The sequence below is a fragment of the Elephantulus edwardii genome, unplaced genomic scaffold (genome assembly GCF_000299155.1).
Source record: "Elephantulus edwardii isolate Elephantulus edwardi_28Jun2011 unplaced genomic scaffold, EleEdw1.0 scaffold00273, whole genome shotgun sequence".
Taxonomy (NCBI): domain Eukaryota; kingdom Metazoa; phylum Chordata; class Mammalia; order Macroscelidea; family Macroscelididae; genus Elephantulus; species Elephantulus edwardii.
This window is the reverse complement of record NW_006400023.1, coordinates 2,691,027-2,762,037: the sequence shown is the minus strand read 5'-3', so window position 1 is coordinate 2,762,037 and position 71,011 is coordinate 2,691,027. Positions and strand designations below refer to the sequence as shown.

General features: G+C 41.1%; 5 protein-coding genes and 2 pseudogenes across 5 annotated transcripts in view; 6 read left to right on the top strand and 1 right to left on the bottom strand.

Moving 5' to 3' along the window:
- BNIPL (BCL2/adenovirus E1B 19kD interacting protein like) overlaps window positions 1-943 on the top strand; it is a 12,552-nt gene extending 11,609 nt beyond the window's left edge. The window contains exon 10 of the mRNA XM_006900119.1: window positions 886-943. Within this exon, the coding sequence (XP_006900181.1) occupies window positions 886-922 (37 nt within the window). The 3' untranslated portion in view covers window positions 923-943. The remainder of the gene's footprint in view (window positions 1-885) is intronic.
- A 937-nt stretch (window positions 944-1,880) lies between these two features.
- On the top strand, window positions 1,881-3,971 carry LOC102850412 (chromosome unknown open reading frame, human C1orf56). The gene is made up of 2 exons (XM_006900148.1): window positions 1,881-2,858; window positions 3,951-3,971. Exons 1-2 carry the CDS (start codon window positions 1,881-1,883, stop codon window positions 3,969-3,971), a joined length of 999 nt encoding a protein of 332 aa, XP_006900210.1.
- A 3,704-nt stretch (window positions 3,972-7,675) lies between these two features.
- Window positions 7,676-9,116, bottom strand: CDC42SE1 (CDC42 small effector 1). Its single transcript, XM_006900118.1, has 3 exons — window positions 9,063-9,116; window positions 8,410-8,520; window positions 7,676-7,750 (listed from the first exon to the last, which is right to left on the bottom strand). Exons 1-3 carry the CDS (start codon window positions 9,114-9,116, stop codon window positions 7,676-7,678), a joined length of 240 nt encoding a protein of 79 aa, XP_006900180.1.
- Window positions 9,117-16,786: 7,670 nt separating this feature from the next.
- On the top strand, window positions 16,787-17,059 carry MLLT11 (myeloid/lymphoid or mixed-lineage leukemia (trithorax homolog, Drosophila); translocated to, 11). Its single transcript, XM_006900117.1, has one exon. The coding sequence runs from the start codon at window positions 16,787-16,789 to the stop codon at window positions 17,057-17,059; it is 273 nt and encodes a 90-aa protein (XP_006900179.1).
- Window positions 17,060-27,520: 10,461 nt separating this feature from the next.
- LOC102849994 lies at window positions 27,521-28,594 on the top strand (annotated as a pseudogene).
- A 121-nt stretch (window positions 28,595-28,715) lies between these two features.
- On the top strand, window positions 28,716-30,589 carry LOC102849583 (annotated as a pseudogene).
- A 5,138-nt stretch (window positions 30,590-35,727) lies between these two features.
- On the top strand, window positions 35,728-62,684 carry GABPB2 (GA binding protein transcription factor, beta subunit 2). The gene is made up of 8 exons (XM_006900116.1): window positions 35,728-35,835; window positions 37,991-38,158; window positions 38,723-38,917; window positions 41,771-41,921; window positions 51,229-51,342; window positions 56,438-56,623; window positions 62,105-62,238; window positions 62,385-62,684. The coding sequence occupies exons 1-8, from the start codon at window positions 35,728-35,730 to the stop codon at window positions 62,682-62,684; spliced, it is 1,356 nt and encodes a 451-aa protein (XP_006900178.1).
- Window positions 62,685-71,011: the final 8,327 nt, after the last annotated feature.

The following is a 71,011-nucleotide window of genomic DNA, read 5'->3' as shown; positions in this document are numbered from 1 at the left end:
GGGGTGATATGTGTAAAACTAATTCTTGTTGATGCCTTGGGGAGATACAAAAGAAATAAAAGGGGGAGGAGGCCTTATTTCCAAATGCTTCAGTGTATCTAGGAATATTGTACAAGGATGAGAAAAGAAATGACCTTTTCTGGTAGAAATTACACTACTGCACCTAATAAGATGGACAGCGCAAGAGAGGGAGACCCCGGATGAGATGGAATGATGCAGTGACTAGGGCAGTGGAGGTTAGTGTGTCGGAATTAGTGAGACTGGCTCAGGACAGGGAAGGGTTCAGAGCTGCTGTACATAGGGTCGCTATATATCACAGGTGACTCAATGGTACATAACAACAATAAGATACTATGACAGGTTTGGAAGCAGGAGTGGCATCCACTTCCTAAATAAAATGCCTCCAAAAACTCTATGAACTTTGATAAATGTCAGTAGTTGTAGAGGGGCTTGAGGCCTTTTTTAATAGGGTCTCTGTGATCGTGCTTGACTCGAAGGCAATCAACAACAACAAGAGCACCTAACAAGAACAAATTGGAAAAAGATATACATGTGCTGGGGCATCAAAGAAAAAAATGAGTAATCACCACACAAGAGTTTGAGGAGATTCAGAGCAGTCCTAAAAATTAGGAAGGGCTGTGTTTGCAGTGACTATGAGAATATATTGACAGAGGAAGAGTATTAAGGAGCAAAGAATCCTAAATGATGACTCTAGCATCCAGTCTTCTAACTCTTCCGATTTTCCTACCTCTGATACCAAGTAAGGTCATGGTTATGCTGCTCCTATGCCACTTCATTTTTCTTTTTTTCCCCATACAAGCATCCATGCATATTATGTTTTATAGTATTAATTACAATTGATCAAAGCTTGCCTTTTTGTCCTAGGCTGGACCAGGATCTCCATGGCTCAAGAGGGACCTAGCACAAGACTGCATAAGTGGCCTTAGAACCAAGCAAAGATGGTGATTTACCTACTGCTGAAACATCTGAGTGATTTTGTAAACAGTCTCATCCTCAACCTCAGTGCCACTGGATCTTCATTGTCTCTATGGGGTGTCATCCTTCTGTGACCCTCCCCACTGCAGAACTTTGAGCTCTGGAACCTCATCTGTGGGATGAACTTCTCTTCAGCTGGGTGTTGTATAGGCATGTAGTTTGTATGTAAGTGCAGCGATGAAAGCATTTTGGGGAAGTACACAGCTCCTGAGTTTTGGTCTTACTTTAACTGAAAAAATTTAGGTAGATAATTTTGTCTCTTTGAGTCTCATTTTCCTCCTAAAGTGGATCCTGTCCACTTTGGAAACTAGTAGTTGGTGAGAGACCTACAGCTTGCCTGCTTGCAGTATGTGGCAGGTAACAGGATTGAGCCCTTTGCAATGCATACTAATTTGAACGGTTACCTTTCTAGAGGAGTCTGCTGCTACCTGTGAGCCTGGGAAAAGGTGCTTTCAAATGTGTACTTATAAAAAAAAAAAATGTGTACTTATAGTCTTTTAATAAATTCAAACGTGTGCATTTTAATAAAGTGATTGGAGATTTGATTTTTTGTGCCAAAAGGTAAATAACTTTCTCAACCTATTAACACAATCTGGTAAATAAGTCTTTCCCAATCTCTCATCCCACAACCTTTTTTTGGTTCATGTTCCTGAATCTTGCTGCCGATATTTCCCGATATTTTCAGCTCAGCCCATGGACCTGCAGGAGCCAGGTGGTGAAGGAATGTGGGGGAGGGGCACAGCACGAGCCCCGCCACCACCCCCCACGCCCGCGGACCTCCGTTCAAACGACCTGGTGGGCCCAGAACGGAAGGAAGGGAGAAATAATATAGGAGCTGGGCCTCCCCCGCTCTCTTCCTTCTCAACTCTAAATCTCTCAGCCCCATGGTCCCCGCTGGCAGTGTGCTGCCCTGGGCCCTGCTGCTGATTCTGGGGGCCCAGGTGGCGGGAGCCCAAGGCCAAACCCAAACTCCCTGGAGACTGCAGCGCCGGCGCGTCAGTTTCCACTCAGAGAGCGCTATGCCTAGCAGCTCCCAGACCACTAGCCAGACCTTCAGATCCCAGAAGATGCTAACTTTGGAGGATGAGAATGACGCTGCAGCTACCGCTGATCAGTTGGCTAGCCCAGCTGCCTCTGAGCTCCTGGCTTCCTCGGTGGCCACAGGTATCAGCCACCCCTCTTCTGGGGAAGAGGAAGGAGTTTTGGAAGATGATGTTTTGATTAATGCCAGGAAGAATAGCAGCCTGGAGACTCCCAGCACACTATTTCCAGCTAATTCCCAAGATCGAGAAATCAGGCTGACTACAAGGCTGATGCCCTCCAGTAGGTCAAGCAACGACCAAGTAGGCTCCGAGCTCATTCAGAGCCAGTTGACACCTGGGTCCACCCCGAGCAGGTGGCCGCCACCCTCTCCCAAAGCCATGCCGCCTATGGATGACATACACTTGGTGATGATGCCCTGGGGCCCATGGCGCTGTCACTGCAGGGGTGGCACTATGAGTCGGTACCGGGGCGCAAAGTTAGTGGACTTTTCCGGGCGCCTCCGACCGGGAGCGCTTAGCCAAGTCCGCACAGAACATCGACCTTGCACCTATAAGCAATGTCCCTGTAACAGGAATCTGGAAGAGTGCCCCCTGGACACAAGTCTTTGTGAAGACTGCTCCCCTCAGTCCAGGACTACTAGTCACCTCCACAGCCCCAGTTCGGAGTCTGGCTCCAGCTTCAGGCCCAGCCCCATCCCCATCTCCAGCTTCAGGCCCAGCCCCAGCCCCAGCCCTGCTCTTGCTTTTTGGAAACAAGTCAGGATTAGACTGGAGGATATTTGGAACAACCTCTCTTCAATTTTCACAGAGATGCAACCAGTAAGTGTTGGTAGACCAGAGAAGTCCTGATACCCAAAAACCTTGTTGCTGGCTGGTATGGTGCCATAAATTTCTTGACATACATAATTTGGTTAAATTACTGATTTGTGAAATGCATTAGCTACTCACATTATTGCTATTACTTCAGGCTTTATTTTAGCAACTACTAAATGGTTGATTATGCAACATTTATTATTGGTCTTTAAATGATTGACCAAATAGTCAAAATAATGTTGTTGTTGTTATGTGCCATCGAGTCGTTCGTGACTCATAGCCACCCTATGTACAATAGCCCTAAATCCTGCTCTATCCTGTGCAAATCACATTGCCTGAGTCAAAATTAGATACATAAAAACTTCACACATATTGGATGTTATGCGCCCTTGAGTTGACTAATTCATAGTTAAAACTATGAACAATGGCTCTGAATTTTGCCCTATCTTGATGGATATGAAGGATTATTAAATGCAGTTTACAGTAAAAACTGCCAATATTGAGGTCTTACTAGGCATACTTACACCTGGATCAGTCCTCACAACCACTGAGTAGTATTTTTTATCTGGATTTATGCATGAAAACTGGGGTTAACATGGTTACTTAAAAAGCTACTAAGTAACAGAACCAAAACCAAGATCAATTCAGCTTTGCTGGACACCACAGCCCATGCTTATCAACCATGCCTTCTTAAGTTAACTGTCATTCTGGGAGTTTTCCCAGCAACCTATAAATTTTTGAGAAAATAAGTTTGTAAGGGATGAGTAGGATGGCACACGACAAGCCAGGGTTCAGATCTATTGTTCGGAGTTGCTCTAAATTATACTCAAAGTCACTTAATCTCAACAGTCCCATTTTACTAAAAGAATTTCTGAAAACTGATTGACCTGGGAATATATTCAACATTACTAGAGATGACATGAACATTGGGGAGGGAGAATATTAAGAACATGGTATGGCTGGTCATTTTACTGTGTTTTATCTGAGGAATAGGGTTGAGTGAATGGGAGTATATGGAGAAGGGAATTATGCAAGATAAGGGAAAAGACTGTAGATGTGATTGTAATTTCTTTTCCTCTATTTTTCTTCTTCGCCCAGATAGAGAAAAATCAAAGGTAAAGAACACTTCATCCACAGGAAGTGGAAGTGTCAGCATCTCAACCTTCCCTCCCCTTTCAATCCCAGCACCCAATGGATATTTTTAGTACGAAGAAACTGGGGACAAATTATTCGAGTATTGTGCCTTTTTTTAGAAGTATTTGTGTAAAGCAAGACTCTTCAATTCCAAAACAGAACTGAGCAGCTAGCAATATCTGTTACCTCCTCCTTCCCCTAGGATAAAATAATACTGGTCATTTCCCATTATTTTCAAAGTTGTTTTTAAACAGTACTTCTTTAAAGGTTTGAAAAATCTCAGGAAAATAACAAGGAGACTAGAACAAGGGGTTACATCCTTCAAAGGCTATGAATTCCCCTCGCCTTTACAATGCTTGACCCTCTTCAGGAAGGACAATGTTGGTAAAAAATTCCAGGTCCTGAAAATTGCAAGGAATTGCATTCATTAGCCATATCTATTATTTAAGTCCACACAGCTGTAATGATTACTCTGCAACTCTTTCTTGCTTAAAAATTTTATTTGAAAATGTATTTAAAAGTCCAACAATTTTTAATATAAATTATGACTCTCAAACCCATTCTCATCACCCTAAAATTAAAGTGATGGTAGCATACACATTAGAGAAGGTAGCTAAAGGCAAGAGAGCACCAAAGAGAAAACTGTGTGTCCAAAGAACCGGTATTTGATTGAGGCTGAAGATAGAGAACCACAGAATCCAGAAGGCCCATTGATCCTGTTAACGTTCCAGATCTAATACAAGCCATGAGCTACTGAGCTACGCAGGTTAACAAGATGGGCCACTGTCAGTGCCAGCATCTCTACTGGAACTGAGAATAAAGAATAAACTAGGAATGCCATCTTGATGTCCAATTCTAAATCCTGAAAAATTGCAGGGAACATACGAAATTTGGAAAAATTAAATCTTCAGTTATTGTAGGTGGGGGAATGGAATAGGTGGATAATGGAATCAGCAAAGCAGGTCCTATGTCTCATATTCCTAACCCACTACAAAATAGGATGTTTCTTGTAACAAAGCTTCATGTCTAAGGAAACAGCTCATTTGTCTTGTTCTGCCTCCCTAATAATCCTACAAGGAAAGGGCCAGAACAAAGAACACCTGAAAAAAAAACCCCAAACCAAATCAAACCAACCACCCTGAAAACAGCAGCCTGCACTGCTTCTACACTGTTTTACCACCCAAAGTGGATGCTTCAGCCAGGTGCGGAGTGGGACCTGGTCTTTAACAGTTAGCAATGCAACTTCCTGTGGACTACGCCACCAGAGCGAACACAGGATCTGGTCTTTAGACAAAACTCCCTGAGTCTCATCATCTCTGATTCTACGAATAGGGCATACAAATAGCACTTAAATTTGGGGTACAAACTGTGGTATCTACAACACTAATGCTTCCTTTCCTCTATGTTCACCATAACCTGTCGTGTTTCTACACTATAGGAACCCACTCCTCCAGGTTGCAAAAATGGAGAAGTATGGTATGTGTTCACAACAGAGACATGAACTCATTCAAGCAAAACACCAAATTTTAAAAAATCATGTGGAGATATGTACAGCACTATTGGCCTTGCTCATTCATGGCAAGTTTTAGATAAGGAGATGGGGAGGTGGGGCAGGATATGAAAATTAAAGAGAAAAATATCTTGACTCTAGAGCTGTGGTTCTCATTGGGTTGTATCTGCCACTAATGGACACTGGAAATGTCTGGAGACATTTTTGGTTGTCACCATGAGGATGGACCAGAAATGTAACCATGGACAAGACAGAGGACAAGCCCCCCACCACAAAAACACCTAAATTGCACAGATGCTTGTTTTACCATCTCTCATCCTCAATGAGGAAATCCTCCCTGAGATAGAAATTCTAGTTTTGATGTATTCTGGGTTACTGTACAGACTCCTCCTCCTCCCCCACCTGGGCCAGCAGGGAGGTTGGCAGAGGGCTGGCCAGGTCCCCAGAATTTAAATGGATGTAAGGAATGCCACCAAGCTAAGACCCACCTCTTATCTTAACTCTTTTTGGGTGGGGAAACTAAGGCTCCTAAGAGTTAAGATTTAAGGACAGAGGTAGTAGTAGCATGGGATAATTAAGAAAACTCAAATTAATTTCTTAATTAAAATACAGGATAGTTGCTGAAGATCTAATAATGCTCCAGAAATGTAGGATTAGAAGCCTAAGTAGAGAAAGACCTTGGTATTGGCAAAAAGATATTGAGGGGCTATGAGCTTTGTAAAGTCCGAAACATAAAGAGAATGGACTAAACAGTAGTCGCAGCCCCTGCTGATATATGCTTCAGTTCGTTCCAGGTGGGAAGAGGGAAAGTGCAGGGAGGTAGGGAGCTTCTCAACAAAGCTGTCTTCGGCTTGGTAATCTCATTCACCTACCCCTCATTTAAGGAGTTCCAGGTTAAAAGTTTTAAAAACAACTGGCACCCAGACCATCATCCAGGAGAATGGAACTCATCTCAGGTTCCCAGTAAACTCCTATCTCAGATCTGACGGTGTCCAGAGCTTCAGCTGAGTTCCTCTGGCCAACTAGTAGTCATGTGGTCAGTCCTGCTGCCTTGACCCCATCTCCTGGAGGGGCTGTCACCAGAGGGAGTTGAGGGATTCCAGCCCCCAAGTCTTCTGAGGCACTGTTAGATGGATAAGGAAAAGAGGGGCTCTAGGGTCACTGGTTCTAAGGGATCTGGAGGGGCAGCATATCTGCTGGGCTGGACACAAAGTAGGGGCTTCAAGGTGGTAGAACCTGGATTGAAAAAAGGGAGTAAAATCAGATTAGGCTTTATGAAGAAAGCATCACCTAACGCAGGCTTAGTTAAGTTCCTCTCTGCCTTTACAGTAGTATAGACATAATCAGCAGCAGACATCTTGTCCCTGGGTGGGCTCGAAGGACCAACCTTTCAGTGTAACGTGCTAACCAACTGCGCCACAGAGACAACTAGTCTCTGGTACCAGCAGTCAGGAGACATATTGCACTGGGAAAATCTGTTGTTAGGAACTTCTCCAAATGACTGAGGAGCAATGATATCAGTTTGAAGACCTAGGTGCGCCTGATCCAGGCCATGGTCTTTTCAGTCACTTGTTAAGCTGCTGAGAGCCGGACAATAAATAATAATGACAGACAATAACTGATGCCTCTGAACTGTGGTGATGGAGAAGAGTACTGGATATCACATGTACTGTCAGAAGAACAAAGATGTAGGTCTTGGAGAAAATGCAGCCAGAATGCTCCTTAGAGGCAAAGATGATAAAGTTTCAACTCACACTCTGGGCATTTTGCTAGCAGAGGCTATCCCTTGGAAAAATGACATTACGCTCGGAAAAGTGGAGGGTGGGTGAAGACCCTTAAAAGATGGATTGACACTGTGACTGTAGCAATGGGCTCAAGAATGTCAGAAATGGTAAGGCTAGCACAGGACAGGATAAGGTTCTGTTCTTCATAGGGTTGCTACTGAGTTGTACTTATCTCAAGGTCACCTAACAACAACAACACAAGCTTCTTTTCATAGCCTACTCCTCTCTTTCTACCTATCTGTACAACTCCCTCTTTCTGCCTTTCAAGATCCTACATTTTCAAATTCTCTACTCCAATTATCTCTTTTTCATCTTTACTTTCCATTCCTGTATGAAAGGATTAGGAGCTGAAGTACTGAATTGGCTTGTCTCATCACTCACCATTTCTTTTGGAGCTACAAGCCCCTAGAATTGCTCCATGGCCTGTCTCGGTTTCCTTTAGATCTCATTTGCTCCTGAACTGCACCTGTCTGTGAAAAAGTACATGTGAGATTTTATATTCCATGCCCCACAGCAAGGGGTCTCCCTATGCTCTCCAGGAAAAGGTTGATCCCATCTCCTTTATAATAAAATCAGTATGAAAAGACTACTACCATTCCTCCCAGGGAAATCTCAATGCCTTCCTTCACAAAGTCCATGAGAATGAGGCAAAAAGAGTCTTCTATTATTAAGATCCCTTTACAAAGAACTCACACATACTTATTTGAACTTCATAAATAGTGAAAAGATCCCTTCTTCACTTTCTGATTTTCCTTATTTTGAAAGCAGAAATTCATCTTGGACATTAATTAAGACAGAAGTACTTAGTCTTTTTCTTGCCCTAATATTTCTAAATATAGTGTGACTTGATATGGTATTTCTCAATTAGAAAAAGGGAGGTTTATATGTAACTTTGGGAGAAAGTCCTCCAATACCACAATGAAGAATAATCTGCTAATAATAAAAACAAGGGAACCAAGGATCAGAGAGCTGAACAGCTAGATGCTAAGTTATTCAGCTGGTGACCAGGACTAAAATCGGAGAGTGTTCACTCATCAAGCATTTAGTCCTAGTCCTACATTTGAGCTTTCAAAAGGGCAACAGTTCTAGATCAAGCCTCCACAGCAACCTCTTCCTATTCTCTTATTACCATGGCAAGTCCATCTCCAGCCTCCATCTCCCCAGAGCCAATATGAGTCAGATGGACAAAATTCATTGGTTCCCCAATCATGTTTCGATCAATCAGTCTCCTCTTCTTTTTCTGTTTAAAAGAAAATAATAGCAGTCATGTCTTAAACCCCTCCAGTCACCATGAAGGAAAGGAAAGGAGTATTGAGGTCCACTTAGGAAAAAACTAAGGATCTGATTGTAGTGGAGGTATGTGGTCATAATAGAGAATTCAGAACAGTGTGAAAGGCAAAGCTAGAACATAAACATAGAGGTCACAGAACAGCATGGTGAGGGTAGTGGGCTGCAGAGCTGGTAATGAACAAATAAAGGCCAAGTCAAAGTTACCTCTGGGTGATAGAAAAATGGGGAAAGGTAACAGGCATTAATCTTCATTTACAATTCCCCTCCCAACCCAAATCAAAACAGATGGGAACAGAAGGTGAGTAACAGCTAGAACTATTCACTTTCATCACTCCAAGCCCTTTATTCTAGGAATATATTGGCCTGGCCACAGCAGCTGCCTGAGAAGGAAGCAAGGGGTGTACTGCCGCAATGCCTGATTCTAGATGGTTTGTCTACTTCACATTACACACGGTAACGGATTTCTGTGGGCGTAGGGGTGGGGAGACTCACCGGCTGGGGTTTCTCTACCACACAGCATCCCAATTTGTGCCAAAATTCACTCATGTTCCCTGATGGTTCCAGTTTCACTCCTCTGCCTGAGGCCCCAGAGGGCTCTTGCTCTGGTGCCTTTGCTGCCCACTCCTCACTGTAGCCAAGGTATGACAACACCCTGGGTGCACTCAGCTGGATGATGGAGAAAAAGTGGACTCCTTGCTCCTCTCAGCTGATCAGTGAAGGGTGGTATCTCAGACACTGAGAGACTAACAGGGCCAGAGAGCAAGACGAACCAGTAAGGTACAAGGCTGTCTTCCTCAGACTTTGAACCCTGGATTAAGAGAAAAGAAAAAGAGGTTAGTGAGAGATCTAGTAGTGAGAAACGTAATTAAGCCTACATCTTCCCAACTCTCCCTTAGAAGTCCTGGTCCTGTACCCAAACACTAGTCTACAAACATAAGGATCACAGAGAAAGGAACCATCTAGGGGTTAAAGAACAGTGGCTGGCTATAACAAAGGAGCAAAAGGGAGTTGGAAGTGCTTAGTATTTAGGATAAGTGAGGTAAGGATAGTGGCAGAAATAAGCAGAGATTGGACATGCTATATACTCTAGTTCCCCTCTCTCTCAATTTAGGGTAGAAGGGGAAAGACACTTAAGTGACTCAAGAGGAAATGGTGGTTTTTTAATTTTCACAAACAAGAGCCTCCACCCCTGCCCCTTCCTTTAACTTTGTCTTCCCCTGAAACACCTAGATTTTCTTTAAGAACATGACAAGTCTGATCACCTGTATCCTACGAGACTAAATGAACACGCATGACCTCAAGACGGTCTTTCTACAGTGAGGAATTTGAGTTTACTGCCTTTGTTCCTCCCTCACTTTCCTTTAGTGAGATCCAATCATCCCAGAAGTTAGGAGTTCATAACTTGACCTTGAGATTCTTGGAGAAGGCTGTACATACACTTCTGTTTATGTTTCTTGCTAAATTCACTCTCCTCCTCTATGTGCACTTGTGTTTGCACATACGTGGCATAAACATATTGACATAAGTGTCTCATAGAGATCATGTGAGTATAGATTGTGGGTAACAGGTATCTTTTGTCCCACGAGAAATCTTTTTCTAAAGGTCCCTCCACCCTCTTCACATGTCCTATCATGTCCTCCTCTACTCTGCCACTGGTGTCAGCCTCCTTTTCTCTTTTCATGCTGTGACCTGTTCTGTCCTTCCTCCTCAGCATTTCCACCAACTTCGGCAGCCAATCAGGACTTTCCAAGAGCTAAGAAGTTCCTCCCCTTCTCACTACTGCCAGTCCTCTGGATTTCCTCTATCTTCATTATATTTTCCAGTTCTACAATAGGCAACTTCAAAGATTTCAAACACAGGGGTTTCTTGAAATTTTCACTGCTTATCATGAATAGGATTCTCCATTTCTAACACTTGGGCAACCCTTGGGTGATTTTAGAACTAAGAGATGTTTTAACAGCCTTGTGATGAGATCACATAAACACTGAGAAACAATTTCTAAGAACGGGAAGGACCACTGGAAAGAAGGAGTAACCAGACTGGGTGGAAGTCAGAACACAGCTGTCCAAAGTGGAGAGCCGTAGTAAGTGAAGTCAGTTGGTCACAGGGTTTGGCATGATGGTGATTGAGGCATCAAGTATTAAGGTTTGGGCCAGGGACAATGGAGAAAACAATTAAGAATTAGAGGACACCCCTCCCCCCACCCCTAGACAGAATATACAAAACCAAGACTATCCTGCAATACCCCTGCCCCTCCCCTAGAATTTTCAAAGTTGAATTGTCCAATGATGCTGGGAGGGGAGAAGAGAGAAAGGGGGAGAAGGAGAGAGTGAGAAAGAGGCAGTGAAGGGAACAAGGATGTTTCTGTTCCTTCTCCAGGGATCAGGCCAGGGCTGGGTGGAGAAAGTGTGTATGTGTGGGACTCAGCATGAAATGACCAATGGTGTTGAGACATGACCAGGAAATTCCATTCCCCAGGACATTAGGGTCTCTGAAACTTGGGGGTGGGGAAGGAGTATGGAAAAGACAAAGCAGGGTGAATGTAGGGACTGAGAGGTGGGAGAGAAGGAAAACAAGACCAGAAAAGGAAGTACTACTGGCTGCCACTTTCCTTTAAAGCAGCCAGAGAAGGGTGGGTTGAAGAAAATTAATTCTGTGAACTCAAGAGGAAGCAGCACTCAAATCCACTACTTCCAGTCCTGCAGTGAAAGGGAAAGGGTTGGAAAAACAACAGGAGGGATCTGGATAAAGCCGCATATGGCCATATCCTGACAGCCAATTAGTGCTGAGAATACCGAATAGGAAGCGTCAAATACAGAGCAAGGTCCCTACACCGTCAAGGTCACACTAAGACTTAGGAGGCTCCAGGTTGTGGCTATCAACTCAAGAAAAGTTTTTCTTAGTCTATGAAAGAAGATGAAGTAGCCAGGCTTTTCAGACGGCCCGCATGCCTCCAGGCCCGAAGCTGTTGCCTGCGGACGAGCAAGAGAAGGGATGCGAGGAGAGTTCCGGGAAGGAGAGATGTACAAAAGTGGCTCCCTGGTCCGGTTCTAGTCCCAAACCGGTTTTCCCGGTCCCGCTGCCTCCCGCCCCAAGGCCTCCAACCCGCTGCCCCGACAAGCCTTCACCAGAAGCAGCTGGAGAGAAAGAGAAAGAGAAAGGGGATTATGAAAATGCAGTGGGCAATTCTGGCTACAGGCCCAGGATTGCAGCTGGTTCCCGTGACATGTCCCTCGGGGCACGGAGCGCTGCGGAGGAGCTGTGGGAAAAGGGGCTCGACCCGACGTGTCCCCCCCGCACCCGCTCTACCGTCCCCAGGAAAGGACTTGTGGGGACCTGTGACCACAGACTATAGATTATGTCACACATGTCTGTCTTCCTCCTCGACCCCCGCCATCTCTACTCAGAAATCCTTTCCTCCCCCTACCCTCGAATTCGGTCTGGGGCATCTCTGTAGGCCTTTCTGCTCTTTTCTGTGGCTGCGCCTCATAGGACGTTCTCGGACTCCACTTCCCTACCTGGCACACAGCGCCACCAACGTTAGGCAGGATCGGAGGAGACCCATTGCCCCCCATCTTCCCCGCCGCGCTCGTCCCTCCTTTCTCTCCCCCGGCCACGGCCAGGGCACCGCCTGGAGCTGAGCCAGGCGCCCGGGTTCCCACCGACCCCGCTTCTCCCCGGCTCCGTCACCCTCCCTCCCCCACCCCCGCATCCGGTGCGTCTCCGCGGGGCCGAGCCCCGCAGGCAGGACGGGCTGGCGCGGGCACAAACTCGACGGTCTCACCGGTCCTCCTGCGGCGTCCAGCCGTGGCTCCGTCGTGGTGGGGGGGGGGGGGGCTGCGCTGCCGAGACTCCGGAGGAGATTGCGGCTTTGCTCCTCCGCGCGGTGGGGAAGCCGAGGGCGGGCCGGCAGAGGTGGGGCCGGCGGAGGGCGGAAACGGCCCGACGCGATTACGAAACCCGTGCGGCTCGGCGCCGAGCGCACGGCTCCTCCCCACCGGGATGGGGCGCTGCGCCGCCGGGACTTGGAGGGCGCCAGCTGCGGGCCCCGGTGGCCGCGGCCCCCGCCCCCACACCAATCCCGAGGCGGCCGTGGACCCTTGGATCAGGACCTGGCGCTTTAAAACCGGACCCTTAGGAATCGCACGCCAGGCATTGCGGACTAAAAGTGCAGCCCCAAATCCCCCAAACCCAACCAAGCCCTGAGATTCACACACCCTCCAGACTGTAGTGCTGTATCCAAAATGGAACAGGGCTAGATTTATATATCTACTCGTGAGATTGTAGAGGGAGGAATAGAGACTAGGGGGACCGGTGAAACATTTTCCTGATTCTCAAAATCACTTTATATTCCCAGGTCTTTAAATTGGGGGACACTCGCCTTTTCATTCTTTACAAATTTGACATTGTAAATCCATAAACCCATGATTAAAACAAACGACAGTTTGTTGCTCATTTGTTGCACCTGTGACAGTTTGAGGGTGCCGAGAGAGATCGGGAGTAATTTTTAATTTTCCGGATCAATAATCTCACTGAGATGCTTTAATCCTCCCCTCAGTACTGCGGAGCCGATCCTTTGAATTAGCCTAGTCAGGCTGGGAGGAGGCGGGGGCGGGGAGTCCTTCCGCCCTTCTTAGGAGGGGCTGCATTGCAGGGGGAGGCTGAGCAGATACACTCAGTCATTGAAGGAGTGAGTGAGAAGACAAAGCCTTCAAAACCCCCAACAGCCTTCTTTTTTCTTCAGCGCAGAGCAGATCCCGGAGCCTCAGAGGCACTTCCCGCACCTTTGGACCAGGCTAGTAATTCATTGGTAACAGGTAAACTAAACTGAAGAAAGGGGAGAGATGGAGGGTGCGGTTTGCAAAAAAATAGAAGGGCAGCTTCCCCCGGCTAGGTTGAGAACCCCAAATGAGGATGAGGTTTGGGAACAATTCAGGAGAAGGGGGCGCTCTGAACAATGGGTATTTGATGACCGTTTTACATCTCTTTACTAAGATCTCCATCCTTGCCTTACTCTCTTTACATATATATTAATTTCCAACCATGTATATGTAGTTATCATCTCTCAGCATTTATCTTTTTATCTCCACGATTCTTCTATAATTAGTCTCTGTACTTTTAAATCTTCAATTTGAGTATTTATATTTTTAAGCTATTATAATTAATTAACTCGATTTCTGATGGATCTTTATTCCTACTGTATCATTCTACCCTCTGCTATTTTATATTTACAATTTATTTTCTCTCACTATTTCATTGATGCTACTACCTTTGCCTTCAAGCATATTTGACCCTAAATTTTGGTAAAGAGGGATTTGGTATAACATTTAGAGTAATCTTGACCTCACTTGTCTCCATTTCAAACCTTTACTCCAAAGAAAGAGGTCGCTTGTGGTAAGAAAGCTGGGGTCCTCTGTGTCATAAAATGCCTTATTCCATATTGAATCCGTATAATAAGGGGAGCTAGGTATGAGGGCATATTTTGGAGAGGGAGTATTTATTTGTCGCTTAGTGAAATATTTGGGAGAAAGATATAGCTAATAGGAAAATCCAAGCTCAAGGTGAGCTACATATAATAAGAGAGCTGCCATTTACCCTTCTCCCCTTTCTTAGCACCATGGCAGCATGACACAGCAAGGCTCTGTTGGGTAGGCCTTGGATGTGGAGTTAAGGCCCATACAGAGTCAGGACAAAGACTAATCAGTGTGTGTGTGTGTGTGTGTGTGTGTGTGTGTATTCACTTATTATGTATCTAAGAATATTTAAAAGTCACCTTTACCTAAAATATCTTGATCATTTAAAATGAAGGATAGTGAGACAATATTGTGGTACAAAGTACTTTCCAACCCTTTTAATATAAGTAAATGACATAAAGTAATATACATACCATCATGAGGTGTGGGATGGAGAGTATAAGGGGAGAGGAAGGAGAAGGCAGCTAAAAAGGACCTTAAGTAAAATTTGGGAGAGGTGGAATTTAAAAATACATTATATTAAATAAAAATTTAATTATTAATGTTAAGAGAATTTTAGCTTCTCTACAAGATAATCTTACTCAGCTTATGTTCCAAACTTGATTTTAAACACCATGTCTTTATAGAATACATTTGCAACTCTCTGTGTATGTCTCAAGGTTAATGGTATAACTAGAGATTTTAGGGCTTTAACATTTTGTAAAGATTCTCTTTAGCTTTTTTAAATTGCAAGATAAGCCATCCCAAGCACACTCAAGGACCTATTTAGGCAGTAATTATGTACAATATATTGAAAAGGAACCATACTGGCTGAAAGGTTTTACAGCCATTAGATAATTTCTAAGGTGCCTTCTATTCTTAAATTTTTATAGGTTCTTCCCCCCTCTAATTATTCCAAATTTTTAAAAAGCCTATTATGGGCACAAGATTATGCTAAGCTCACTCTGGAGAGAACTCTGGAGAGGAGGTATTAAAGAAGCCAACTAGCTAAGAAAATACTGATGATATTTTAAGAAAAAAACTGACTGTGGGCAGAAGTCAGTAACACTACTGATTACTCAGGATTGCTTCTTAGGTTCTCTATAGACCTAAACTCAAGCACAGATTGGTTGGTTAATAGCACGTGTCTCTCCAAATGACTGTGGAGATGATCAGAGCTGAATATTGTAGGATGATGACATCACCTTTCCAACATGCTCCTCTCCCTGCATCACCCTCCGCCTAAGCAGCTTCTCTGCTGAGTAATATTCAGTTCCCAGGGGTTTATTTCTATAGAGCTTGAACCTACCTAAGAAGAAAGAAAAAAAAAAACACACTTAAAAATCGCTTTTAACATTAAAAAATCCTAGTTACCCACTCAACCCCTGAAGTTCCCATACTCTTACACATAACCATGTTTTAAATATAGAGTTATCCTTTTTTGCCTTAGTAATGACATTTTACATGAGGTGGCCACATTTTGAAGCCCATTTAAGACCACTAGTTAGCAATCTTATTCCTACTAAGAGCTAAATGTGCCTTGAAAAGCAGCTTTTTGGAACTTGGCTTGGGGGAGTTTTGTCTTTTTTTGGAGACAGGGCAAAGTTTCTTTTGCTCCTTTGGGAACATTTGAAATAATGTTCCTTGTTCCTTCCCTTGACTAATAAGTAGCAGGGTGAAGGCTATGGGAAAATATGATAGTCATATAATATCTGAGGATGGATGAATTGAGCAGAAAAGGTAATACAATTAATCATTAAAACATGGGAAAGCTTCTGATTCCATTAAGAGACTTTTCCCTTTCCATCTAAACTTGCTTTTGTTATCCGGAATTTCTAATCTATTTGCTTTCCCTACTATCAGCTATATTTTAGCATAGCAATCAGAGAAAATGGATCCTGTTATAACAGGAAAATTTTTTTAGCACCTGGATTTTGCTCTGAAGTGTCTCTAGTAAGCTAGAGAGAAATAATCAGTATCTGTTAAATTGTGACTATAGATTAAGTGTAAAGTATTCATTGTATTATATAGTAGGGGAAATTAGTCAGCAACCTGGATCAGTCAACACTTAGAGAGAAGGTACAGAGAAAGCAGACTGATGATATTTATCCTTGGAGAAATTCAAGTTTATTGAAGGAAAAAACACTATCACCTATACAGGACACCTAATAATGACTTCTTTGTTGTGCTAAGGATAGAGCAGGGTTTATGTAGAGCAGGGCTGTTATACATAGTGTCGCTATGAGTCACAGGCTACTCTATGGCACATAACAACAACAATAGTGACCTGTAACCCCAAACATACGTAAACTTCTACAGGAATGCTGAGGAAATAGAAAAGATGGAGCTTGGAAAAACTTAAGAATGTCATTCATGGAAAGGTTTGTTCATCATAGAGTTTAGAAAGAAAATAGCATTAATGTCATGGACAAGGGAGAAAGAAAATATTTGTAAATGTAATAGGAACAATTCCCCAAGAGACTTCTTTTAAGATGGAGAATGGAGGAAAATAAGACAGGAATGAACATAACTATAGCAGAGGAAGTGTGGACTTAGATACTGGAAAACCTTGAAAAGCCAAGATCAACTTGATAGGCAATGAATAAACTATTCTAAGATGGTAACAGTTAAAAATAGAGTAGGAAATGGTAATAGATGGAGGATTCTTGAAATCTGTTGTAGGATACTTAGATTATGTGCAGTCAACACAGAAAGTGGTTGCTATAGTATGAAAACTGACAGATGGTTTCTTTCTAGGGAGCTATGAGGGACCCTGTGAGTAGCCAGTACAGCTCCTTTCTTTTCTGGAGGATGCCCATCCCAGAACTGGATCTGTCAGAGCTTGAAGACCTGGGTCTGTCAGATACAGCCACCTACAAGATCAAGAGCAACGGTGATGGCAAAATGGCCGGACAAGCAGCCAGAGCTGAGCAAGAGAAAACCCCTGAAGGCGATGTCCTCCTTGAGTACAGCACCTTCAACTTCTGGAGAGCTCCCATTGCCAGCATCCACTCCTTTGAGTTGGACTTACTCTAAGACCAAGACTCCTGTCATCTATCACCTTGCCCTCATTGTGTTCCCTTTCAGTCCCTTCCTTTCCATACCTTTCCCATTTTAATCTTGTTCTGTCCCCTCCATTATGTTCATGTGGTGCTGATGAATCTGTCAGAGTATTTATTTATTTATTCATTCATTTATTCATCAATTTGTCTATCTTCCTTACCCATTCTTTTGAAAGCTCTTAAGCTACCAAGTAAAGGGTTGAAGCAGGATTTCCCCTTTTATCCCCCAGATATGAACTCCAGAAAGCAGGGCTGATGGGGAATCAAAGAGTAGTACAATGGTACAAAACAGAGGACTGGATTTTTTCTAACTCTATTTGAATCAGCTTGTTCAAACCTTCTTCATTTCCGGCTATCGTAAAAACAAATATTTCTTCGAGGATTGATTAAAGAGTTTTAATTTGGTGTTATCTGCTATAAAACATTATGGTTTCTAAGATATTAAGGTGGTAGAAGACTTAATTTTTTTGATCATGTCTGTCCTTAAACTTTTCTTTAAATTATTTGGAATTGGACAAACTTGTAAGACAAGAAGAAAGACTACATGAAAATAGAGAAAAGCACTGAATTGTTTCAGAAATCGCTAAATGCGCCCTTTCTCAAAAATATGTTCCTACTTATTAAATAATTTTAGTCCAAATTGTGCTTGAGAAATCTAGCTGAGAATTTCCAGTCTTCTGATGCAATCTTATGGACATTATGACAATTTGTAATTCAGCCTTTGGGAATGCACAGAATTTAGTGTTTAGTATTTTAGTCTTGGCTTCCTATTGTATTTTGCATTGTATATGGGGGATCGGCGCACCTTGGGCACAGTTCTTCAGCCACCTTAAGACTATGACATGAACAATCACATTCTGACCCCGCACCTTGTCCCCAACTCTTCCAAAGTTACTGATGCAGATTTGTGCTACTATTTATTAACTTATTTAATAAAGACATTCAATCCCCAGACTGAATTCTAGTTTTGTCTTTGTATGGAATGATTTATAAATGTCAGAAACTAGCTTTATTTTGACATTCAACTTGAACTTTTTTCTATTCCAACTTTGAGGAAGAATGATTTAACTAGCCTTTTTGTGTAAAAATAGGTGGCCCTGGTGGCAGCCTCCTACGAGCACTGGTTGAAGCTGGGCAGCAAGGTCTGGAGGCCTTCGTGGTCAGGTTCATGGCACTCTACAAGAAATTCATGGAAGATGGGCTGGAAGGCAGGTCAGAAGACTGCCCACCACACAGCATCCTACCAAGACAGGGCTTGCATGTGCATGGTGCACACGGACAGATGTGAGTCAAATAAACCAGCTTGACTTTAAAAAGAAAAAGTGACCTTGAGGTTAAACAAGTGAGTAATAAATGCAAATCAATTTAAAATTGCTGCCTATTGACTGCCAAAAAATTTCAAGTAATAATCCTCTGAAAGGATCTGTGGTTCTAAATCTGATTGGCATTATCTCAACCTGTGTGCCTAAGAAAATAATTCCTTCATATGCTATCTATTTCTAACTGACCTAACTCCAAAAAAAACCTATTTGAGTCTAATTTTTAACGTTTGTATGCCTGCTAACTGGAAAAACTGAGATAGAGAACACGCGCATGTGTGTGCACACACTCCCCCCCAGGATTCTTGCTCCAGGAAAGATGAGCATTCGCCTCCCTGTGATTTACTGACAACCTGCTGGACGGTCACGGTCAACTATGGGTCAGTTCCCACTTAACAGTTCACAACTTAAAAAAGGGAAGTAAATACCAGTTGAGTTCCTGGGTTGTGCAATAATGAAAAAGTTGTTGCTCCAAACCCACCCAGAGTTGAGCCTTGCAAGTAACTCATTTGTTACCCACTTTCGAAAGGTCATAGCCTTGAAGAATAGTTCTAATTCTGCACAGATAGGAATGCCATCCAATTCTAGGTCACCATCACCAAATACCAATATGGATAATACTTAGCAATAAACCATACATATTTTAATCACCATTACAAGAGTGACTATTCGTTGAAGACTATCACACTTGGAAAGATGGAGGATCAGCAAAAGGGAGGAAGACCCTTGACTAGATGGATTGACAGTGACTGTGGCAGTGGGCACAAGTATATCAGAGATCGATAGGGACCAGATAGGTTGTTCTTAGGGTTGTTATGAGTCTACTTAACTTGCTGCACCTAACAAGACCTGGAGGAGGACCCAAGTTCACTAACAACCTAAAAAACGGAGCTTTGGTGAATTACTGGTAAAGAGTTGCACTGCCCAACCCAAAGGTACATGATTCAAATCCACTATCTGCTCCAAGGGATAAAAGGAGGCTAATTTTCTCCGTGATTTATTGCCTCTGAAAACCCGCTGGAAGGTCAGATATGAGTGGGTTCGACTCCATAGTACGTAATAAGGAGAAAAATAAATAAATAATGGGGCTTGGAAAGTTAAGTGACATGTCCTTTTCTAATTTCAAACAGACAACCATAGCTGCCTGTTAGGACTAGTGCAATCCTTTTGTCTTGGCATCTGCAGGTTTTATCTTTTTATTTTTTCCCCCCTTGTGTATTGTCAAATCGGATCCAAATGGCACAGGAGATTTGTACCTCCTTCAGCGGAACATGAACATATGGTGGAATTCGAACTGTACCCCTTCGGGATTGCAGCGCAGCTTATTGCCACTAGGCCACCAGAGCTCCCTGGCTTTATCCTTAAAAAAAAAAAAAAATGTTAAAAAAACCCAACCACAATACAAAAGCAAAAAACAAAACACCCCTGTGACATCATAGCAACTATTTAGGTTGAACAAGGTGTATCTGCCCCATAGGACTTCCAAGGCTGTAAATACTTCCGGAAGCAGAGCGCCATCCTTAGCCAGTTTCCCGAATAACTGTTAACACTGTTCGCTCGGTCAATTCGGTCAGTATTTATGGCTGGAAATTTATCAGGCACCAGAACTCAATTCACAGGTGAAACCAGGAACGATCCACATAGCTTCTTTCAGGGCTGGGATGATGCAGCATTGTTTGCCCCTCAATCCTCAAACCGGTCCCAGGAGATACACCCAAGTACAAGAAACTCAGCCGTCTCGAGTCCTTGGCGCCAAAACAAACTATGGGGCCGTCCCCTGCCGGAACTACAGAACACGTAATCAAATAATCCTCCGCCGTACTAAGTGGTCTTGCTAGGATCTCTCAGATACACTCTGTTCAACCTCAGAAGGGCCTCAGTACATAGAAGTTGAGTCTCTGAGTCATATCACCTTCTGTATGAATGGAAATATGGATTTTCTAATAATTTTTCCTCCACGGATTCCTCCGCCAGAAAGTATCCCTGCTGCGCCTTCACTTCCGCGTCTGCCATTTTGTTGCCTCCATTTCTCCACGAGGGGGGGTTAAAGGGCCCCCAAGTACGCATATATGAAAAGGCCAAAAAGTAACCGTCACTGACAGGGAATCTGAACTAGAGAAAGAAACAGGACCAAACTGGCGGGCTCGGTGCAAGCGCAGCCGGCAGCGTCCCGGACGAGGAGGTGAGGGGAAAGAAGAGAGGCGTGGGTTGGGGTGGGGGGCGGATGTCAGAACTGGAAGGCAGAGCGCCATGAGAAACCTCATCCCTTCCCAGACGTTTGGGGGCAGACCTCACCGGAGCAGGGGCAGCTGGGGATGGGGAGAGAGGAAGGGGATGCTTTCGAGAGGAAGGGGAGGGGACTGGGAAGAGGTGAAGAAGGGGGTGGGTGTAAGACCTGAGGCTGGGGAGCTGGACCAAGGGGAGCCCGGGCCACAGAGGTGACCACTAGGGGGCGGCGCAGATCCCAGGCTGGGACGGTGCGCTGGGCTTGACACTTGAGCTCTTTACTCCGTATTGACTTTCTTCTTTCAAAAAGACAGGAGATGCTTGTGAGGAACTGGAGGGTTTATGAAACAGGGGGACGGTAAAACTCTTAATCCACTGATTTTAATAGAAATCTTAGCGAGTCTTGTCTGAACAAGAGCAGTGAGCGACAGCCAGTTTCAAACAGTTGTTTGTACAACTGGCGGCCCAGTGTTGACGTGTGCAGTGCAAAAAGAATTTATCAGACCACGAATCCTTCACTCCCAATTCTCTTTTTCGATAGCTTTTTCATGTTCTCACAGATTTCCTTGGGCCAGCAATGCTCTACACAGATCCATCCCTTTCCTTTTTTGTACCAGCAGGAATACTCATTCCCTTGGAGATCTTTTTTTTTTCTTTTCTTTTCTTTTAAACGCCTATGGAAAAGCACATTTTCCTGTAGTTTACCTTCAACAATTTGACAACATTTTTTTGCCGTTTGGGTCCATATTTACATAGCATCGTTTGCGCTAGTAGAGGTTTTATGCATTTGCCTTCATACATCTTTTTATAACAATTAGGAGAGAACTGTCCCACCCAAATTCTGATAGAAACAAAAGTAATTAGAGAACAGAAGTAACTTTGAACAGAGTACTTTGTTGGCAAGAGCACAAGCACTTCTTAAGTTATTAAAACACCCTTACAGTTTGTGTGTGTGTGTGTGTGTGTGTGTGTGTGTGTGAATGGAAGGGGATACTTTGTGTTTATTATCGCCAGAATCTTCAGGAAGATTAGTGTTTATTTACTCATCTTGTGTCCAGGGAGAGGGGAGATAGAGAACTTAAAGGAGAATGTTTTCTTTGCCTTCATAGTAATCAGAAAGCTCAGAGGTGCCTAGATGGTCCTTTAGTTTGTATTAAGCTACATTTCTTGTTCAGCAAGAGGATATTAGGAATTGGTACATAGGGCTGTTATTTAAGATGTACATTTTACTTGAGACAGGTACCTGTCCAAGTTGATGAGTTTAGTGCAAGACAGGGCAGCTTTCAGAGTTGGTGTACATAGGTTTGCTATGAGTCACAAGTGACTCGATGAAACTTAACAACATTAAGAAAAATAAAACAGGGTAAAGAGAAAAGAACCTTGAATCTAACTATATCTTGGTATATATTTAATATAGAAAATTATTTTTAAAATGGATGACAAATGTGAATTTCTTGCTATTTAGTGGTAATAATACATAACTCAGATGAAGCAATTGAAAATAAATACTACATGGCTTGGGTCAGGCACATCTTAAACTGCCAGAGTTCTCTGTAGAAATAAAAATGGAGTTTTTTCTGGCTCTTGCACCATCTTACAATCTATGCTGTGCTTAAGCCTTATTTCAGTCACTTGTATCAGTCCATCTCATTGAAAGTCTTCCTCTACTTGCCCAAGCATGAGTTGTTTCCCAAGGACTAAAATCATGGTGAGCTGATACTACTACACGTCCATTCTCGTCAGAACTGATTAATAGCTAGCCTTCTAATGGGTTTTCAGAGGCTGTAAACCATACAGGAGGAGACTGCTCATCTCCTGAAGAGCAGCTGGTGGATTTAAACCATCCACTTTTGGATTGACAGTGCATCTCTACTGAACTTCGGTAAAATCTGACAATACTGAGTGCTGATCAGAATGCAGAATAATTACAATTTTTATATACTGCCATTGGAATGCAAAGTAGTATAACCAGTTAAAAACCATTTGGTAGTTTTTTAATAAAATTCAATTTACCATAAAAAGAAAAAACACTTCCTTTACATATTTTGGACATGTTGTCAGGAGGGACTAGTCATTGGAAAAGGACATCTTTCTAGGAAAGGTGAGGGGTAAGCAAAAAAGGAAGAAGATCCTTAGCAGATAGAGTGGCACAGTGATTACAACAGTAGGTTTAAATACTACAGAGACACAAAGATTGTCAGAATGATGCAAGATTGGCTGAGGATTTGTTCTGTTTTACATAGGATTGCTATGAGTTGGAATTGGCTTGATGACACCAAACAACAGTAGATAATTCACATATATGATTAAAGAAAAGAGATTAATTTATGAAGGCAGACTATAGTGGAAAAATTGATTGCTCAAAAAGATATTTGAAAGAAAAGTTGCTGAAGATATCAGTTGCATAGAATAAAATATATTTAAAGCATCTTGTCTTCTGTCAATATCAATGTCTCAGGAACATGAAGCAAATTAGATTTCAGACAGATACTTCAACATCCAACTGAATATTTTTTTGTGATAAGGACTAGAGTTGAGATTGCAAAATTGCGTTATTAGACTAGCTAAGCCCTGTCTAGGGAGCTCTGGTGGCCTAGTGACTAAGGATTTGTGCTGCTAACACAAAGGCAAGCAAAGCAGTTTTAATCCACCAGCTGCTCCTTGAAAGACAGGCAGTATCCTGCCTTGCTGTTTACCCCTCTGAAAATCCACAGAAGGGTCAGCTATCAATTCTGACTGAATAATGAGTTGATATAATAAAGAGAATATTTATTGTTCAATAATATGTTCAAAAGAATGTGTTTTTATTTTTTTTATTTTTTAGGAATATGCTTTTAGATTAGGGTATTCCAGAAATAGTAAACTTAAAGATCAGGGTGCATTTCTGTTGTTGAGAATTTATGCAGTGAAAAACGATACCCACTGCTGTTGAGAAAATTCTTGACTCATACTGAATCTTTATTGAGTTTTCAAGGGTATAAATCTTTATAGGAGACTGCTTATTTTTCTCCCTTTGAGCAACTGATGGATTCAAACTTCTCCTTTTGGTTAGAAGATCAATAAGTTTATACTGTTCAGCCAGGGCTACTTATACACAAGAAAACATACACCAATTCAACAATTTCCCCATGTACAGTTCAGTAATGTTGTTGTTCTGTGTCATTGAGTTGGAACCAACTCATAACTGACCATGTTTGTTATGTATCATCTAGTTGGAAATGACTTATCGCTGACCCTCTAATAGGTTTTTAGAGGTAGTAAATTGCTTGGAGGAAATTGCTCACCATTATCCCCTGCAGAGCAATTGGTGGATTCGAACCACATGCCTTTTAGTTGGCAACACAACTCCTCAAGACTAAGCAACTTATGCAGTCTGAAATTGATAGATGTGTAGTCAAGATACATTAATGAGTTTTTTTGCAATGGGTTTGTCGCCAGAATACAGGTGTTGGTGAATACCATTGTAAAACCTAAGCCAAAATGGAAGAGAAGACCCATATCAACATTGTCATCACTGGCCCTGTAGCTTTGTGCAAGTCCACCACTACTGGCCACTTGATCTACAAATGTGGTAGGAGCAACAAACGAACCATTGAGAAATTCGAGAAGGAAGTTGTGAAATGGAAAAGGACTCCTTCAAATACACCTGGGTCTTGGATAAACTGAAAACAGAATGTGAGTGTGGCATCACCATTGACATCTCCCTGTGGAAATTTGAGACCAGCAAGTACTATGTGACTATCATTGATGCCCCAGGACACAAAGACTTTATAAAAACCATGATTGCAGGAACATCGTTGGCAGACTGTGCTGTCCTGATTATTGCTGCTAGTGTTGGTGATTTGAGGCTGAATTGTGAACATGCCCCTCTGATTTACACATTGGTTGTGAAGCAACTAATTGTTGATGTTAACAAAATGGATTCCATTGAGCCACCCTACAGCCAGGGACATCGTTAAGGGTCAAGGAAATCATTAAGAAGTCAGTACCTAAATCAAGAAAATTGGCTACAAACCTGACACAGTAGCCTTTGTGCCACTTTCTGATTGGAATAGGGACAACATGCTGTAGCCAAGTGCTAATATGCCTTGGTTCAAGGGATGGAAAGTCATCAAAGTGCCAGAGGAACCAAACTGCTTGGAGCTTTGGAGTGTATCCTTTTACCACCTCATCCAACTGATAAGCCCCTGTGTCTGCCTCTCCAGGAAGTCTACAGGATTGGTGGATTTGGTACTGTCCCTGTGGGCAGAGTGGAAACTGGTGTTCCCAAGCCTGACATGTGGTCACATTTGCTCCAGTCAGTGTTACCACTTGGTCTGTTGAAATGCATTATGAGGCTTTGAGTGAAGCTCTACCTGGTGACAGTGTTGCCTTCAACCTTCAAAACATCTCTGTGAAAGATGTTTGGCATGGCAGTAAGACCCACCAATGGAACCTGCTCGCTTCACTGCTCAGGTGATCATCTTAAACCATCCTGGCCATATCAATGCTAGTGAATCATTTGTGTTGAAGTGTCACACAGCTCACATTGCTTGCAAGTTTGCTGAGCTCAAAGAGAAGGTTGATTGCCATTCTGGTAAGAAGTTGGAAGATGGCCCCAAATTCTTGAAGTCTGGTGATGCTGTCATTATTGATATGGTTGCTAGCAAGCTCATGCGTGTGGAGAGCTTCTCTGACTACCCTCCTCTGGGTTGTTTTGCTGTCTATGACATGAGACAGACTTTTGATGTAGGTGTCAGCAAAGCAGTGGACAAGAAGGCTGCTGGAGCCGGCAAGGTCACCACGTCTGCTCAGAAAGCTCATATTGGTGAATATTACCCATAATACTGGCCACCCCAGTCTTCATCAGTAGTGGAAGAACCATCTCAGAACTGTTTAAATTGTCTCAATTGGCCATTTTAAGTTTAATAGTAAAAGACTGGTTAATAAGAACAATGCATCATAAAACCTTTAGAAGGAAAGGAATGTTTTGTACACCACTTGTTTTCTTTTTTGTGTGGCAGTTTTAAGTTATTAGTTTTTAAAGTCAGTACTATATAAACAGAAACAACTTGACCAAAAATTTGTCAAAGAATTTTGAGACCTATTAAAATAAAGTTTAATGAGATAAAAAGAGATGCATCAATGATTATTGGTGTCTGGAATGCAAAAGTTCAAACCAATAAGGAAAGAATGGTAGTCAGAAAACACGGACTTGACTGAATTTTGTATGTTCAATGATTTATTCATAGTAAATACCATTTTTTGGGGGGGTAAGTAGTAATGAAAGATTTATTAGATAAACCTTCCACTTTGAAAGGCGATAAGGCCACAAATACCATTTTTTAAGAAACACAAAAGGTGGCTTCCCATGAGCCTCACCTGATGGTCAGCACAGGCATCAGATCAACTACATCTGAACAAAGAATCGTTGTTGTTGTTGTTGTTGTTGTTGTTGTTGTTAGGTGCCATTGAGTCGCTTGCGACACATAGAGACCCTATGTACAACAGCCCTGAAACTTGCTCTACCCTGTGTTGATTTTACTTTCTCTGCCACACCTGCTCTCATTACCTCAGTCACTGAATCGAGCCATCTCATCGATGGTTTTCCTCTCTCTGTCCCTCCACCATTCCGAGTGTCATGTTCCTCTCCAAGGAGTTGTTCCTCCTGCAACATGCCCATAGTAGGTCAGACAAAGCCTCAGAATCCTTGCCTCCAAGGAGCAGCCTGGCTTCATCCACTCTAGGACAAACCTGTTTGTTCTCTTGGCAATCCATGGTATATTTAACGCTTTTCTTCAGCCCCACAGCTCAAAGGCATCATTTCTCTTTTAATCTTCCCTAGTCATAGTCCAGGTCTCTGATGCATAGCAAGCACTTACCAAGACTATGGCCTGGATCAGGCACATCTTAGTCTCCAAAGTGATGTCATTGCTCTTCAGTACTCTCAAGAGGTCCCTGACAGCTGACTTTCCCAATGCAGTTCATCTTTTGACTTCCTGGCTGCTGGTACCAAAACTGTTAATTGTGGAGCCAAGCAAGCCAAAGCTGTTAATTTCAATCCCTTCACCATATATCATAATGCTGCAAGTTGGCCCAGTGGTGAGAATCTTTGGATGGTTTTTTTTTTATATTGATCATATAGATTTAAAAGGTATGGAGACAGAATACATGTCTGGTGTGCATCCTTCCTGATTTTGAACCATGCAGTGTCTCCTTGCTCTGTTCTTAAGGCTGTCTCTTGGTCCAAGTATAGGTTTCACATAAGCACAATCAGGTGTTCTGGGTTTCCCATTTTTCTCAGAGTCAAGCAGTCAGAATCAGACCCTGTACTGACAGTGGGACAGATTATTATCACGTGAAAGTTAAAATTGAAACTGAAGATTAAAACAGTTCCTTAAGAACCAAAATACAACCTTGAGTCTATCCCACCTGTATGTTAAAAACCATCTTATGAACAGATTTGAGGCACTGATCACCAGTAATCAAAGAACAAAGGAGTTGTGAGATGAAATTGAGCATATCATCTATGAAGACAGCATACGATCCTTGCCAAACTGGATGTTAGAATAAACTATGAAAATTGCAATAGAGCTTTGAGAAGCCAAAACAAAGGGAAGAGATGCCAAAGTAAAAGAGCTGATCAGGTTTCAAAGGGAATCTTGAGAAGACAAAGCAAAGTGTTTCAAGGAAGTGTGCAAAGACCTGGAGTCAGAGAATAAAAAGGCATTTCTTGCTTGGTGTTTCTCAAGCTGAAAGAACTAAAATTCAAGCCTTGAGTTGCAATACTAAGAGATACCATGAGCAAAATCTTAAATGGTCCAGGAAGCATTTTAAGATAGAAGAAGGAGACTACGCATGCGTGGCTTCCAAATTTTCAGTGGCGCAGCATAGGCCAAGCCTGGGTGGACATGGAGGCTAACCCGCTGCGTCTGTGCCCGCCGCTCCTGCCCCAGAACCAGGAGAAGTCTGCCTACGAGGGATCCATCTCTGCCCAGGGAACTGACTTCCACCTGAAAGTAGTGTTGCCTGAAGATTTGCAAGTGAAGAATGCGAACTTACTCTATAGTTGCCAGCTGAGAACAATGCTTAATGGATACCATCAGGTAATACAACGGAGAATGCAGCACTCTCCCGATCTGAAGAGCTTTATGATGTTGCTTTGAAAAATAAGCAAGAGATACACACGCCACCTACACCGCATTTCTACTCTCGCCTCATTGAAGAGCTGGGAACACTCGGCTGGGATCCTTCCTTCAGCACCATCAAGTTAACAGCCAAAGATGCATCTGGTAGAGAACATCATGTCACCCTCAAGTTGAAGGCGAAGTATCCAGCAGAAGCAACAAATTGTTTGGTGGATTTTCCAGTTCCGTTTCCTGTGTCGTGGACACCACAGAGCTCCTTAAAAGCATTCATAGTCAGTTTTTAGCAGCCTTGAACTCACTGAAGGCATTCTGGGATGCTGTGGATGAAATCGATGAGAAGACCTGGTTCTAGAGCCAGAGAAACCCATCTGGAGCATGACAGCACACAGGATTGCAATGGGGAATAATGCATCAGTAAATATAGAGGTTGACCCCCAGGCACCCCACCATGCCTCCTGAGTGTTACTTTATTGGAGCTGGCCATGTGATAAAACCCCTGGGAATTAAGCAAGAATATATATTTGTAGGATCCAGAAAATACTCTGTTACAAAACTTGAAAGACGTTTTAGAAATTTATTTTCCAGCTCACAGTATCCTGGAAAAATCTGATTTTACTATGGATTGTGGAATCTGCTATGCTTTCCAACTCAATGATGCAATTAATTCCTGGTCAAGTGTGTGATAATCCACAGTGTGGACAACCTTTCCATCAGATATGCTTATACGAGCGGTTGAGAGGACTGCTGACCAGTAGACAGAGCTTCATCATCATATTTGGTGAATGTACATATTGTAGTAAGCCAATTGCATTGAAGATGGCTGGGAGGAAACCCTGAAATAAGAATGCAACACTTTTGTGAAGAAATGAGATATTTAAAAATTATAAAAAGGATTTTATTTGGTATCTTTGGAGAAAATAGCAGGCAAGAAATATCAACACACACACACACACAAAATATGAGCAATCTGTAAAAATACACACTTTGTCTCTTCACTAAATAAATAGGGAATGTTCTGCCTCTGTGACCGCTATACCAGTAGTGTGTCATACTTACACCAATCTTGAGATCTTGATTTGTGTTTATATCTGGGCAGGTAAAATTTTGATGGTATTTGTAAGATGGATTTTTGCAAATAATTTTGTATTTCACTTAGATATTCTTGAGGCATATGTGATTGTTGTCTTCTTCTTGTACTATTCCATGGGGGGAAATAAATGTGCAATTTGTTGGGGGGAAAAAAAGAAGATGGAAGAAATACACAGAATCCCCATACCAAAAAGAATTGATTGACACTGACAAATTTTAGGAAGTACCATATGAAAAAGAACCAGTGGTGACAAAGGAAGAAGTTCAAGCTGCATTAAAGACACTGGTCAAAAATAAGGCCCTAGGAATAGAAGGGATACCGATTGACATGTTTCGACTAACAGGTGCACTCTGGATATGCTCCAGTCTATATGTCTGGCCAACTGACTGCAAGAGATCCATATTCTCATTTTCAAGAAAAGAGATCCAACAGATTGTGGAAATTATTGAACAATATCATTACTATCACGTGGAAGCAAAATATTGCTGAAGATCATTAAAAAAGTACTGGGAACATTGACAGGGAACTGCCAGAATTAATTGTGCTCACAGGAAGTCTACCTAGACCAAGAAGTTATTGTCCAAGTAGAAAAAAATGTATGAAATAATCATTTAAAATTAAGTGTGTCTTAATGTTTGTATCTTAGTATTTGTATCTTTTCTCCATATCTATTCAGTCTGAATACTGAGTAAATAATTCTTGAAGCTGAATTCTTTGGATAAAAATGTGGCATCAGCATTGAAGGAAGACTTACCAGCAGTCTGTGTTATGCACGTGACACATACAGCCTTGCTTGCTGACAGTTGGAGGACGCAGCAGAGTCATTGTGTTTATATCTGAAGAAACTATGAGGTGGAGATGCTGGATGTGAAGATGAGGGAGGAACTCTGCTTCCTGTACAGGGTGGAACTCCGCATCACCATCGCTGAGATTAAGAACCTTTTCACCAAGAGTCAACCACAGTGGTACCCAGCCCGCCAGTCCCTCCACCTGGACCCCACGGGTAAATCCCTGAATTTAGAGGATGTCCTACAGAAGCTGCCTGTGGGCCCCACAGCCACACTGTACTTCTGAGACCTTGGGGCCCAGATCAGCTGGGTAACGGTGTTCTTAACAGTATGTGGTCCCTCTATTCATGTACCTGCTCTTCTCCTTCCGGGTCCCTTCAGCTACGGCCCCAAATATGACTTCACGTCCAGTCTGCCCACAGCGGTACACCTTGCCTGCATTTGCCATTCATTCTACTATGCCAGGCCCCTGCTGGAGTCTGTCTCCGTGCACCGCTTGTCCCATGGCACCATGTGCCTGCGCAACATCTTCAAGAACTGCACATACTACTTGGGGCTTTGCTGCCTGGAGGGCCTGTTACATCAACCACCCCCAACCTTCTCCCCCACTGAACTCAGCAGGTGAAGCTGGCTCTGGCCATCTTTGTGATCTGCCAGCTTGGCAACTTCTCCATCCACATGGCCCTGAGGAACTTGCGGCCTGCAGGAAGATCCCTTTCCCCACTAAGAACCCCTTCACATGGCGCTTCCTGCTGCTGTCCTGCCCCAACTACACCTACTAGGTTGGGTCCTGGATTGGCTTCACCCTCATGATAGTGTCCTCCAGTGGCTTTCTACTCCTTGGTAGACTTCACCCAGATGACCATCTAGGCCAAGGGCAAGCACTGAAGCTGCCTGAAGGAGTTCCATGGCTACCCACCTCTGTGCTCGCCCATTGTCCCCTTGCTGCTCTGAGCTGCTGCCCCAATCCCTGCTTGCTCACACCCAGGCCAGGGCCTGTGGCTCTGCCCAAGCCAGGCTCACATCCCCCCTCCCTACCATTATTCTTGGGGCCAGGAGGGGGATGTGGGGATCACAGCTTTCCAGCACCTGGAATAAAATCTGCCTGTTAGGTGGGGGAAAACAACAACAGCAAAAGTCTTCACCACTGTGCCAATAAATAACATGATAGATGGAGAAACGATTGAAATGGTTAATGACTTCATCTTACTTGGATCTACAGTGAGTACTCTTGGTACCAGCAGTCAGGAGATCAGGACACGTATTGCTCTGGGAAAGTCTGCTGTCATTGACTTCTCCAAAGTACTAAAGAGCAATGATGTCAGTTTGAAGACTAAGGTGTGCTTGATTCAGGCCATGGTCTTTTCAGTCACTTCCTATGCATTTCAGAGCTGGACAATGTATGACAGAAGAATTTATGATGTTTGAGATGTGGTGTTAGAGAAGAGGAGTACTGAAAATCCCAAAGACTGACAAAAGAATAAACAGGTATGTCTTGGAAAAGGTACATCCAGAGTATTTTTTGGAGGCAAGGATGGTGAACTTTGGACATGTTGCTAGGAAAAGCTATTCATTGTAAAGATATATCATGCTTGGAAAGGTGAGGGGAGGTCAACGAAAGAGGAGAAGACCTCCCAATGAGGTGGATTTATACAGTGACTGCAGCAGTGGGCTCGAGTGTATCAGAAATGGTGAAGATGACAAGATAGGACAGGATTCAGGTCTGCTTATAGGGTTGCTATGAGTCATACTTGACTCTACGGTACATAACAACTTCAGCAGGTTTTCAGAGGCAGTAAATTGTACAGCAGAGAGTAGCCTGTCTTTCCCATGGTGCTGCTTGGTGGACTTGAACTGCGTGCCTTTTGCTTAGGAGTGTAGCTCCTTTAGCCATCAGAGCCCCCCTGTGACATTGATTACATTCTTCAAATTGTGTACCTACACTCAACCTACTTTCCCAAGTTTCTCCCCAAATTTCCTATCCAGTCTTTCTAACGGCTTTTGTCATCAATTTGATCCCATATGTTTTACTGTTTTCAGGTGCTGTGGAGTCAGCTCTTACTTGTAGCAACCTTGTCTACAGCAGAAGGCCTATCCTGTGCCATCCTCACACTCTGCTGTGCTTCCGTTCAGTGTTGCAGTCACTGTGTCCGTCCAACTTGTCGAGATTCTCCTGCTCCTTCTCTGACCCTCTGCTTTTCCAAGCGGGATGTCTTTTTCTAAGGACTGGTTCCTGCTGATAACATGATGCCCTAATTATGCGTGATAAAGTCTCACTATCCTTGCTTCTAAGGAACACTCTCACTGCACTTAGTCCAAGACAAATTGGTTTGTTATTTTGACAGTCAATTATATATGCTATATTTTTCACCAACATTTTTATTCTTCAAAGGTATTGATTCTTGTGCAGTCTTCCTTATGGTCAAACTTCCACATACATTTGAAGCAACTGGAAATGCCATGAATTGAGTTATACTCACCTTTGATTCTTGGCCACATTTTCCCCAATGCAGTATATCCTTTGAGTCTTTGACTGTTACTCCATAAGCTCGTATCAGAGATTGTGAGGGCGGTGCAGGATAGAACAAAGTTCAGATATGCTCTTCATATGGTCACTGTGGATTGTAGTCCATTCAACAGCAATTAACAATGCTTCCATAGGTATTAATTGTGAATCCAAATGAAATTAAATCCTTGGCATCTTCAATCTTTTCTACATTTATCATGATGTTAATCCCATATAGGTCATTCTTAAAATGCATAATGCATAAGGTGTTGTTGTTGTTGTTGTTATGTGCTGTCGAGTCGCCTGCGACTCATAGCGACCCTATGTACAACAGCCCTAAACTCCCCTGTGTCCTGTGCCAATCGCACTGTCTCTGACACTCCCATCCCAATTATCCCAGTCACTGAATCAATCCACCTCATAGAGGGCCTTCCTCTCCTGTGCCGTCCCTCCACCCTCCCAAGCATGATGTCCCTCTCTAAGGACCAGTCTCTCCTCACTACATGTCCAAAGTAAGTTAGACAGAGCCTCAGAATCCTTGCCTCCAAGGAGCCACCCAGTTTAACCCTCTCCAGGACAAATCTATTTGTTTTCCTAGCAGTCCATGGTATTCTCAATACTCTTCTCCAGCACCACAGCTCAAAGGCATCAATTCTCCTTCTATCCTCCTTGGTCATTGTCCAACTCTCTGATGCATAACAGGTGATTGCGAAGACCATGGCCTGTATCAGACGCACCTTAGTCTCCAGAGAGACACCACTGCTCTTCAGCACTTTGGAGAGGTCCCTAACAGCAGACTTTCCCATGGCAATGCGCCTTTTAATTTCCTGGCTGCTGGTGCCAGGACTGTTGACTATGGAGCCAAGCAAACTAAAGCTGTGTACAATCTCAATCTCTTCACCATCCATTCTGATGCTGCCAATTGGTCCAGTGGTGAGAATCTTTGTCTTCTTGACATTGAGCCTCAATCCATATTGTAGGCTGCAGTCCTTGATGCTCTGCAGCAGGCGCTTCAGGTCCTCTTCAGTTCCAGCAAGCAGGGTTGTGTCATCCGCATAACGCAGATTGTTGATAAATCGTCCACCAATCCTGACCCCGCATTTCTCTTCATAGAGCCCAGCCTCCCGGATAATCTGTTCTGCATATAGGTTGAAAAGGTATGGAGATAGGATGCATCCCTGGCGTACGCCCTTCCCAATTTTGAACCATGCAGTGTTCCCTTGCTCTGTTCTGACGACTGCCATTCTTTATTACTGAAGGTGAACTATAATAAAAAAAAAAGTAAAAGGGCGTATTTTTGTTTGAAGGATTAAACATTGTCTCACAGCAGCTTTTTTGTAGATTTAGCTGGCCCTAAGACCCCAGAAAGTCTGGATTCCATGAGAGAAATTCTGTTGTGCTTGACAAAAGTGCATGTTATTACTTTTGTACTGTGGTCCTAACTAGGCCTTGAGAGCATAGTTGGTAAAGCATTGGGTTGCTAATGGAAAAATTGGCTATTAGTATCCACCAAGTACTTGTTGAAGAAAGAGGAGCAGTCTCCTCCCCTGGAGACTTGTGGAGACTTGTGGCCTTGGAAACCTGGTAAAGGATTGCTGTGAGTTAGAACTGACTTCAGGGCAGTGGGGGTTTGGGAACTGGTGACCTAGTGCTAAGAAACTGTACTGCCAACCCAAAAGCACATGGTTTGGATCTGCCAGCTGCTTCTCAGGAGAAAGATGGGTAGTCTCCTTCTATGCAATTTACTTTCTCTGAAAACTCACTGGAAGGTCACCTATGAGTCAGTTCTAACTTGACAACTCATAAGAACAGAAAGGCTACAGCTTTCTATATAGATAACATCTTTTTAAAATTTTTTTTTTATTTTATTTTATTATTTTTTGTTTGTACCGTCAAATCAGATCTGACTGATACAGCAGGAGATTGTTCCTCCTTCTCCGGCAGATCATCTGGTGGATTTGAACCGTGTACCTCTGAGATTGCAGTGCAGCTTCTTGCCACTAGGCCACCAGAGCTCGCCATAGATAACATCTTAACATCAAGAAAGCAAAAATCCTTACTACTTGACCAATAGGCAACATCATGATAAATGAGAAAAGATTGAAGTCATCAGTGATTTCCTTTTACTTGGAGCCACAGTCAGTACCCATGGTAATAGCAGTTAAGAAATCAAAAGACAAAGGGAGCTCTGGTGGCCTAAGCAATAAGAAGCTGCACCACAATCCCAGAGGTACATGGTTCGAATCCACCAGATGTTCTGCCGGAGAAGAAGGAACAATCTTCTCCTGTACCACTCAGATCTGATTTGACAGTATACACACACACACACACACACACACACACACGCAAAATAAATAAAATAAAAATTAAAAAAAGAAAAGAAAAAGACAGGGAGCTCGGGTGGCCTAATGGCAAAAAGCTGCGCTGCAATCCTGAAGGCACGTGGTTGAAGTCTACCAGATGCTTCGCTGGAGAAAGAGGGGGGGGTAATCTCTTCCTCTGCCAGTAGGATCCTACTCAACAGTACACAACAAGAGGGGGCTAGGGAAAGAATCAAAAGACATGTTTCATTGGGTAAATCTGGAGAGATCAAAGGAGCTCTCTAAAGTGCTATATAGAACAAGGCTGTCAGTTTAAGTATATCACCAGCTAAATAGTAAATAAAGACTTTAAAGTGCTCTTGTTCCAAGCCTTGGTCTTTTCAGTTATTTCCTATGGATCTGGAAGTTGGATAATGAATAAGAATGACAGAAGAATTGATGTGTTTGAGTTTTGATGTTAGTGAAGAGTATTGAATATCCCACGGACTGCCAAAAGAACAAACACGCCATCTTGGAGGAGGATGGGACAAGGATGCTCCTTAGAGAGAAGTACGGTGAAACATGGTCTCATGTACTTTGAGTATGTTGTCACGAGGAGCTAGTTCTTGGAAAATGATATTATAGTAGGAAATAGAGGTTCAGAGAGAAAGGAAGACCTCTGACAAAATGGATGGACACAGTGACTGTAACAATGGATTTGACCATGTCGGAGAGGTGAAGATAGCAAGTTTCAAATCTGCTGTTCATGAGTGAGTTGTCATTGACTCGATGGCACCTAACATCAACAATAATACTATGTTCCTTAAAGTAATGTTCTACTCAAAGGGACAAAATACTGTTTTATTTCCTATAAGTAAAACCCCACTCCTGTCTATATGGTTCTAACTCATAGCGAGCCTCCATCAGATTCTGAATGCACAGAATTGGGTAGGATTTAGTTGTACAAAGAGTTGCTGTGAGTCACAACTGACTCAAAACAAGAAGAGTAAAATGATGGAATTAGAATTGTTTGGGGAACATATTGTACATATTTACAAAGTATTTTTCAAGAGATTGAAAGTTGAAGAGCTGTTGTTAAGAACCTGAAACTTGCAAATATCTGAGTCTCTTGTGTCAATGAGGTAGAAAAGAAGTATCCTGCCGACCTTCAGTTTGATAAATATCATTGATGTGTTCAAGTACATGTAATCTAGAGACATTAATAGACAAAATTCCTTTGTCTTTGGGTTCTAGCTTCTTGAAAATTGTTGTTCCTATGCATAAATATGTCTTTGGTGGACTTGGGGAAGCGATTGCTAGAAGCAGCAAGAAAAGGCCAAGATGATGAAGTGAGAACATTGATGGCAAATGGTGCCCCATTCACTACTGACTGGGTAAGAAAGATCTCTTCATTATTCCCAGCGTGTAATTTCATCAGCCTTTTTCCTAAAGGCTAAATGGACTTTATTGATTATTCTTTCCCTTTATGCCTTATTACCTTTACACAAATTTTATTTGTGCAGTCTGAATATTTGGTTTTCTTTTTCTTCAGATGGAAAGATTCTCCTTTGGATAGGTGTCAATGTAATTGTGCTTTTCTATAATGCTTTTTAGATTATTTTCAAAAGGTTGACTTTTTCCTGGAGTGTACTTTGATTATAGATTTCTGTAATTAGGTAGAAATTCAACAAAATTAATAAGGGTCTATTTCTTAATAACTGGTTATTTTTTCATTTTTCTACAATATGCACAGGTTAATAAGGAATTGTTTAGCCATTTTGTTTCCTTTACTACTATTTAGGCGAGCTCTGGTGGCATAGTGGCAAGAAGCTGCACTGTAGTCCCAGAGGTAGGTGGTTCGAATCCACCAGATGCTTTGTTGGAGAAGGAGGGACAATCCTGTACCAGTCAGATCTGATTGGATGGTACACACACAAAAATAAAAATAAAAATAATAATAAGCCTTTACCACTGTTTAAAAACATTAAAGAGGAAGGTATAATTTCATTAGCTTAGACAACAAACTAAAGAGAGTTTCAAAAGACTGAAGTCCCATTTATAAAAGAATCTTTCTTAGCCCTAAATAGTTAGTGGGGTTTTTTTTAGTATTGCCTAATTTTAACAATTTGATGAGAAAATGTTTTCTATTCTGGGTGATTAATTTATAACTTCAAAGCCAGCAGGTTCTTAGCACTCAGAAAAAGGAAGAAAAGAAAACACTTGAGATTAGCATTTCTATTAATAGCTCTAAAAAGAGTTATGTGAATTAACTTCAGTCAGTCGGAGAAGCAGAATATTTGAAAAGCAAAGGATACACTAAATAGGCTTTAAATAATGAGTGGATCAAAGGAAAGGAATAGATCTCAGGCCAAAGTGGAATACTGTTAGTTAATTCTTCCAAGATAAAAATTGAGATTGCACAGATTTACTTATGCTATTGACATGTCTCTTCTCTACCTCATTGGTTTTATTTGCTTTGCTTTCCTCTAACAGACTTCTATCCTAAACAATCGAATTTGGACCCAAGTTCCACATGTAACTTTCTAGTCTCTCCTTTTTTCCTAAAAATTGCTTTGGATTTACCTCTCCAATCTTTTTACTCCTGATTCTAAATGCTACTGTAGTAAACACATTTTTTAAAATTTTTATTAATTTTAATGGAAGTTTACAGAGATTTAGGGTTTCCAGTCATTCATTGTTGCACTTTTCTCCCTGCCCACTCCCTCCCCCTCAATTCACTCTTCTCCTTGAAAAGAAAAATAAAAATCTCTCATTGTTATGTAATCCCTCTTCCCCAAGTCCACTCTGCAGCCTTCACTCTGGACTTCTGTAATGATAAGAATACCCATTCATATATCCCTTTAAACAGTTCTCTCCCTCATCTGTTTCAATGCAGTATACATCATTCCTCCCCTCCTTTTCTGTCTTCCCTCATAAGCTGACGTCAGTCCCATTTTACAACAGTGGCCCTATGCAATATTTATCCTTTTGTGACTGAGATATTTTACTCAGCATAATGTCCTCCAAGGTCATCCATTTTGCATAATATTTCATTAGTTCCTTGTTTTTCAGTGCTGCATAGTATTCCATTGTGTGACTATACCAGAGCTTCTCTATCCATTTGTTTGTTGATGGGCAATTGGGTTGTTTCCAGCTCTTTGTTATTGCGAACAAAGGCGCAATAAACATGGGTGTGCGTATATCTGTTTGGGTGGCAGTTATGGTTTCTTTAGGGAGTAAACTCATTTTTAAAAACCTTTTTCTAAGTCCTGCTTAAAAGAATTTCCTTTAGTAGAGAATCTTAGCTGATAAATCTACCTGATTTAAATCTATTAAAGTTAGTATTTATTTAGCTGGTGATATATTTATTTATCCATAAAGTATATTGTTATTTTTTTTTAATTAAATACTTTTTTCAGCTCTGCCCCATCCGATTCTCTATACAAGGACAAGAACCAGAAGATTCACTTCTTATTCACTTGTATCTCACTCTTAATGATCCAGGGCTTTGCACATAGTGGATAGTCAATGAGTATTATTTTCCCGCAGCTTGGAACATCACCCCTCCACCTTGCAGCCCAGTATGGTCATTATTCCACAGCAGAAGTGCTCCTTCGAGCAGGAGTTAGCAGGGATGCCCGGACCAAAGTGGACAGGACCCCCTTGCACATGGCTGCAGCTGATGGACATGCACACATCGTGGAACTGCTTGTTAGGGTAAAACAAGAATAGTGGTGGGGCTGTGTTGGAAAAAAAATTACCAAACCATCCACCTCCCTCCTCCTTATTTTCTGACTTGAACATGTGGTAGCAAGTAGGGTTGGGAAGGATTATGCTAGGATAGTTTATAGCATTGAGTTTCATCTCTTTCAGGAGTTAGCACAGCTATGAGAAGTTTGTTTTCTAAGCTTTTTAAAGGGTAAACAGACTTTATTGATTTTTCTTCATTCTTTTTCAGCAGGTGTTCTCTGTACTTAGGCCTATTTTATCAAGCACTCAGCGCTCTGTTAATAAATGCAACAAAAATCTGTTCTTTTCTCCTTTTTTCCCCATCTGTCATAATTCCCCAGTGATGTCCTTAGACAACCCACTCATTGAAATCATTATGTCTGTCAGCATTCAGGAAAATTTGAGAAATGCTTTCTCTTTGATATTCTTTAAACGTGATCTAAATTTGAAAATGCGTAATCACTGTGGAAATCATCTGTAGTTGGTGATAGGATCTTGCACCTGTGCTACTATAACTAGTGTCTTTTGGAAAAATTACTTTTTCTGTCACAGAATGGTGCAGATGTGAATGCCAAGGACATGCTGAAGATGACAGCTTTGCACTGGGCCACAGAGCACCACCACCGAGATGTTGTAGAGCTGCTTATCAAGTACGGTGCTGATGTACATGCTTTTAGCAAGTTTGATAAGTCTGCCTTTGACATAGCCCTGGAAAAAAACAATGCTGAGATTCTGGTTATTCTCCAGGTATGATTCTTCTTATACTCCCCAGAATATCCTTCACTTGAAGTTAAGTATTTAAGAAGTTAAGAAAATAAGTAAAAATTATTAAAGTAGTACTTCAAGTGGGTTTCAGTCTTGTGACTCAATGTAATTAGTATCTTTCTAAAAAGATTCTGTAGAACTTTGAATTTTTCTTGGTGATTTAAAACCAAAGTGTGGCTAGTCCAGAAATAACATTTATTTGATTTTGTATTTATTTGTTTTTATCCTCCATGAGAAAAATCTCTCATTTTCCTTTTTACTTAGTCTTAACTTGAGATAATATAAGCCACTGTCTGTGTTTTGAATGTACATCACAACTGATACAGGATAGATCCAAAACTTACTGAGTCATAAGAAAACAATCTCAGAATTAAAAATTAGCTATGATTATTTCACTAATTTCTTAAGCAAGCACTTTTATATTAGGCACTATTATGGGCAATAGGATGAGAAATACAAAGACTTTTAAGACATGGCTCTGCTTTCGGAGTAGTCACAGCATCATGGAGTTAAAAACCAGAAAATAAAACATTAAAGTCCTCCAGGGTCTCTCCCTCCCACTCTCCCTTTGAGTGGTTTCCAACTCATACAGTGACCCTCCATCAGGTTTCCAAGGCTGTACATTTTAATGGGAGGAGACCACCCATCCTTTTCACTTGGAGCAGCTGGTGGATTCAAACCATTAGAGACAAAAAGCCTTTTTGTTAGCAGTGCAACACCCTACCCCACCAGAGCTCCTCTAAACATATCTTGCAAGTGTTACAAGAGCACAGAGGAGAGAGTTCTAATGATGCTTAAGGGAAGACTTAAAGAATATGGAAAATTAGAACTGAATCTTGAAGGAAAAGTAGACACAGAAGTAAAAAGGTAATATTCTAGGCTAGGGAAAAAGGAAATGAAAAGCAAGAATGAAAGACATGAACTGTTCAGGAAAGAGTAAGTCAAGAAGTTCTGTGATGAGAGAATGGGCAAAGTAGAAGTAGAGCCAAAGGTTGAAAATTAAGCTGGGTCTGAAAACAGGGTTATCATATGGCATGCTAAGGAGTTTGGACTATTTTGTGAAGATCCGCTAGAAAATGAGTGATATGATTAGATATGTTTAATAACAACAGTTTTTGGGAGTGTTGCATACGTACGAGAGAGAGGAGACAGGCTGAAGAATGGTTTGATTAGTCCAAACAGGATCCAGTGAGAGCTTGAACTAAAAGTGGACAGTACATTAAAGGAGCAGATCAAAACAAAACAATAATCCAGCCTTGCTAAAGCAGTAAAAATAATTTTATTTTTAAAAATGAAGTTAGAGGTGCAGTTTCCAGGAAGAATTTAGCAGTAACCAGAGAATGAATAATTTATCTCAACTGAAGTTCTTAGCAAGGGGATGATTATATATGAAAAAGACATAATCCTATTTCTATTGCATTTTCATTTTTGTTTGTTTTACTGACAGATGGTTCTCCATAGACTGGTTATCATTTTCAACTTTCAATTCCTGGGTTAGAGTTTCTTTCAAAACTGGACTTTTCAAAAGTGAACGTGTTTATAAAAAACTGTTTCTGAAAGTTAAATAAATAAATGTAAGGTTCCCCCCCCCACTAAAGTTGAGCAAATATTCCTGGAAGCAGAATGCAACATATGGAACTAAACTTTAAAATCTGGCACTCATTTATTTGCTTGTTATGTATTCTCCTAGGAATTTCTTCAGTGGCAGAATGGAACAAGTAGTTGGACAAAACTCTAGAGAATATTGTTCTCTGCAGGGCATAAGGGATCTCTTGCCAACATGTTGACTTGTAGATAATTGCTCTTAGAATATTAGTGCCAGAAATTATTTTCTAGACTATTTAAGCCAAACCTCTCTTTTTTTTAAAACAAAACAAAACACCAAAACACAACAATAAACAAGACCTGCGAAGATAAAATGAATTGTCTAAAAGTTTTTGCAAACTTCTTTGCTTTTCTAAAATAATAACAAATTTGAGAAATAACAACATACCTGCTGGGGAGCTCTGGTGGCCTAGTGGCAAGGAGCTGCAACTACAATGCCAGAGGTGCACAGTTCAAATCCACCAGATGCTCTGCCGAGGAAGGAGGGACAATCTCCTCCTGTACCAGTCAGATCTGATTTGACGGTACACGCACACAAAAATTAAAAAAAAAAAACATCCACCAGATGCTCTGCCGGGAAAGGAGGGACAATCTCCTCCTGTACCAGTCAGATCTGATCTGACAGTACACAGACACACATACACAAAATAAAATTAAAAAAAAAAAACCATACCTGCTGCCTTGGTCTGGAAAAACAGCAATCTTACTGAGAATACTGAGCTCCCTGGTGATGTAGTAGTTAAGTGCTTCGCTAGTAACAGCAAGATTGGTGGTTCAAACCCATAAGCCTCTCCTTGAGAGAAAGATACATAAAGATTGTGGTGGTGGTTGTGGTTTTTTGTATCATCAAGTCAGAACCGACCTATGGCTGACCCTTCAGTGGGTTTTCGGAGGCAGTAAATTGCAAAGATGGTTCATCTTTCTCCCCTGGAGTATCTGGTGGATTTGAACCACATACCTTTGGGTTGGTAGCACAGTTCCTTACTACTATGCCATCAGAACTCCTCCAAAAAGGCTGTAGTCTTGGCTTACAAGGAAGCTATACTCTCTTATAGAATCGCTTATAAGCCAGACTTCACCAATGATGATGGGTATGGGAGGCTCCTTGGCTCATTCTCTGTAGTTCTTCTTGATAGAACATTGCCAAGGGTTGGGGAGTGAACAAGACTGTTTAATAACCATATAGCCATGGCTAATAAATGCTCTGGAATATCCTGGCTTGTTTGGTAGGAAGCAATGCAGAATCAGGTGAATGCTAATCCTGACAGAGCCAACCCTATGAGTAACGCTGTGACCATGGCTGCTCCGTTCATCTTGACATCAGGAGAAGTTGTCAACCTTGCTAGTCTTGTTTCTTCAGCTAACACCAAAGCAACTTCAGGTAATATTCTGATAATATGATATTTATTTGAAATGCTAAAAACTAACTGAATCCCAAGTTTTCCCATAAAATGAACAGAGAAACTCTTTGATGCCCACTCATTTATTAAAATACCCTCCAAACAGAAGATTTGTAGTGGATCTTAAGGTTAATAGATTTCATTTTTTTTCTGTGGAGGAATTTTACTTAAACTGAGGGAATATCAGACACAGGGATTATTTGTAGATGCCAAATTTGATAAAAGTGAAATATTCTAGTGTTATGCCTAACACAAAATGAAAATATAAAAGTGTCTCTCAAGATAGTGCTGTGGGCCATCTTTCCATCCCTCAGTCCGACGGGGTCCAGAGATGCTGCCCAAGGAGAAGCCCAAGTCCACTTCAAATTTGTGTTGGTGGGCGATGGTGGTACTGGAAAAACAATGTTGGTGAAATGTCATCTGATTGTTGATTGCAAGAAGTATGTAGTCACCATAGATATGGCAGTGTGTTCCACACCAATAGAGGACCAATTAAATTCAACATGTGGGATACAGCTGGCCAGGAGAAATTTGGAGGGTTGAGGGATGGCTGTTATATCCAAGCCCCGTGTGGCATTATGTTTGATGTAACATTGAGAGTTACCTACAGTAACGTGCCTGACTGGCATAGGGATCTGGTTTGAGTATGTGAAAATGTTCCCATTGTGTTGTGTGGCAAAAAAGTAGACATTAAGGATAGGAAAGTTAAGGCAAAACTCATCATTTTCCACCGAAAGAAGAATCTTCAGTACTATGATATTTCTGCTAAAAGCAGCTACAACTTTGAAAAGCCTTTCCTTTGGCTTGCTAGAAAACTAATTGGAGACCCTAACTTGGAGTCTGTTGCCAGGCCTGCTCTTGCCCCACAGAAGTTGTGATGGACCCAGCTTTGGCAGCACAATATGAGCATGATTTGCTCAGACAACTGCTCTCTTGGACGAGGCTGATGATCTGTGAGAGAATGAAGCTGAAGCCCAGTGTCAGAAGTCTAGTTTTATAGCCAACTGTCCTGTGATATCAGTGGTGCCATGTGTTTATTATCTAGCGAGCAGAACACATGCTAAATCTCTGGGTTGCTGAAGGAGATGAATGAGCTTCAGAATGAGTGTGGCAGTTAAATAAACCTTCATTTTGTGGACCTTCATATTTAACTGTTTTGGAAGGCAGTTATTTCCTTGTTGAGTTTCAAATACGAGACTGCTATAGTCATATCACAATATTCCATGGTAAAATCTTGTTAGTGTTATTCCCATGCCATTTTGTTTAGAACCAGAATAAAGTTGTATTTCAAATATATATATATATATATATGTATATGTGTGTGTGTGTGTGTATATATATAAAGGAAAGATAGTGCTGTGGAGGAAGTATTCATGTCTGAAGCAATAATAAAGCAAAATAGACAAAAGTGTAGTGGTAATATAAAAGAGTTAAGTACAGTTATTTGAATAAAGTATAAGAATCTTGTGTCATCTGCGTAACGCAGTTTGTTGATAGATCTTCCACCAATCTTGACCCCACATTTCTCCTCATAGAGCCCAGACTACTGGATAATCTGTTCTCCATACAGGTTGAAAAGGTATGGAGACAGGACGCATCCCTGGCGTACGCCCTTCGCAATTTTGAACCATGCAGTGTTTCCTTGCTCTGTTTTGATGACTGCCTCTTGGTCCAAGTATAGATTTCTCATTAGCACAATCAAGTGTTCTGGGATTCCCATTCTTCTCAGAGACACAACCCTGCTTGCTGAAACTGAGGAGGACCTGAAGCGCTTGCTGCAGAGGGTCAAGGACTGTCGCCTCCAATTTGGATTGAGGCTCAGTGTCAAGAAGACAAAGATTCTCACCACTGGACCAATTGGCAGTATCAGGATGGATGGTGAAGAGTTTGAGATTGTTCACAGCTTTAATTTGCTTGGCTCCACAGTCAACACTCTTGGCACCAGTAGCCAGAAAATTAAAAGATGTATTACCATGGCAAAGTCTGCTTTTAGGGACCTCTCCAAAGTACTGAAGAGCAATGGTGTTTCTCTGGAGACTAAGGGGCATCTGATACAGGCCTTAGTCTTTGCTATCACTTGTTATGCGTCAGAGTTGGACAGTGACTAAGGAGGATAGAAGGAGAATTGATGCCTTTGAGCTGTGATGCTGGAGAAGAGTATTGAGGATACCATGGACTGCTAGGAAAACAAACAATTCATCCTGGAAAGGGTTAAACCAGGTGGCTCCTTGGAGGCAAGGATTCTGAGGCTCCGTCTGACATACTTTGGTCATGTTGTAAGGAGAGACCGGTCCTTGGAGAGAGACATCATGCTTGGGAGTGTGGAGGGATAGCGCAGGAGAGGAAAACCCTCTATGAGGTGGATTGATTCGGTGACTGCGGTAATCAAGATGGATGTGTCAGAGACCATGAGATTGGCACAGGACAGAGCAGAGTTTAGGGCTGTTGTACATAGGGTCGCTATGAGTTGCAAGCAACTTGACGGCATATAACAACATAAAAATCTTGGTTCACATGAGAGCATATTTTAAAACAACAGGGCAGGGGAGCTCTGACAGCCTAGGGGAAAGGAGCTGCAGCTACAATCCCAGAGGCACACGGTTCGAATCCACCAGATGCTCTGCCGGGAAAAGGAGGGACAATCTCCTTCTGTACCAGTCAGATCTGATTTGACGGTACACTCACACAAAAATAAAAAAAAAACAACAGGGCAGAATACTTGATGTTGATCTTTTGAGATCAGAATATTTGTAACAAAAGCTTCTATATAAAAAAAGAAATAAATTAATTTCTTTGAAATAGTTCCTTTTACAAATACTTGTTTTATGATGGAACTTATATCTTTATTTAAATAAGTTTCTATATGGACTATTTCTTTTTTCTGTTGAACTTTCATTTATAAAGAAACAATTACATTCCTAGTGAAGTTTGTATAATATATAAAAAGGGTCTTGAATTGGTTTATTACTGAGAGGCAGTATGGTAAAATAGATATATAATGTCCATAGAATTTTGTATTCAGAATTTATATTAAATACTTGTTTACTAATTTACTAGCTTGACTTTGAGAACACTAATTATTTCTCTAAGCTGTCTTTACTTACTTGTAAGATGTGGATATATTCAGTCTTGTTTTATACGGTTGTTGTAAAACTTTGAATGTTTGTGTTTCAGTGCCTGTTCCATAGCAGTGCTTCAGTTTTGTTTTTAAATTGCCACGAAATTGATTCTGACTTACAACTACCCTTTAAGACAGAGTAAAACTTCCCATAGGATTTCCAAGGCTGTAAATCTTTAGGGAAGTAGATTGCCACATCTTCCTCAGTGGAACAACTGATAGGTTCAGACTTCTGACCTTTTGCTTATCAACTGCTGTATTTCCTATTGTTAAATGAAAATATACATTCTCAATGAAGAGTAATGTGTTCTGGTGGTGGTGTGCTGCTAAACCAGAGACCACAGCTCTATGGAAATTTAAGTCCACTCATGGCTCAAAGGAAGAAAATGGGCAATGTCCTCCAGAGATATATACAGCCTGGGAAACCCAGTGGAGGGTCAGCTGTGAGTTGGTTCTGATTGGATGGCAGTGAGTGGGTGCAGTGAATTATTCCCAGTGTGGCATTCTTTTCCTCTGTAAGGACCACAAGAGGGCAGTACTGAGATTTCCCCTCCCCCCTCCCAAGACTATTAACAATTAATTGAAGATGAACCACTTTGCTTCACCTGTACTGAAGACAAAAATTGGCTTACATATAATCAAGTCATTCATAACACTGTGTATTTGAAGTTCAAACTACAATGATTAGAGCAAGTGCTTTTATAATCCAGAAGTCTTTAGATACCAGTGAAGGTTCACAAATGTGACAAGTTAAGTAGACTTGGTCTGTAGTAAAACTGAAATTGTCCACTCTCAGCTGGAATGTTGAGCAAGGTTGACCATTCAGATTAAAAGTTCTTTTGCCTTGGTTCCCAGAGGCCAGTATGATGCTTGTTACATTGCTTTGAACAGAGCTACTCTTTTTTTTCTTTAAGATAAATTTTTATTTTATATTGGTTTGCTTATAAAGTTCATATACATTGTTTCACACTATCCTTCATTCACATTATGTTTCATATAATCATTTCCATTCATTATATTTTGTCAAATTAATCAATATTGAAATATGTGCACCATTGCCTTGTCTTTCCAGATCCCCCTGCATCTTTCCCATTTCCTTTACACACACACACCCTCCACCCATCAAATTGTGTGACCCTGTGATTTCCCCCAACCCATCCTCACCCCTCTGCTCCTATCCTCTTCTTCTTGGATCCTCATATACATTTTAATTTTAGTGTGTGTGTGTGTACTGTCAGATTGGATCCAACTGGTACAGGAGGAGATTGCCCCTCCTTCTCCAGCAGAGCATCTGGTGGTTTCAAACTCTGCGCCTTTGGGATTGTAGTGCAGCTTCTTGCCACTTGGCCACCAGAGCTCCACTAGTTATCTTTCTGTTTCTACAATAATATACCTACTCTCCTTTTCTCTGTTAATGTTGTATGAAACATTTATAACATATCAACATGCAACTACATAACCATATTGTTGTTATGTGCTGTTGAGTCACCTGCAACCCATAGCGAACCTATGTACAACAGCTCTGAAGCCTGCCCTGTCCCAAGCCAGTCTTACTGATTCTGACACACCTAGCCCCATTGCCACAGTTATTGTATCATTCCATCTCATCCGGGGTCTTCCTTTCCTTTGCCGTCCCTCCTGCTTTCTGAACATGATGTCCTTCACCAAGGACTGATTCCTCCTGGCCACATGCCCAAAGTATGTAAGACAGAGTTTTAATATCCTAACCTCCAAGGAAAAACTTGGTTTCAACCTCTCCAAGACAGACTTAATTGTTTTCTTGGTGGTCCATGGTATGTTCAAGACTCTTCCCCATCACCATAACTCAAAGGTATCAATTCTTCTGTCATCTTTAGTCTTTGTCCAACTCTCTGATGCATAGCAAGTAATGGCAAAGACCATAGCCTGGATTAGGTGCACAGTAGTCTGCAGACAGATACTGTTGATGAGAGATCCCAGAACACTTAATTGTGCTTATGCGAAACCTATCCTTGTACCAAGAAGCAGTTCTCACAACATAGCAAGAAAACACTGCATGGTTCTAAATCAGGAAGGGAGTGCATCAGGAATCCATCCTGTCTCCATACCTTTTAAATCTATATACAGAACAGATCATCCGGGAGCTGGGCTCTGTGAGGTGGAGTGTAGCATCAGGACTGGAGGGAAATTCATCACAATCTGCATTACACAGATGTCATAACCCTGCTTGTCGAAACTGAGGAGGACTTGAAGTGCATGCTTCAGAAAGTCAAGGACTATAGTCTTCAATATGGATTGAAGCTCAACATCAAGAAGACAAAGATTCTCACCACTGAGCCAATTGGCAGCACCATGATGGATGGAGAAGAGATTGAGGTTTACAGCTTGCTCGGCTCCACAAGCTTGGCATCAGCAGTCAGGAAATCAAAAGAAAAATTGCATTAGGAAAATCTGCCATCAGGTATCTCTCCAGAATACATAACCATATTAACTTTCTGTTTACATTACATTTGGATATTTATTTTCCTTTCATTTTATTGGGGATTTCTGTTGGTATAATTGGTAAAGGGTTGAGCTGCTAACCAAGGCCTTTCCTCTCCAGCTGTTCAAATCCACCAGCAACTCTGAGGGAGAAAGATTGGCATTCTCCTCATGTGCAGTTTACAGCCTCCCACAGCCTGCTGCAGGGTCAGCTGTGAGTCATTTCTGACTCAGTGGCAGGGAGTAAGTGAGTTAGGGGGCTACACTGGCAACTGCAAGTTGAACTCACTAAACTGCATACAACAGATGACCTCTCCAGTGCCATCTTAACAGTGAAGCAATTCTACCTATCCCTTTAGCCGGGTGGCCTGCCTCATGTGTAGTCTGCTTGAACTTTACAACAGCTTATTTACTGATTGCTAGTGATTTATAAATAACAACAAAACTGTTAAAAAACCCACCCAACCATATTCTAATCTACATGAAGAGTGTATCTAACAATTGCTTATTCCTTGTTTGTTTCATCTGAGAATATTGTGTATTCTTATGTCAGCATTTGATATGAGAGACTGAGTGATGAGGAAAAGATGAACTGAGCAGGAAAATTGGGAAACAAACTGTAGCTGAATCTTGCTCAGCATAACATCATTAGATAGTTTCCTTCTGGAGGTCAAGCACTGTGTTTCACGCAGACCATTTGGTTCCCTGGGAATTAAGATTATTCTAAGAGAGAATAAAATGGAAATATCACCCCTGTCTCCATCCTTACTCCCACAGTCATCATTGAAAACCCTTGATTAAGCTGGTTTGGGACAATAAGGGCTACTATATAGTACTCCACAACATTTAAATGTATAAAATAAGTTACCTAGATTAGTCATATAAGAAAGGACTCCTCTGTGGAAGTATTCACTGTGGGTTTTTTTTTTGTTTTTTTGTTTTTTTTATTATTTTTGTGTGTCAAATCAGATCTGACTGGTACAGGAGGAGATTGTCCCTCCTTCCCCAGCAGAGCATCTGGTGGACTTGAACCGTGCGCCTCTGGGATTGTAGTTGCAGCTCCTTACCACTAGGCTACCAGAGCTCCCCTTCACTGTGGTTTTTAAGGGTTCTCAAGTCAAGTACAACTCATAGTGAGTGACCCTACGAACAACAGATCTGACCATCCTGTTCTAGGCTTAAATAGAAGCTTCCTTAAGTATTTTACTGATAACTGACTTCTAGATAGAAGAAAAGGTGGAAAGAATCATTAGGCACAGATAGTAAGGAAGCTTAAAAATTAAGAGTATATTTAAGAAGTTATAAAGTGTATCTGAGCCTGAAACTACACAGTAATTTCTAGAATGTAAGTCTACAAATTCTTATATATTTATATACTCTAAATTATACAACTCTGTTGTTAAGTGCCATTGAGTTGAGTGCAACTCATAGCAAACCTTAGAACAACAAATCTGAACCCTGTCCTATTCTGTACCACCTAATCATCCCTGATAGGTTTGAGCCCATTGCCCCAGGCACTGTATCAATTCATTTAATTGAGGTTCTTCCTCTCTTTTGCTGACCCTCCACCTTCCCATGACATCTTTCCAAGGAATAGCCTCTTCTAACAACATGTCCAAAATATGTGAGATGAGGCTTCGCCATCTTTCCCTCCAAGGAACATGCTGATTGTACTTTCTCCAAGACATAATATGTCTGTTCTTTTGGTAGTCTATGGGATATTCAGCATTCGATTCTTTTACTGTCATCCATATTCATTATCCAACTGTCAGATGCAAAGCAGGTGATTGGGAAGACTGTGGCTTGAATCAGGTACATCTTAGTCTTTAAACTGACATCATGCTCTTCAGGACTTTGGAAATATTCCTGACAGCAAACTCTCCAAATGTTTTATGTCTCCCTATCTCCTGACTGCTGGTACCAAGGGTGTTGAATGTGGATCCAAACAAGATGAAATTGTTGACAATTTCAGTCTTTTCTCCATCTATCATGATGTTGGCTATTGGTCCAATGGTTAGAATTTTTGTTTTCTTGATGTTGAGATGTAATCCATATTAAAGGTTACAGTCCTTGATTCCTCTGCAGCAAGTCCCTCATGTCCTCTTTACTTTCAGTTAGAAAGTTTGTGTCTCATTTGCATAATGCAGGTCATTGATGAATCTTCCTCCAGATGTCATGATCTTCTCCATGAAGTTCAACTTCTCTAACGATTTTGCTCAGGATACAGATTGAGTAAGAGTGGTGAAAGGATACAACCCTGACTCACTCTTTTCTCTATTTTATCAGAGGTTAGTATTGCCACATTGTTCCCTTACTCTGTTCATACAACAGCTTCTTACTCTAAGTACAGATTTTGCATTATTAGGTGTTTTGGAATTCCCAGTCTTCTCAAGGTTCGACAAATGCCTTTGCATGGCAAAAAACACCCCACAAACACAGGCATTCTTCTGGTATTCTATGCTTTCAGCCAAGATCCATTTGACAATAGCAGTAATACCCTTGATGCCACAGCCTCTTCTAAATCCAGCTTGAACTTCTGTTAGTTCTCTGTCAATATATTGTTCTATCCATTTTTAAATTATCTTCAGCTATTTTTTATTGCATGTGATATTAATAATATTGTTCAATAATTTCTGCATTCTGTTAGATCACCTTTTTTGTCAGTATGAATAAACATGAATCTCTTCAAATATGTTGACTGTCTTCCAAATTTCCTGGCACAAGCTGGTGAGCACATCAGAGCTGCATCTGTTATTTGGAACATGTCCGTTGGTATCCTGTTGATTCTTGGGGCCCTATTTTTTGCCAATACCTTCAATACAGCTTGAACCTCTTCCCTTATCACCATTGGCACTATATCATAGGCTACTTCCTATATCATTTATAAATTCATACATGATAATTATTAACTGATAAAAAAAATAGGTAACAGTGAAGGGAACTCTACAAAAATAGGGAAGTAATCAGGTACAGGGGGCAACCACGATTTTATTCTGACAAAGCTTTATCTCATACCAGTTGTCAAAGAAGAAATGCTTAAAGATTCTAGCTCCAGTATGAGAAAACAAAACAAAGAAGGGTAGATCTGAAGCTGAGAGACAACAAATTGCATAATAAGTACTTCTGAGATTATAGCCAAAACACATAAGGAAATAAGACATAAAATAACAGGTTATGATGAAAGTTTAAAAATCACTTCATGATGTAAGTAAAATGGATAATAATTATTTTAAGCATTAATCCATTATGCTACCTTTGAAATTCAGCGTAAGAAACTGTTGTTACACAGCTGGCTAATGAATAGAGGCTAGGTGATTGAGTCAAGCCCGGGTGGGGCCTATTCTCTTGGTGTTGCTTCATTTAGAGTGAAGCACACTTTGTAGGCTTACTGCCTGTTGCCAAGGAGAACGCCGCACAGCCAGCCTGGAGTGTGGGCGGCACGCCTGTCTGTTGGCCGTCAATACTCAACATTGGCAATGCCAAGAGAATGAGTGAATGAGAGGAATGTGGTAGCCCAACACCAGGCTATAGACTTAATCTCCTTTAAGAAAAAAAAACTGTTTAAAAGAAATTTAACACTGAAATTGGTTTCTGTTAGATTAAAGAGAAGACTAAGGACATTATTGGGTACAACTGGGGTTTTGACTTAATAAGCTATTTTTAGTTAATTTACTCCTGATGGACTTCATTTGCCTTTTTTACTGAAATAGGTGGCCCCCAGGCCTCAGCAGTACAGTTCTCAAATTCTACCACCTCAGTGCTGGCCACTCTTGCAGCTCTTGCTGATGCATCAGCCCCCCTCTCCAACTCACACAAAGCCACAGGTAGGTAAGGAATAGCTGCTGGATGAATCATTTCTTTCATTTTAATATCTCCAGCAGATTTCATTTTCATGAAATAGTAAAGAATTGTGACTAGAGGCATCTCAAGATGTAGAATCATTAAGCCTCAGGAGAAAAAAAAATTCTTAAATGATCAGATAGCTGAGTAAGATCAAAGAATGACTAAGTTACTCCTTTGTATTTTTTGCAGTTTCGAGTTTGTTTATCCCAGCTCCACTTGCTTCATATTGAAATATTTAGTTATGTATTAGCAGATTTTTTTAGATACTCTGTTATGTTTTGACTGATGCTGTCATAGAATGATTCAAAATAGCAGCCTAGACTCGTGTATTAAAGTTATTAAACTGTGGAGTTTGTTTGCTGCCTCTCTCATTGCTATATTCGGTGTTCTTTTTGTTGTTATTGTTGTGTACCATCGAATCTGACCCAACTGGCACAGGAGGAGATTGCCCCTCTTTCTCCAGCAGAGCATCTGGTAGATTTGAACTGTGCCCCTTTGGGATAGCAGCACAGCTTCTTGCCACTAGGCTACCAGAGCTCACTAGTATCCAGTGTTCTTCAGGTTGAGTTGCTTTTATTTACACTGGAGATATTTTGCATTTCCAATGAAGCTGAACAATTGCAAGCTATATAGTAGTGCCTTTCTGATATTTAAAACAAAATATTTTCTGGACACTTAGCCAGCACTAGTAGTCTGTGAGGAAAGGGAAAAGGCTTAGAGTATCACATAAATAAAACAAGTCTAAATAGCCATCCAGGAACCTTTCTGGAACTCTCTAGAAATCTACTCTATCATAAATAAAAGCAGATTGTTCTGGTTTCTTTCTGCCATTGATGTTTGGGTGGTAAGAACGTTCTTCTGAAGCCAGAGAGTCGGCATCTAGTTCCCAAATCAGTAAGACAGTTGATTTAACTACCATTGGAAAATGCTTGTCATTTTCCTGTAACATCTAGTCCCCACTGGATCACTTTCATTTCCTTCAACTGCTCCCCCACCAACCAATTTCTGCAGCTCTGCAACTGCATCCCTGCCCATCCTCACCCTTTGCCCCCAACCCTCACCTCCTTGTACCCCCAATTTGTTTTTTCCCAATTAAAAAAAAAAAAAGAAAAAGATTGGAGTCTAGAAAAAAAAAAGAACGTTCTTCTGGCCCTATTTTTCTACTAATAGAAATCATAGATCTCCACATAGATGAGTATGAATGGAGAGCATGGAAAAGGAGAAAGGAAAGGATTAAACTTATTCATGGTTATGCTGTTTTACTCTTTAATTGTGAATAAATCACAACTTCTCCAGGACTCAGTTTCTTCCTGTCTAGTATGATGGTTGGATTAGATTTTCTGTTTGGTCCTTTCATCTGTAGCATTTCCTATTTGTTTATATCTAGGAGGTGTGGATGCTCTGTTTTCATTGAACCAATTGACTGTCTGATATGGGCAGTCCATATCCCATTTAGTAGAAATTTTGCCTGCTCTTTAAATAGAGGAATTCCATAGTGGTAGGAACAGTTTCCCCTAAGTCATTGCTGTTGAGTCAATTCTGATTTGTAGGGATTCTCTAAGACAAGTTAGAATTACCTTATAGGTTTTCTGAAGCTGTAATCTTTACAGAAGCAGACTACTATATATTTCTCCTTCAGCAGCTGGTGGATTTAAAGCAGCACTGTTGGTTTAGTTAGTAGCTGCGCTCTTAACCAGTGTGCCCCCAGTGCTCCTCTTCCCCCTGATTTGCACCAAACTCACTGCCATGCAACCTTTTCTGACTCATTCAACCCTCCCTCAGGTTTCAGAGGCTGTAAATCTTTATAGGGGGAGACTGCCCATCTTTCTCCCTCAGCGTGATTGGTAGATTCAGCTGGTGTTGACCATTCGGTTAATAGCTCAAAACGCTATACAACAAGGCCTCTCTTACTCCATTAGTGTTTAGTATTTGGGGTGTTTACTAACCAAACTGAAAATCTTGATTCTATACAATCGATATCAAACTCATGTTGTTGTGTTATGTGCCGTCAGGTCTCTTGTATTTCAGAACAGCCCTATGTACTACAGCCCTAAATCCTGTTCTGTCCTTTGCCAACCTTATTGTCTGACACACCTACCCCCATTACCCCAGTCATTGAATCAGTCCAACCCATTGAGGGTCTTCCTCTCTTGTGCTGTCAGTCCACCCTCCCAAGCAGGATGTCCCTCTCCAGGGATTGGTCACTTCTTGCAATATGTCCAAAGTATGTCAGACTTCAGCTTCAGAATCCTTGCCTTCAAAGAGCAGCCTGGTTTCACCCTCTCTAGGACGAATCTGTTTGTTTTTCCAGTAGTTCAGTAGGTATATTTAATACTCTTCTCCAGTACCACAGCTCAAAGGAACCAATTCTCCTTCTCTTATCCCTAGTCATGATCCAGATTTCTGACACGTGGCAAGTAATTGCAAAGACCATGGCCTGGATCAGGCACACCTTAGTCTCCAGACTGACATCTTTGCTTTTCAGTATTCTGAAGGGGTCCCTGACAGCTGATTTTCCTAATGCAATTCGTGTTTTAATTTCCTGGCTGCTGATACGAAGAGTGTTTATTGTTGAGCCAAGCAAACTAAAGCAGTTAACAGTCTCTTCACCATCTATCATAGTGCTGCTAATTGGCCCAGTGGTGACAATCTTTATTTTCTTGATGTTGAGCTTCAATCCATATTGGAGACTATGATCCTTGATCTGCTGCAGCAAACGCTTCAGATCCTCATTTTCAGCCAGCAGGGTTGTGTCATCTGCATAACACAGGTTGTTGATGAGTCTTCCTCCAATCCTGATGCCACATTTCCCTCATACATCGCAGCCACCTAGATGATCAGTTCTGCATATAGATTGAAAAGGCATGGCAATGAGACACATCCTTGGTGTACACCTTTTCCGATTTTGAACCATGCAGTGTTTCCTTGCTCTGTTCTGATGACAGCCTCCTGGTCCAAGTATGAGTTTTGCATAAGTACAATCAAGTGTTTTGGAATTCCCATTCTTCTCAGAGTTAATCCACAGTTTCTTGTGATCCACACAGTCAAATGTCTTTGCACAGTCAATGAAACACATTGACAGACATTTTCTGGTACTGTCTGCTTTCAGCCAAAATCTATATAACATTTAACTATAAAATCCCTGTATCATGGCCTCTTCTGAACCCAGCTTTCATAGAAAGGTGCAATTAGGTCAGTTGGTATTATTATTATATCTGATCTCTTGGATGAAAGAACCCATCTGCTATTTTTACTTCCTCAACTTCTTCAGAATTTTTGGCTACTTGATACATTTTCTTATTAGTTTACTACTAAATATCTCCACTTTATTTTTATAAATATATCTACTCTAATTTCTAGTTTTGGTGTCCTTTGTGGTATCCTTTTTGTGCTACATGGGGTCTGCAGAACAGACTAGCCAGATGAACTGGGGTCTGTGGTCCAGAGTTTGCCAGCATTTGGGTGTGCCGGGATGGTAAGATACTGAAAGGTTGCGCCACGCCTAGGGTCTTGGGAGACAGACTTAGTGTCAGCTGAATGTGGCCTCTGGCTTCTTCTTGAGGTGTTCTGGGCACTGATGTGTCAAATGTGTTAATGGTTGGTTACCCAGTGCAGACAGTGTGAGGTGGAACTCCCCGATTAAAACAAGCTTGGGAGCAGGAGTGGCATCCACTTCCGTAATAGCTTGCCTCCAGAAACCCTATGAACCTGGAGAGAGGATGAAAGACACACAGGCATTGAGGACTCTTCTTCATAGGGTTGCTGTGAGTTGCCTGTGACTCGATGGCACTTAACAACAAAACATCAGCATAGAGAAAGATCACTTGGCCCAGTGGACAGAAAGCGATGCTACCAAGCCAAAGGTGGGTGACTTAATCCGTGGCCCTTGGGCCTGTCTTTCATTGTTTTTGTTCAGACATTCCTCTAGGTCATATAGCCCTGGTGTGTCCACTTACCATACAGCGGTAACTTGCGGTTGCTGTGAGGCTGAACACTGACACTGATGTGTCAAATGTGTTAATGGTTGGTTACCCAATGTGGACAGCGTGGGGTGGAGCTCCCCAATTAAAACAAGCTTGGAAGCAGGAGTTGCATCCACTTCCGTAATAGCTTGCCTCCGGAAACCCTATGAACCTGGAGAGAGGATGAAAGACACACAAGTGTTGAGGACTCTCCTTTATAGGGTCACTATGATTCGCCTGCAACTCGACAGCACTAAACAACAACAACAACAACCCTGTAAGTTCCTCAGATATTTAGATTGTAATGATTTTCCCTGAAAAATAGGTTTCAAGATCAAGTGTATTTGTATTTTGTCCTGCTTTGAAGAGTCACAGTGCTCATTCGCTAGTTAAGGCTTCTGATATTGTCTGCAAAACAAGTTTAGACATTTGAAAGCTCACTCGTACATAGAATCCACTTTTAGTGCAAAATAGTAACATCTCACTAATGACATTTTGGACAATGAATAAAGAAGGTGAAAGATGAAATGATGCATTTGAATTGTAGCTTTGGCAAAGAGTTTTGACTATTCCATGGGTTACCTACAGAACCATCAAATCTGACTTAGAGGAAGTACAGTCAAGGTGCTCCTTGGTGTCAAGGTTGGTGAAATTTTGTCTTCTGTACTTTGGGCATGATGTCAATCCTTGGAAAAAGACATTATGCTAGAGAAAGGAGAGAGAGAAGGAGAGGAAGACTCTGAACAAGATGGATTGATAAACTGACTGCAGCAATGGGCTTGAACGTGGCAAAGACTGTAAGGATGGCAAAGGACAGAGCAAAGTTTCAATCTGTTTTATCATTGTGGAGCTGTGATGGTAGTTGACTGAGTGGCACTTTACAACAACAACTAGGATGTTTTATAAAATACTGTTTTAATGCAGTCTCTGTTTTTCTTATCCTCTGATTTAGCATTGTTCACAAGGGCTTGGTTTTGTAAACTGTTGAATCCAACATTTTTTTTTCCAGGTTTTCCTCTGTCTCTGAGTCAACATTTTCGAAGAGGTTAAAATAGTTCTGTTCATGTTTTCTGTTTTAAAGCTGAAATTTTAAATTTACTTTTGTCAACTCTAGGCAATTCAGAAGAAATCATAGAAGGAAATTCTGTTGATTCTTCAGTTCAGCAAGTGGTGGAGAGTGGAGGACAAAGGGTCATCACCATAGTGACTGATGGAGTCCCTCTGGGTAATCTCCAAACTGCTCTCCCTCCTGGAGGCATTGGGCAGCCATTTATTGTAACTATGCAAGATGGGCAGCAAGGTGAGTTGTCCTTTTTAGACAATTATTTACTAAATATTTTAGACAGTTAAAACTGAGACATTAAAGCAAATAAATAGTGGAACTGGAAAGGTGCAAGTTATGGCAAAGAAGTTCTGAAAAAATAAGAGAAACCAGTTTGGCAAAGATTAATTTCATATATATATAAAGTGAGAATGAAAACCAGTAATCTGTTTTTTAAAAAAGAATAGGAACCAATAATGCACAGAATACAAAATACCAATGGCTCTTAAAAATATGAAAATAGTTCAGCCTACTTTATCCTTAACAAGAGAAATGCAGATAAATAAATACTTCCCTGAAGATAACATCATAAACATGTCAAGATTACTAGTATATAGGCATTCTTGTATTATCATTGATAAGAATGTAAAATTAATGCAATCTCTAAACAGCAAATTGGCAAGTTCTATCCTTATAAAACTTGACATACTTATTGGCTAAAAGGCAGTTCAAGTGGTCAAGTGAGTGGGTAAGAAGCTGCACTACCAACCCAAAGGCATGTTGTTTGAATCCACCAGCTGCTCCACAGGAAAAAGATGGACAGTCTCCTCCTGTTCACTTTATAGCCTCCAAAAACCCACTGGAGAGTCAGCTATGAGTCAGTGGCACATAACTATGACAAAACCTAAATACACATTTCTAACCTTTTACTTTGAAGAACTATAGGTTGATAGACAATTGTGAGAAATAATCAGACATAACCTATATTCTTTCCCCATTTTCCTATAATGCTAACATTTTATAAAGCCCAGTCCTTTGTAAAAATAAAAAGACATCGTACTGGGAAAGGTAGAGAGCCAGGGAGAGGAAGACCCTCAAGAAGACGATGGATTGACACAGTGACTGTAAGAGTGGTCTTGAGCATGATGGAGATTGTGACAGTGATGCGGGGCATAGAGAGGTTCCGATTTGTTGTTCGTAATATAGTTGTGTGTCATAGTCATATAGCATGTAACAGTAACTAGGAAATTGACAATGACAAAAATCCATCAACTCAAATGAGATTTTTCCAGTTTTACTTGTATTTATATACATGTGTGTGTATATTTAGTTATATACAGCTGAATACAGGGGTAGACTTGTGTGCATAATATGAAGATACAAAACAGTTCCATCACAATCCCAAATGCTTTCTTCCTATTTTCAAGATCACTTACTTCTTCATCCATTTCTAACCCCTATCAACCAATAATCTAATTTGGCCTCCAAATCCATATTTTTGTCATTTCAAGAATACTATATATAACCTTTTGAGATTGCCTTTTAAAATTTACCATATTTCTATTAAAAGTCAATGAAGTAGTTATATCAGTAATTCATCCATAGTTCACTGCTAAAAAAAAAAAAGTTCATTGCTGAGTATTCTAAGGTATGAATGTAGCAGTTTGTATCACCATTATAAGACATTTGAATTATTTACAGTTTTTTTATTATTAATAAAGCTTCTATAAATAGTCATGTATATGGTTTTTTGGGTTTTTTTCATGTACAGTTTTTTATATAAATATAGCTTTTCATACAGCTGGGATAACTATTCAGAAGTGCATTGGACTCCATTCAAAAGCATAGTAAGAAGAAAGAATTTTAAAGAAATTGCAAACTATTTTTTTAGTGACTATATCTTTTATATTCCCACCACCAGTAAGGTGTGAACAATCCATCTCTTCTATATCCATCCTCATTAGCATTGGCATTATGAATTTTGGCATTACTGTATTTTGTCTTAGCCATTCTGATAGGCATGTAGTATGATTTTTTTTGTGTTGTGTTCCTATGTTTGTGTTGAACTTTCTCTCACATCTCTGAAAAATAAAGCAATTGAGTATTTAATAAAAACTAAAAAATCCTAAGTAAAGACTTCAGGCCTTTTTTCTTTTTCTTAAGTTCAGATTCTAATGAAAGTTTATAGAGAACTTGGATTTCCATTCATACATTGTCGCACAATTTTCTCTCTGCCCCCTCCCCAGTTCGCTTTTCTCTTTGAAGAAAAAAAAATTATTTCATTGTTGTACAATTTCCCACCCCTACCCGAGTCCACTTTACTATGCAGCTCTTATTCTGGATTGTTATCATACAGATAACACCTAATCATTTATTCCTTTTAAGCAGTTCTTTCCCTCATCTGTTTCCATGCAGTGTACATTATTTATCCCCTCTTTTCTTAGTTTCCTCCCAACCCTTATGTCAGTCCTGTTTTATAACAGTGGGATTATGTAGTATTTGTCCTTTTGTGACTCAGATACTTCATTCAGCATAATGTCCTCCAGGGTCACCCATTTTGTATAGTATTTCATGAGTTCTTTGTTTTTTCAGTGGTGCATAATATTCCATTGTGTGGATATACCACAGCTTCTTTATCCATTCATTTGTTGATGGACGCTTGGGTTGTTTCCATCTCTTTGCTATTGTGAACAATGCAGCAATAAACATGGGTAGTGTATATATCTGCTTGGGTGGCAGTTCTGGTTTCTTTAGGGTATATTTCCAGTAGTGGAACTGCTTGGTCAAATGGTATTTCTATTTGCAACTTATTTTTTTTATTTTATTTTTATTATGTGTGTCTGTACCGTCAAATCAGATTTGACTGGTACAGGAGGAGATGGTTCCTTCCTTCTCCAGCAAAGCATCTGGTGGATTTGAACCGCACACCTCTGGGATCGCAGTGCAGCTTCTTGCCACTAGGCCACCAGAGCTCGCCTATTTGCAACTTTTTGAGAAAGCGACCTACTGCCTTCCAGAGTGGTTGCACCATTTTACACTCCCACCAGCAGTTCCAGTTTCTCCACAACCTCTCCAGCTGTTTTTTGTTTGCTGCTCTGTTGGATTTTGCTATTGTTACTGGGATAAGATGATATCTCATAGCTGTTCCGATTTGCATCTCTCTTAGAGCTAGGGATTTTGAACATTTCTTCATGTGTGTGTTTGCCATCTGAATGTCTTCTTTGGTGAAGTGTCTGTTCATATCCCATTTTGCAATTGGGTTGTTTATCTTGTTGAGGTGTTAGAGTGTTCTATAAAATCTAGATATAAGTCCCTTATCAGACATGTTATTTCCAAATTTTTTTTTCTCCAACAGATTTTTTTTTTAAATTTTATGTGTGTACCGTCAAATTGGATCTGACTGGTACAGGAGGCGATTGTTCCTCCCTCTTCAGCAGAGCATCTGGTGGATTTTAACCGCGTACCTCTGGGATTGCAGTGCAGTTTCCTGCCACTAGGCCACCAGAGCTCGCCCAGATTTATTTTTTTAAAGGAATGAATTGTGAGGAAAGAAAAAACATGAGGCAGAGAAAAATATGGGATAGAAAATAAATACAAATGTAAGCTGATTTGCTAATTGCTTTATAACCACAACAAACTGGTACAGAGGAAGGTCCTGTACAAAACACAACAAAGGTTCAAAGATGGAGGCGTTCTCTTAGCAAGGCTGAAGATTTCAGTTTCTGATATTTGGAATTTAGGCTGCAGTCCTTGTTTTTGGATGGATCACTGGGTGTGTGGGCACAGTCCATGCTTTAACCAGATTTGAACAGAAGAATGGCAACTTGGCCCAGGTAGAAGTAGATGAAGTACTTAGTTTCATGTGTCACATAACTACCGAAGTTTCTCCCCACGATGCAGTGCAAGGTGGGGTTGTACTTCTTGTCAAACTCCTTCTTGATGTGGGCCGCAGTGTCGTTCTCGCTGTTGTATTTCTCCAGCGCCTGGGTTGCGCACTCCACCGAGTCCTGTTGCATCTCCTCCGACATGTCCGCATTTTTGATCACCGCCTTTCGGTCGCACATGGTTGGTTACCGCGGAGCAGGCACTCAGCGTCTGCTATGGCTTTCTGGGGGAGGGGTTAGAGCGACTCAAGCCCCGCACAACCTACCGCCGCTCCCGAAGCCGTGGCGCATCTAAGTCGCCCCACGGCAGCCGGCGGCAGCCGCCGCCGCCTCCCAAATATTTTTTCCCAGTCTGTGGCTTTCCTTTTTACCCTGTTGGAGAAGTTTTTGGATGTGCATAGGGATTTGATTCTTAGAAGGTCCCATTCATCTATTTTATACTCTCCTGGTTGTAGGTCTTTCAGGATGCTTGGAAGACTGTTGATGTTGTGGGTTAGGGCTTCTAGAGTTCTTCCAAGCTTTTCTATGATAAAGTTTTTAGTCCTTGGTTTTAGTTCTAGGTCTTGATCTACTTTGAGTTGGTTTTTGTGTATGGTATGAGGTGTGGGTCTTGCTTGGGTTTTCTGCAGCTCGTTTTCCAATTTTGCCAACATCTTTTGTTTAAACAGCTGTTGTTTCCCCACTGAACTGATTTCATCTCCTTGTCAAAAATCAGTTGACTGTAGGTAGATGATCTGATTTTCTGGGTTTTTAATTCTATTCCATTGATCTATGTATCTGCCATTGTACCAGTACCATGCTGTCTTGACCACCATGGCAGTGTAGTAGGATTTGAAATCAGGGCGTGAGATGCCTTCTACCTTGTTTTTCTTTTTAAGAAGTGCTTTGCTTATTTGGGGCCTCTTTCCATTCCAAATGAAATTGGAGATTGTTCAGACCTTCTTTAGATAGGTTTTTCCTGCCGAATAGATAAGCTAGTTGGATATAGCTGCCGACCCATAGTCAGACATCTTTTGTAACATTCTCAGATACAAGACTTCCAGGCCTGAGAACCAATACCCTCTCTTCCTGAAGCTATCTTAGTGTTCTCTAATCCTTTGTTTCTCTCTGCAAGGTTATATTTTACCTATTGAGTTTAAAATCCAAAGAGATATAAAAAATAAAGATATTGGAGAACATATTTGCATATTTTAGAACTGAAAAAAAATATTTTTTACTATGTATTCATCGTTACTATGTCTCCCTCCAATCTGGAAGTCAGCCAGCTAAGCAGGGAGCTGGCTGGCGCCTCCATCTCCTCTTGGTGGCAGTCACACAAGGGAAGATTCTGGGGTCTTTTGTGTTGTGTGTTACTGTCCTTTTTGGCTTTCAAAGCTGCATGGGCGGTCCTGACCCTTAGAGTAAGGGTAAGTAAAGGTGGGATCAAGCCTGCGGAGCCTGCCCCAGGCCCTAGCTTAAAATCCTATCGAGCCCTCAGGTCAACCTTTAATTATTTTTGGTGAAACATTCTTCTAGGTCGTGTAACCCTGGTCTGTCCACTTGCTGTACAGAGGTAACTCCTCATTGCAGTGAAGCCTAACACTGTGACACTGATGAGTCAAATGCGAGAATGGTTATCCATTGTAGACAGTGTTTGGTGAAGGTCCCCGATTAAAACAAGCTTGGAAGCAGGAGTGGCATCTACTTCCACAATAGCTTGCCTCTTGAAACCCTGTGGACCTGGAGAAAGGACGAAAGTTATACAGGAGGTGTCCAGGACTTTCGTTTATGAGGTCACTATGAGTTACCTGCAACTCGACTGCACTTAACAACAACATAACATGTATTCATTACCTCCAATTGATGTCTCTTGTAGTTCTAACTGTACCTGCTGGTCAGGTTGCAGAGGAGACTGTAATTGAAGAGGAAGAGAAAGTAGAAGCAGAGAAGTTGCCATTGTCTAAGAAACCAAGGATGGAAGAAATGACAAACAATGTGGAGCAAAGGAAGGTAATATTTTTAGTAGTGATGGAGAGAAGAAAAGGGAAGAAGTCAAAGCTATCACTTTTAAGGTCTGAGCCCTTTTTTGTCTACTTTCTAGGTAATCAGTGATCAAGAATTCTTGCCTGCTGGTGACATGATTTACTTTTTTACAGGAAGGCAGTGAAAGAGCACTACTACAGCAACAACTCCAGGAGGCCAACCGAAGAGCTCAGGAATACCGACACCAGCTCCTAAAGAAAGAGCAAGAGGCAGAACAGTACCGCCTCAAGCTGGAAGCCATGGCCCGACAGCAACCCAATGGAGTTGAGCTCACCGTGGTTGAAGAGGTAGCTGAGGTAGCTGCTGTCGTAATTACAGAAGGAGAGGTAGAAGAAAGAGGGACAGAAATGACTGGGCCGGCAGAGACCATGGAGCCTCATACTGGAGTTTCCATGGAAACCATTACATCTTAACATGTAGGGGCCACAACTTGCACTGTGTCCATCTTTTTCATTTTTAAAACTAGAAGATACAGGGAACAAATATTGTATAAAATTTTAAAATGTCCTTAAGAAAACTACAGCAGGGTACAATGGTTAGGCTCAGGAAAGCTCTCTATGCAACTGGAAAATTCAAAGCCAAATTTAGGGGACACTTTTTCTGAAGGGCCAAAAAAATAAGGACCAAATTATTCAGGTCACCTCATTACTTTTGGAGATAAAGGAATGCTTAATGTTGTGGATAATTCACCGTTTTTTAAAAAAACTTACTTTCTAGAAAATGATTTTAAAATAATAGTCCATACACACGAGAGACTTTAATAATCTTACCATCAAGTGACCTGAAAATTTGACTTGCATTTATGATACATATCTGTTATTTAAGGAAATTAATGGGGAGGGAAAATTGGGAAGGGCGTACACCAGGGATGCATCCTATCTCCATACCTTTTCAACCTATATGCAGAACAGATTATCCGGGAGGCTGGGCTCTATGAGGAGAAATGTGGGGTCAGGATTGGTGGACGATTTATCAACAACCTGCGTTATGCGGATGACACAACCCTGCTTGCTGAAACTGAAGAGGACCTGAAGCGCCTGCTGCAGAGTGTCAAGGACTGCAGCCTCCAATATGGATTGAGGCTCAATGTGAAGAAGACAAAGATTCTCACCACTGGACCAATTGGCAACATCAGGATGGATGGTGAAGAGATTGAGATTGTACACAGCTTTAGTTTGCTTGGCTCCATAGTCAACAGTCTTGGCACCAGCAGCCAGGAAATTAAAAGGCGCATTGCCATGGGAAAGTCTGCTGTTAGGGACCTCTCCAAAGTACTGAAGAGCATTGGTGTCTCTCTGGAGACTAAGGTGCGTCTGATACAGGCCATGGTCTTCGCAATCACCTGTTATGCATCAGAGAGTTGGACAATGACCAAGGAGGATAGAAGGAGAATTGATGCCTTTGAGCTGTGGTGCTGGAGAAGAGTATTGAGAATACCATGGACTGCTAGGAAAACAAACAGATTTGTCCTGCAAAGGGTTAAACCGGGTGGCTCCTTGGAGGCAAAGATTCTGAGGCTCCGTCTAACATACTTTGGACATGTTGTGAGGAGGGACGGGTCCTTGGAGAGGGACATCATGCTTGGGAGGGTGGAGGGACAGCGCAGGAGAGGAAGGCCCTCTATGAGGTGGATTGATTCAGTGATTGGGATAATCAGGATGTGAGTGTCAGAGACAGTGCGATTGGCACAGGACAGAGCGGAGGAGGTTAGGGCTGTTGTACACAGGGTCGCTATGAGTCGCAAGCAACTCGACAGCACATCAACAGCAGCAAAGTGGGGAGGGGGAAGGGTTGGAAGTTAGCTTTGGAGAAAAAAAAATCACTGCCAAAAAGTAGATCCACCCAGCTATCCTAAATTAATTTCACTGAAAAGAAACTTGTGCAGTTATCCGGCAGATTTATATTCATTGTGTGCCATAGCTCAGATACTGGCTTAAGAAACAGAAATGGAGTTTTTAAAAACTAGAAGAGAAAGAAAACTTGTTTATGTGGGACATGTGTATATAAAAGCAGAATCCTCCGGGCTGTGCTTCCTTCATGCTGGAAAGTGGCCTAGGAGGAACTTGTGAACTTCTGAAAAATCTGGTTCAGAGACGCAAACTTTACTCTGGCTGGGTTTTGTACAGTTGCAAACAAGAGGGGTTCTCTTGTCAGAGCAACTTGCTTTCAGACAATTCTTTATGTAATATCAAGCTCAAATGCTTGCATTTTATAAAATGTAGAATTGTGTAAGTGTTATTTAGGACACGTGTGCCTTTCCGTGTGGAGTTTAACGTTAGCCTCTTAGATGCAGAAAGAAAAAAGGACCAGAGGTAAATGCTGAGAATAGCCTGTAGGTTTGTTTTTATTTGATTTGAGATTAACACATTGCCCTATTTTGTTAAGCTTGGGTCTAGTAAGAGCTCTGTGTCCTATAGGGACTTATTGCAGGTTGGCAAAGGGAATAAAAACTATTGGTGCCATAAAGTAAAGAACCAAAGATTCTGACCAGGTACTTTGTCTCCTTTTTTTCTTCTATACCTGTTTCCTTTGCCCAGAAACTTTGGGGAAGTGTTTCACTGCTGTATTTTCTTTGTATGTCAGCATGGAGTTTTTGCAAAAGTAAAGGAATGTAGATGGAGAGAGAGAACTTGGAGGAGGTTACATTATAAGAGGTAAATTCAGCCTTTGAAATTTGATTCTCATTCTAGTTTGTTTGCTTGCTTTGTTGCAAATTAGAAGAAACCAGAGGGAGATGTACCAAGTAAACATTGAATGACTATTTAGAATATGGTTTTCTTAATAGCGATCATGGGGGAAACATACATTTTTAATTTGGAAAAATACTTGACAGTTAACATGGCTCTATTTACCTTGATTAGCAGAGTAATTTGCTGCAGTTTCCAGAGGTGCAGAATCATTCTGGGCTCAAAAATAAACTGAAAACATAACTCCTTAAACCAAATTTAACAAACAGAATTGGCTATTAGAGAGTTTGGGGGGTGGTTTGAAATCTGTTTTTAAATTGGTCTTGGCTACTTGCCACCTTAGCTGGGTTTTCTCCACAGACCAGAGAACTGAGATAATCAGTGATTACTCAGGGCTGTTGGGGATGGTGAGTGATGAGAGAAATGCAGTAGAGGGGCCTAGGTAAGGATGAGGATGAAATTGTGGTATCTGCTAACAGATCTTGCTGTTCCTGTTTGTTATGTATTTCTTTATTCCAATTCCCTATGGGAACCAGGTGCTAACAATAAGCTGCTATGTTTGTCCTTTCAGAGCCTTAGCTTAACTAGAGGGACCAGGTATGGTTTCAGATGTCTTTTGTTTATGTTATTATTTCGTTTCTTGACTGTAATTCCTTTTTTGAAAAAGCACATACATATTTATAATGGGATAGAGGCTAATTCTGTAGAATATATCTAGACCCCACCACTAACTCTGGGTAGCTAGAGGGAGAGGAAGTGCTCTCTTCTGCGCAAGTAGCAGAACTTCCCACCTTTGAGAAGAATTGTTTAGTTCTTCTTACTGTCTTCCTCTAGGGTACTATTCATTCTCACCCCCTAAATTGTCTACTCCTATAGTCCAAGTCATTTTTGATGGTGATGTTGTCTGAGACAGACCAATTTGTTAGAGACGAAGCCGTGGTAGAGAGAGGGAGAAAGTAATGTCAAAAGGGATGGTTAGCAAAAAGATGTTAATTTTTTATTAACTTGGAATAAAACTTTTAGTATTTCAGAAAATGAGAATAGACTTTGATTTCCAGTTTCATTGCCAAGGATGAATGGCACATGGTTAGAAATAAAATACTAAGTTTATTAATGACAATACTATATCAGGATTTTGTTTCTCTTTCCTTTTTTATTTTATTAATTTTAATGAACATTTACAGAGATTTTGGATTTCCATTCATTCATTGTTGCACTTTTCTCTCTGCTCACCCCTCCCTCCCAGTTCACTCCTCTCTTTGGAAAGTAAAAGAAAAATTCCTTCATTGGTACATAATTTCCCTGTCCCCGCCCTCCCCCCCGCCCTGAGTGCACTCCACTGTGTACCCTTAATTCAGGACTCCTGTGATAACCTTAATACCCTATCATAGATCCCTTTTAAACTGTTCTGTCCCTCATCTGTTTCAATGCAGTATATGTAATTTATCCAGTTTTTCTCAGCCTTACCCCAACCCTGATGTCAGTCCCATTGTACAACAGTGGTAGAATGCAGTATTTGTCTGTGACTGAGACATTTTACTCAGCATAATGTCCTCCACAGTCACCCATTTTGTATAATATTGCATGAGTTCCTTGTTTTTCAATGCAGCGTAGTATTCCATTTTGTGAATATACCACAATTTCTCTATCCATTCGTTTGTTAATGGGTGCTTCTCTTTTTTTTTTTTTTTTTTTGGGTGCTTTTCTTTCTTGACCAGCTATGGAAATTGGGGAAATGTTGCTTAGATCTTCTGAGTATCAGGATTCTAACAGATTTGCCAGCAACTTCAATTACAGAGGATCAAATAATAGTTACCATTCTCCAGACAAATTCTTCAGAGTTGGTACTTGAGCAGAAGAAACTTGGGAGTCTAGGATGACCGCCTCCTTTAAAATAAAGCTGCTTTTGCAATATCAGTATTAATGTCAGGAATTTTAGACTCTCTGCCTTTTAGTCTTAAGCTTTCTCCAAGAAAGAAAAAGAAGTTTTAATTTCTTGTTCTTAGCTTCAGGGAAATTAATTATAAACCTGCATTCCCTTCCCATCACTACCTTGGTGGGATCTCTTAATTGTCTTGCTAGAATTGAGGTCTCTTAATTAAAATGTGGGAGAACTTGGCTTTAGGTTTTCTGTGTTTTTTTAGCTTAGTGTCTTAAAAGGTGTTTTTTTCTATCTGATCCAAGTTTTGTTATTTTTTTGCCTTTTCCCTTCCTTATTGACCTTACCATTTTTATGTAAAATCTTTTTGTGTATTAACATAAAAGAAATTAATTTTAAAAAGAAAATTAACTTACAGAGGCTCTCCAAGTAAAATAGATATGTGGGTTGGTTTTGTTTCATTTTTGAGTTGGTTTTTTTTTAATACCCCATTGTTGAGTGTATTTTAGTGTATACCTTTATAAATATATATTCATTTTCCCACCTTTTTCTAAAGTACTTGGTATAACAAATATTTCATGAAACACATAGAAGAGGTTTCTTAGGATTATCTGAAAATGTACACAATGTGGATACTGACAAAGAGAAATCATTGCATTTGCCCTTAGAGATGTGTCTACCGGAAAATGCTCTAACAGGCCATAATGAGCGACTTGAGGAGTGAGGCCCCAGGGATAACCAGTGCTTAGGCTTAAAGGGATTTGTTTGGCATATAATATAGATGACACTATATATGCTGGAAGATTCAAAGTAGTGTCGGATATAGAGACAAAGCTGCCCCTAACAGGGCAGGCTTCTTTTCTCCCCCTGTGGCAGCTATTTTAACTGGCATCTATAATTTTCTTAAGCTTCTGAACAAGAAGGAAGCCCAAAATAAAAGGTCATAGAATGAAGAGCAGGCATTTTATACATTTTCTTTATTAGTTTAGAAATCTCATCTTTGGTGAGAAAGTATATGTGATCTCCTAAAAACATGGGCCTTCAGAACTAGAGAGGTTTGTTTTTTTTTAACAGAGTAAAGCATTTCACAGGAGTTAATATTGAGTGGGAAACATCCCCCCTGCCATACTTTATTGGAAAAATGGCCTCTTATAGGCAGACTTGTCTGTACTGCCAGAAATGGAACTTTGGAATGGAATCATATTACTATCCACTATGTGCTGTTCTGGGATCATACCTATTTCTATGTTATTGAGCAATTTTTTTTTAATCGATGAACTTTTAACCCCTTCTGAGATAGCATTTTATTTTCTATACTGTTTAGTTAACAAGAGAACAGGAGCAAGAAGGATGTGAATTAGAATCAAGTAGTTTGAGCTTCTGGTGCCCCCTTTTTTCTGAGCCTCACTAGGATTAGGGAGGGTGGGGTGACATCTCTAGACTCTACAGTAGCAATTTAGCTTATTAATGATGAGAAATTATGATTCTTTATTTCTTTTTCCCCCAATGACTTCTGTTTCTCTGATCCCCTTGTTGTCACAGTGAGTCTTCCCCACGTTTTAGAACTTAGTCATATTTAATCTGTGGTCCTTTGTCTTTTTCTCTCCATTCACCTTCTTCCCAACCACAGAGCTTCTGTTTATTCTGAGGTGGTTTATTTCTGAGAATTAATCTAAGTCACACCTTTTAACCTGTGTATCCCAGGTGGTTTCAGGCATACTGATTTATCATCTGAATGAAAGCACCTCCCCTTTCTTTGCTCTATATTCTTGCCTCCTGCCTTCCGCCCAAGCCATTTGTGTATGGCAGGAAGAAGGTGTTAGGGGTGCCTAGATTTTTCTCAAAATCCCCTCAGTTTTTCAGGTTGTCTGACAGCTTTATGTATATTTTGTTTTTAGGAAGGCTTAAATAAAATTCTCTTTTTTACTTAGGATTTTAATGAAATAAGTTTTTATTCTGATGAGCAAGTTTGTGTGTATCTATGAGTGAGTGAGCATATGTGTGTGTATGACTATGCAGATATATATTATATATGTAATTTTGTACTTTCATTTAAAATAAAAATGTTTCTTGATAAAATGTCAAAGCCTTAACATTTTGAGGTGTCATTGAATTCTTTTGCATCTCCTGGGCAAAAATTATATCTAATCCCTGATCACAGATACACCTCAAAAGCAAGTTTTCTCTGAACAGCTGGATCAATGAGCCTTGCTTTAGGATCTCTGAGATGTCAGTGATTTGAGTCCATCAGCTGCTCCACGGAAACCAGACTATAAATCTCTCATAAGATTTATATTGTCAGGACAGAGGATTTCCATGAGTCAGAATTGACTACACATCATTGGGCTTGATTTTGGGTGGTATGCCTGAGCAACTCTAGAAACTCATTGCCATTGAGTCAGAACTAACCCACAGCTTGCCCACAGCAGGTTTTCAGAGGCTTTAAGTTGCACAGGAGGAGATTGCCCATCTATCTCCCTTCGAGCAGCTGGTAGATTCAAACCTCCTACCTTTGAGTTGGCAACACAACTCCTTACCCACTAGGCCACCAATGCTCCAGAGCAAGACAGGGCAAACAGAAGTAAAAAATGACGTGAGAATGAAGAGAGCTTCTGACCGCCCGTTAAATTTACATCTGTCTCCTTCCCATTTCTTACAGTCATGCTTACCCTAAAAGTAAACAACCTAAGGAGTACACAGTAGCTGAAGGAAATTAGTCTGTGCCCTTGTGTGAGAGTAAAGTCAGTGCTGAAATAGGGTGAAAACACCAGAAAGAGTGGATTTGCTTACTGACTTCCCAGTTATTCTAGGTTAATAAACAGCTTGCTGCTGTGTCATTCTGATCCGGCACACATTTATTAAGCAAACCCAAGTATTAGCTTGATTATGGCAAAATTACCATTGACAGCAGAGTTGAGTAGACTAGTCTGGCTGGTTAGAGTGTAGTGTTTTCAGGGAGCCCTGGTGGCCTAGTGGCAAGAAGCTGCACTGCAATCCCAAAGGTGAGCAGTTCAAATCCATCAGATGCTCTGCTGGAGAAGGGGGGACAGTCTCTTCCTGTACCAGTCAGATCCGATTTGACTGTACACACACACACAAAATAATAAAATTTAAAAAAATGTATTGTTTTCAAAAGTTGCTCATTAAGCAATAAGGATATCTTGTGAAGAAAAGGATGATCTCAAGGTTGCAGAAACAAGTACCTGTGTTTAACAACTAGAATTTCAAGGCAACCTCTTAAATTTTTCTTAGGAAATTGAATATCAATTATATTATTATTTGCTGTTCCACAAAAGAAACATTGGCAGTCTTCTCTCATGTGATTTACTACCTCTGAAAACCCAGTGGAGGGTCAGCTGTGGATCAGTTCTAACTCGACAGGACACAACAACAACATACCTATGTGAGGTTTATGCAAGATGTTTGATAGGCGGCAGCATAAATTAATATTCTAGAGAGCTGCGATCAGCTGGGTTTTGACAAGGATGCTAAGTCCATCTGATTGGGAGAAAGATTAATTTCTTTAATGATGTTGGACCCTTTCGTATTACTAACTAGGAAAAGAAGAGAAATTCCTCAACATACTTAAAGATGTATATGCGAAACCAACAGTCAACATTATTATCAATGAATAAAAATTGATACTATTTAGGAGCTCTGATGGCCTAGTGGCAAGAAGATGCACTGCAATGCCAGAGGTCCAAGGTTCAAACCCACCAGATGTTCTACTGGAAAAGAAGGGGCAGCCCTTCCTCCTATACCAGTCAGATCCAATTTGCCAGTACACACACACAAACACACACAAGTTGATACTATTCCTCTTGAGAATAAGAATAAGGTAAGATGATGACCATAGTTCTGCAGCATAACAAGTAATTGTGAAGACCATGGCCTGTATTAGGCACACCTTAGTCTCTAGACTGACATCATTACTTTTCAGTACTCTGGAGAGGTCCCTGACAGCAGGTTTTTTCCCAATGCACTTCATCTTTTGATTTCCTGACTGTTGATTGTGGAGCTGAGCAAGCTGTAATTGTTAACAACCTCAGTCTCTTCTCCATCTGTCATGGTGCTTCCAGTTGGCCTAGTGGTGGCAATATCTGTCTTCTTGATGTTGAGCTTCAATCTGTATTGAAGACTGCAGTCCTTAACTTTCTGCAGCAAGCGCTTCCAG

Coding starts and splice junctions, on each gene's coding strand:
- LOC102850412 (XM_006900148.1), top strand. CDS start 1,881: ATGGTCCCCGCTGGCAGTGTGCTGCCCTGGGCCCTGCTGCTGATTCTG. Junction 2,859..3,950: donor TTTTCACAGAGATGCAACCA/GTAAGTGTTGGT, acceptor TTCTTCGCCCAG/ATAGAGAAAAATCAAAGGTA.
- CDC42SE1 (XM_006900118.1), bottom strand. CDS start 9,116: ATGAGTGAATTTTGGCACAAATTGGGATGCTGTGTGGTAGAGAAACCC. Junction 8,521..9,062: donor TGGTAGAGAAACCCCAGCCG/GTGAGTCTCCCC, acceptor TCTTTTAAACAG/AAAAAGAAGAGGAGACTGAT. Junction 7,751..8,409: donor CTGGAGATGGACTTGCCATG/GTAATAAGAGAA, acceptor ACTTTTTCACAG/ACAGGTGCAGTTCAGGAGCA.
- MLLT11 (XM_006900117.1), top strand. CDS start 16,787: ATGAGGGACCCTGTGAGTAGCCAGTACAGCTCCTTTCTTTTCTGGAGG.
- GABPB2 (XM_006900116.1), top strand. CDS start 35,728: ATGTCTTTGGTGGACTTGGGGAAGCGATTGCTAGAAGCAGCAAGAAAA. Junction 38,159..38,722: donor TCGTGGAACTGCTTGTTAGG/GTAAAACAAGAA, acceptor TTTCTGTCACAG/AATGGTGCAGATGTGAATGC. Junction 41,922..51,228: donor TAACACCAAAGCAACTTCAG/GTAATATTCTGA, acceptor TTACTGAAATAG/GTGGCCCCCAGGCCTCAGCA.